We start from the raw sequence: 70,485 nt of genomic DNA on the forward strand, positions 1-70,485 counted from the left end.
GCCAGACCTTGAGTTGCCACGACGATGACCGACAACTCCAAGATGCCTTTCATCTAGACCTTAGTTTGAGCAAACCTCTGGAAGTACTCCGAGAGGGTTTTGCCCGACTATTGCTTGACGGTGAATAGGTTCCCAGAGGTCACCGGCTTAACAAAGGTGCCCTGAAAGTTGTTGCAGAAAGCATATCATAGAACGGCCCAATCATAAATAGCCCCTGGTTCCAATGCCTAGAACCATCAGAGCTCTACCCCTCCAAAGAGAGGGTGAAGCACTTGGTCATGGTGGCTTGATCTCCTCCATTAGCCTTGATGGCGAGGGCATATGAGCCAATGAACTCCTCTGGATCTGAATCGCCTTGAGACTTAGGAATTTTAGGGGGTCCAGGACCCATCTGGGAAGGGCACAGTCTGTAGGCTTGCCTGCAAAGGAGAGTCAGAGTCTAGGAGCAGAGCCTCATGTTGATGGACTCGAGGCTTAGCTACCTGCAGACTAACTAGGGGCAGTGCTTAGGGATGATGAGGGGCATAGGTGATGCCTTTGCTGGCCCTCGGAGCCCGAGCCGCCATGGCGTCAACTGTCCCGGGGGCGACCTTAGTTGTGACCATAGCCTTCTGTTGGGCCTAAAGAGCCACCACGTGTGCCCGCTGGCTAGCCGTGGTGGCATGTATAGCTGCAGCGTCAGCCGTAGCCCCATGGGGTGCCGTGATGTTCTCGTCGTACTGGTGGTGAAAGGCCTCTGATCCGGCGGGGCCCTCGCGTCAGTCGCAGTTGGAATCACGGCCATGTCGGTGTTGGCCACATGGCCCTCATTCCTCTTGAGCATGGACTCATTGTCGCCCCTAGCTGGGGCGCTGGCACCGGCATAGCGTGTGTTTCACCACAAATTCTATGGTAATTAACGCACAGGTGTTGCCACGGATCTAGCTGCTCGGGCTGCTGCTTTGCCAGTCTTCTTTTTGGGTGGCATCCTACCTCTCAAAGTGATACACCATTCTATTGTCACCACAGACATTGCCAACTCTTGGTGAAAGAAATGCCTTCCACGAACAAGGTGCGGCAAGAGCTTAACTCACTTGAGTGGCTCAAGCATAGAGAAATAGTGGAGAGGAAGGGATTGTCTATAGTGATCACAAGATTGGATGCCGCTGGCACCGTATGCCCACGGTCAGTATTTATATTTCCTTTCAGAGCATAAGGGTACAAGCAAGCCCCTATGAGGGTAGAGATACAAACTACCACTATACAACCGAGATAGAGGGCCAGCTAGGTAAAACATTGCCCAGGTCCGAGGCCAAAATATCAGCCTCTCTGATGATATCATATAACCATGGCAATAATCATGGCGGCAAGTGGTCACAATGCTTGGTTAGTCACCGACTACGGCGTCGGTCTAGTTCGGTGTGTCAGGTCGGCCCCCAATGTGACCGGTATTGAATGCCGATCACATCATGGAAGAGACCATGTGGACAGTGGGCCCTCTTACCGCTGATCTTTTTTTGGGGGGGGGGGTCACCCCCAAGGCTCTGGGGTCAGCGGCTCCCAAAGGCTTGGATCTCTGTGGCTTCGGAGCCTAGGGCCTCCTAAGGGGTTCTGAGTCTCATGACCTTCGGACTTAGTCCAGCGGAGCCAAGGGTGTCGAGGGTCCTTGATGGAGACCCCCCAACAGTGTTCTACTAACATATTTCATCACTATTCTGATGTTCCCCCATTGTGAAAAATCCCGATCTGGCCGTCGGCTTGTTAACCCCTCAAATTCCTCACCAATCATCTCTTTAATGAATCTACTATCACAAAATGGACACTTGATCTCCTCCACCATGTCCTCCTCAGTGGCCTGCTCACATTGATGGCACCAATACCCTATGATTGTAGCTTCAACCGTCCTCCGAATCCTTCCGGCTGATCAAGTAGCGCACATGACCAAAAGGTGAATCTATGAATGGAGGGCACTACGAGTTAAAGGGTAATATGAATAAATCCCCAAGTAAACACAACCACATGATACAATTCATCATCTATTAGAGTGAGTGCACACTACTACAGAAAATGTCATCACTACTGGTTACAGAACCGGCAATGAAAACCCCACCCCCAAATCTAGAGATTATCGATAATAGCATATTTAGAAAACAAAACATATAAAAAAGCACATTTACATACACAATTCATCACATATCTTTGCAGTTCGACATATTTCATTCACAAATCACATATATACATACACAATTAACATGTCATTCATAAATATTTTTTAGTTGGTTGGGACAAAGCTTAAACTCTCTAACTCATAATTTATTTCAGAAATCTTAGGGTTCACTTGAAACATTCATGCAAGGGAAACAAATAAGCGGTTCAACCTCTCTTGCTACCCGAAGTTATCAAACTCGGCAAGTCTTGAGTGCTCAGTGAAGGAAGCGCTTTATATGCTGGCTCATAAAACTCGTCTTTTGGACTTATCACTTCATCATTAATGATCCCGATAAGTTAATTGGGCCTTTAGCTCCATCAAAATTCATCATCACGGAACAAACACCGATTTTCAAAATCTAGAGCAATTTAGCAAGTAAATCTAAATAAAAATGAAATATAGATGAATTTACTAACCTTGGAGCATCTAGGTCATGTGGATTCCACCAAATTTTCAAGCCTCGCTGCGCAAGCTCACCACAAAGAGCCGCCATGCACCGAGCAGAGCCACCGAGATAAACAAAGCTCCTCTATTCTGCTCGAGCTTAGGACCAGAAAAATGACTATATAATGTGACATATCACTGCTGGTTTTAGACACCAAACCAGTAGTGATTCATCACTGCCGGTTCTTGAGACCAACGGATCGATAGTGATAACGCAAGTATCACTGCTGGTTCATTACATGAACTGACAATATTGTATCACTGGGTTTGTAATAAAAACCATCAGTGATAGTGCGTATCAATACCAGTTCTCAATGACTCAATGATTGATTAGCTGGTGGACCTTATGAACTGGTAGTGAAGAGAGGACATGGATGACCTTTTCTGTAGTAGTGGTAGAATCTCAACAACAATTTTATCAAGAAGAGATAGAACAAGACGAACACCCAAGTATCCATCTGTTAGCAATTGTAGGCATACAAATCTTACAATAAATCAACATCAAGAATAAGAAAAAAGTAGGAGCTCAGATTCTTAGTTTTTGAATCAGGTTCCAAATCCATACTTTTTATTTGAAGAATAAGATTCTATTCCAAAAAATGGATAAAATCCCTTCAGAAGTCTTTGGGTTACGAGAACAAGAAACCAATCCCCCTACCACTCAAGATTCACACACATTGAACTATTAATAACTAAACAATTTTTTCAACAAATACCCAAATTAAGAGAACAAGAAATCATTCAAAGGGGAAAATATGGAAATCCCCTCCAAGTTCTTGATTCGGGCCATGGGGAGCGGGATGGAGATGCTATAAGGTATTTTTAGAAGGTAAATAATGGGTGATTAATAATATTTTTGGAAGAAAAATGAGATCCAAGTTTACACGATGATCGTTTGATTAAGTCGAATGAACGGTGGAGATCGTTAAAATTTACCATAACAAATGAATTATATAGGAGTATAGATTAATGCAGTGTGAGAAACCAAGTGGAGAAGTGTCTTGATTTGCATGTGATGAGACATTGACAACAGTTGATGTGTCTTGAATATGGTTAGTATGTGTTTGTGGATGCTTATTCTTGTTCTTATCTAACTCGAGTTGGCGGTGTTTGGAATTGGCGAATTCTTCTCTATACGCAGAAAAATTACACACATCGGAAGTTTCGGTGTGAACATCGAATGTTTCGGTGTTCATCGGAAGTTTTAGTGTGGGTAGTGTGTACTCGCTAGACTATTTCTTACAGAGAGCAATTTTTCGAGCAAAATTGGAGATCAATGCACTGGAAGGTCCGGTGAGTGTGGTGGCTACACCAGAGGGTATCTCCGGAGCATTTTCAGTATTGAAGCAAAAAGGAAAGCAAATACCAGATGGTTCAGTGATGGACTTTGAGAGCACCAGAGTATTTTCTACAAAGAGGAGATTTTTGACGCCAAGTTTGATTACGTATGCCGGATAGTCCGGTGCTGTAATTGTGAACATTGGAGAATGCATCAAACTTTTTGTTGTAGAGAGGTTGTAGGAGGGTGATTCGGTAGATTAGCTCACATTGGATTATTCGGTGATGGACATGAGATCATCGAAAGTTTTTACCGGACCTTTTCTGGCAGTAAGCAAAATTTTCCTGGAACAGGATAAGTCGTAAAGGCGTCGCGACTATCCGATTAATAGAAAAGAAAATAGATTAAAATACCTTCGGTGGTAGGTAAAAGTGTATTATAAGAGAGCACTATTTTGTAAAAATGTTAGGAAATTTAATGGTCAAATTTTCTAGGCCTATAAATAGAGGGGTAGGCCTATAGAAGAGGTAGTACTAGCTATTTGAGCCCCTTGTGTCACCCATATGAGAGCATTGTGTTAGAATTTTAGTAGAGATGAGGATAAATGCTTAGTCTATGTAATATGTGAGAATTTTAAGAGAAAAATCTTTATAATCCGTCTAAAATAAGAACGACCTCTTTGAATAATGAAGTTTATTTTGTTTCATATGCTTGAATTCCACTCCTTCTGGTTTCTCTCTTTTGGTTCTCTTGTCATGTATGTAAATTTTTTTTTTCCGATTTTGATTTTCGTTTATGTCTTTGGCTGAAATTTCAGCACCTTATGAGGTCATTCTTCTTGTTGTTAGAGACATAAAATTCGCGTACACGCACTTATGTGATGAAATCTTGAATTTCCTTGCCCTAGATAATCAATTTGGAGAGTTTCGTTGCTCGGTCTTTATCTTTTCTTGTTTCTTTACTAGTTGTGATCTTCTGAGTGCTAAGATATATGAATTGATCTTAAATGTAACATATGTTTCATATAATATTAATAGAGTCGTGTTGTCTCGATTTTCTCATGTTAAAACTTCTCTTAATTTTTTTACTTTCGCTTGTGTTTTGAGTACGTTGACGGCTCCTAATAGGAGGTCATTGATTTAAAAAAATTATTAAAATTTCTACTCATCCCCTCTGATCGTTAATCTCGTTCATACATAATAACACTTTACCGACATCATAAATAAAGAACAATAGGCATCTCGCACCGATGGAATCGCTTTATTAGGTCATGCACACACGTTCTGCACGCTCCACACGACGTACATGCATCTTTCCTTACCAAGCTGAAAAGATTCACTGTTCGCGCAACCGACAGGGAGTTACTTCGGCTCTGCTTTCCCGGAACCGGAGGTGGTGGATGGTCGATACCTTGTTCCTCGAATATTAGTACACATGGAATCCGGTACTGCAACATAAATGGGCTATGGTGCGAGTGACTCGGATCCATTCGATCGCAACTCGCAAGCCATCTCCATCGAGATGGACATGCGATCAATAAAATCAGAGAAGGTGCATTCATCGGTGATACCATCCCAACCATATTCCCATCCATTTTATTCTCTTTCCGATTTTTTTTCTCATTCTCATTCTTTTTATTTTCTCTTATCTCCAACAGCTTCTCTTTCAGAAGAATCATGAAGAGAAAAAAGAGAGAATGACGTCCTAAAGGGAATGACCTGAGAATCCCGTCGTGAAAAGAACCGTGAAAGAAAACCGTTAGAACGCTAAAGGGAACGAGAATCCCTTCACGACGAGAATCTCGCTCACGAAGGGAAGCTGTTGGATGTGGCCGAGAGAAATGAGTTAGTCTAAAGAACGTAGATATGAGTGTTAAGGTTAAAATATATAGTATCAGTGTGCAAACTTTATTTTATTAATAAAACTAACTATTTTAAATCATCTTAATATCTATAAAAAGATGCTAAAAATGATAAAATAGAAGATATTAAGGGAGAATGCTAGATAACGACTCCAAATAACTTAAAGGTAACAGATGCACATGCTCTCGGCCGTAACGTGTATATACTTACTAGCTAGCTAGCAGGTAGTTACAGACTTACACTTTGTATACGAACTGTACATTTATACATCAGCGAAAGACAACTACATCAGCGGTCAGAACATAAGTGACGTCGCGCGGGTCATGCATGCATCCGACGCTGACCTGCATTTGCTTGGGGCGCGCTCGACACGCGCACGTTATAAATTCGCGGCTCCGCAAGCTCGCCTCCTCGCCGCGGAGCAAAGAGAGCTGTGAGCTAGCAAGCAAGGCCACTCCAGCCTCACGTTGTAGTGAGCAGCTGCTGCTGCAGCAGGAGGAGGGCGGCACCATGGGCGTGGGCAAGGTCCTGAACGACGTGAAGCCGTACCTGGCGATGGTGCTGCTGCAGGTGGGGTTCTCCGGGATGTATATCGTGTCTGTCGCCTCCCTCCGCCGCGGCATGAGCCACTACGTCCTCGTGGTTTACCGCAACCTCGTCGCCACCGTCGTCATGGCCCCCTTCGCGCTCCTCTTTGAGAGGTACCTGTTCTGCGCACCGATGCATGACAACATATGCTTTTACGATACTTCCTCTATTCTTTTTATAGGGAATATTAGAATTTGACAATCTTTCAAAGTATACTTTGATTATTAATATCTCTTACAGTATATTATAGATTCCTATAAAACAAAAATTATATTAAAAGATACGTAAAACAAGAATCTATTGATATATCGTTCGTACACTAAATATATGTATAATTTAACTAATTGTTTATCAAAAATTATAAAGTTTGTTTTTTTCAAATCCTAATACAACCTTGTATCTTGAAACGGAGGGAATATGCGTAAGTGCTTGCAGTTGCTTAACAATATATTGAACTACACCTGGGAGTGCTTGCGTGATATGCATGCGTGCAACTAGGGATGAAAACGGACGGGATAAATCCCGTTCCGTTCCGATCCGTTTTCTATATTTCCTTGTCCGTTTTCGATTTCGTTTTCGAAAGAAAATGTGAAAATGAAAACGGTTATGGGGTTTTTCCGACCGTTTTCGGATTTCCCGTTTTTAATCTAGAATTTCCCGTTTTTCTAATTGAGATTAAACTTCACAAATCACAATGTAGCCCACATACCAAGCCTGGTTGGCCAGTCCAAACATAACCTCTATCCCAAAGTTCAACCAGATCCCAGTGGTCCAGTCTCAGTCGGCTGCTGACCTACCGATGTTGTTCAAGCTCTTGCACCACCTACAATCCTAGTCTTTGTATGATTGTATGTTATGCCGAGTACTCGAGTTACGACATAATAGTTGTTTTTCAGTTGATACTTATGTCATTATGTGGTTTATCTGTGTATAATATAAATTACTTTTGTTGGTGTGAATTAATTATGTGTCGCGCCGATGCTTGAAATCATTATTCTACGGATCAGTGTTCTCATTTTAAATTATCGGTTCCTGACTGATACCCGTATATTTATGTTCGGATTGGTTCGTTTTTGATATCCCGACATTCCCGAGTTCGTACCCGTTTCCGGCTTTTCCGTTTTCGATTCCGTTTTCGAGAGAAAATGTGAAAATGAAAACGGTTAGGGGGTTTTCCCGACCGTTCCCGTTCGTTTTCATCCCTGCGTGCAACATAAGAAAAAAAATCAGCACAGTTGTTGCATGGATCATGATGACTCTGTTAACTGTTGATTATTGTTTGTCGTAATGTTGTTAACCATGTGTCTTAATTTCACTGCAGAGGAGTGAGGCCCAAGATGACCGTGACCATCTTCCTCAAGATCATGGGGCTCGCCTTACTCGAGTATGTGCCGATTGCCATGCGTGCAATTCGATTCTCTTGCTCTGGCAACCTGCAGTCGGTGTACCCAAAGGAAAAATTACTACTCCACTAACCTGCTAATCTGATATCAGGCCTGGGCTTGACCAGAACTTGTATTACCTGGGCGCGAAGCTGACCTCCGCCGGCTTCGCGTCCGCCCTCGTCAACATCCTCCCGGCCGTCACCTTCCTCACGGCCGTCCTCCTCAGGATGGAGAAGGTGAGGCTCCGGAGCCTCCACAGCCAGGCAAAGATCGTGGGCACGGCTTGCACCGTCGCCGGCGCCGTGCTGATGATTATCTACCACGGCCCGGTCGTGCAGTTCCCGTGGTCCAGGGGCCACGGCCACACCGCCGCCGCCGCGGTGGCCGCCACAGCGGCCAGCCAGAGCAGCGCGTCCTGGCTCAACGGCTCCATCATGGTCATCGTCAGCTGCGTCTGCTGGTCCGCCTTCTTCATCCTCCAGGTACGATACGACACAGCGCTGTCGCCTGTCGTCGCGTCCAGCGCGCGCACTGACGCCATTGTGTTACCAAGCAACATCTCTCGCGCGCTAACAGCATCGCGGTGCTCGCGTTGTGTGCAGTCGAACACGCTGCAGAGCTACCCGGCTGAGCTGTCGCTGACGACGCTGATCTGCGTGCTGGGCTCGGCGATGAGCGGCGCGGTGGCGCTCGTGGCGGAGCGCCACGACATGGGCGCCTGGGCCATCGGCTTCGACACTCGCCTCTTCACCGCCGTCTACTCCGTAATTAAGCCTCCACTAATCTTCCAACTTCATCAGCGTCTTCTGGCCTTAACTGATAGCAATTCAACGAGCTCAATCAACTTGTTGATCCGCCGTTCCAGGGGATCGTGTGCTCCGGCGTGGCCTACTACGTGCAGGGGCTGGTGACGCAGGCGCGCGGCCCGGTGTTCGTGACCGCCTTCCAGCCCCTCAGCATGATCATCACCGTGGTCATGGGCTCCATCATACTCAAAGAGGAGATAACCTTAGGAAGGTAATACTCCCTCCAGTCACAATAAGTATCGTTTTGAGTTACAAATTAAGCAACCACGTCATCTTCTAATAAAGGGACTAATTAAACACTAATTAATCAACTGAGGACCTGTGTGACTTGTTGAGCATTTTCTAAATAATTCCTTTCCCGTTCTTGTGGTTCCAGTGTGATTGGCGCAGCGATCATTGTGTTGGGGCTCTACTCCCTCATCTGGGGCAAGAGCGAGGACCACCTCGACAAGGCCGCCGCTGTCGCCAATGGTGTCGCCACCGAGCTGCCCTTGACGTCCATGGCCAACGGCAACGGCAACGGAAAGCATGTGCTCGGCGGCCATGTCACCGACGTCGAGACACCGGCTGTGAATTGTGCTCACTAACCAGCCGAACGAGCTCTATTGCACTGCACCCTTGTGCACTGTCTGTCTGTTATGCGTGTGCCGTGTGCGTCCTGCGTATGTACGATTGTACAGTTCAGAAGGATTGTGCACGACGGCCTCAATTAATCTCTCCTTTTTGTCATTTGAGGGGATCAGATGATCGTGATGAAGCTTTTGTATGAGCTTTATGTACTGCTACCTCGATCTCTCTGCTATGGCAGAGATGGGATTAATGTTAATCATTGTCTTAACTACTTTTGCTTGACTTGATGCAAACCTGCTTTGCATTTGTTGTACCACCACCAAGCTTGTTTTTTACTACAACTTTATTGCAGAATGCACTCGATTCGTACGCCTGTTCCATCCGGAATCCAATCGTATATCCAAAGGTGCAGGCCTTTGAATCTGCAGGGAATATATGTCACCATCAGCCTTTTTTCGGTACGCATAATTCGGGCTTAGTGCCTGATGACACCGATCGAACAATTCTGCTTTGCTTCACCCGGTGTTTACCGTAATAGACTGAAAACTGAAAGTAGCTAGCTTTTGGTAAGTGCTGGATTGTCGTACTGATCACTCTTAGCCCAGAATAATGGGGGAGGAATGGAATAATGGTACAAGAAACTTCCCTGCACGAGACTGATATCGCAATAAGTATTGCCTAGTCAATCTGTCGAAACCGAAGATGACATGCTGCTTCATGATCAAGGAGTCGTATTTGGCATTTCAGGTGAGAACCTTTCTTTGAGTAAGTTGATCAGGATGACCGTAATTTTGAGAAGAGTTGTCACCTGACACGCTCCTGCTAGGAATGAGAAAAGAAGATCAGGGTGCAGTCATCGAGGACTGACAAAGTTAGAACCAACCATTGCCTTCTTGACCCTTGATCAGGGTTCGGCTATTTGGTTGGTCCGCGCAACATGACTGCGTGAGCAAACGTCGGATCCGGATGGATCGATCGACCGGCTAGGCCGTCCTCTTCCTACATTTTGCTCGGCAAAGTGCGTGTCCGCGCAGGATGGCACGATCTCAAGCTGCCGAATTGTAGTCCAGACGCGCGCTCTTGCTATGCTCGTCTGTCACGGACTGCATCCCTGACGAGGTGTCACACCAGCGGAAGGCCGTCCTCAGTGCGACTACGGCTGATGAGCGTATAGACTCGGGCGTATGCCTATTTGTACCATATTATTGAGACAGTTGTAAGCGTGTGTGTTCGGACCGGTGAATTGTTATAAGCTAGACCCAGGGGTGATAACAGACAGGCGTGAACTGGATGATGAACGACGGTGCGCTCTGGGCATGACCGTGGCGTGAGGAACACACTGTTCCTCGCAATCCCCCCCCCCCCCCTCTCGCTGTGATAGCTTTATCTGTGCTCGGGTTCTTAACAATTTAGCATTAGAGCTGCGTTCTTCCAGTTCTGATCTAGCGCTAGCCACTCAAAATCCACCAAAAAAACTTCTCATCACACTGGCATCTACTAACGAATTTGACGCCAATCCATATATCCAACCTTGCTACACATCACGCCAGCAGCATCACTTAGATTCTAAAGCGGCTTGATGAGGATCGATAGAAGCAGGAGGAGGAGCACCAGAAACAGGAGGCAGATCGGGCGGAGCAGAAAGCCTACTCCCGTCTGATGCAGGAGAAGATCGAACCGATGCAACACTCCTTCTACGCATGGAAGCCCAACATGGAGATTCAACTTTAGGAGCTTAATCAAGCTTTGTACGAGTTACACGTGCACGTCAAGCAGATCGAAGACCACCCGATGATCAGTAGAACGATCATCTTCACTTTGGCGCCGCCTGCTGTGATGACTGGCTTGGCAACACTGACGATTGAAGTGTCTATCATGGAAAACCGCTCCGGGCCTGAGTGCCACCACGAACATCATGATCACCAGGGTTGGTCCACAGGTGCTCTAGCACCTATGCGCCACCTTTGATCATAGGTGCGCCACCACCCATTGATCTGTGCCATTCGTCATCATGCATGTCTGCACATCCGCACAATCCCACCGCTTGCTCTGGCTATTCTAATTCTTATGATGTTTTGCTTCAACAACATTTTAAACTGGAATTTCCTTGTTTTGATGACAATCATCCATAATTTTGGAGCACACGGTGTGAGGATTACTTCGAAATATACAAGGTGCCAAAAGAGCAATGGGTTCGCATTGCTTCCTATCACTTCTTGGGATATGCTTCAGCTTGGTTGCAACCTTAGCACCAAACATTTGCATGGGAAGAATTCTGTGGTCGCTTGATTGATCGTTTCGGTCGGGAGTAATATGAGGACCATATTCACCAATTGTTCAAGATCCGTCAGACATAGTCGGTGGTTGAGTACAAAGAGCAGTTTGAACCTCTCATGCACCTAATCCTAGCACATAATCTGGCTTTCGATGCGGTGTTCTTCACTACATGGTTCATCAATGGTTTACGGGAGGACATTCAGTCAGCCATCATGCTTCACCAGCCCAAAGACTTGGATACAACTTGTTTACTGGCTTCCCTACAAGAGTGTGTTATTGTTTCCTACACTTCAGAGGAGAGTGTGCCGGATTGCTGTCAGTGCCCACACAAGCACCAGTGCGGCTGTTAACACCATCGATTTCGGTAGTGCAACCAGTGGGGGACACTACTGCTGTGGATCGACGGGGTATTGAGAGCGCCCGTCTTGCCCCACGTCAGTCGTCAGAGGATCGACTGTCTTTATTACATGCGTATCGCCGGGCCAAAGGTCTATGCTTTGAATGCGGTGAACGTTGGAATCCTCAACATCAGTGTGCTACACAAGTTCAATTACATGTTGTCAAGGAATTACTAGAGTTCTTGCAAGGACCCGAGGATTCATTGGACACTGCAGTAGCTGAGATCACTGAAGAAGACACTCTAATGACCATGTCCAAGATTGTTGTTCAGGGCACTGAAGGCACGCGTACTATCAGGCTATGGGGTATGGTAGAGGACAAAGAGGTTCTCATTTAGTGGACTCAGGGAATGTCATTCACCACAAACTTCAAATTTCTTTCATTGGCTTGTTATGACAGCATTTTGGGGATGGAATGGCTGGAGAATTATGACCCTAAGGTTACTGAATGGAAGAGTAAATGGTTATCTTTCATATACAAGGGCTCAATGATTTTATTACAAGGCATTCAACCTAATTTTCTTGTTCAGTTCTGTCAGGGGATCAATTGTATAAACTTCTACATCACAATGCTATCCATCATCTGATTCAACTGAATGAGGACAAGGCTGGCATGGCATCGGACCATGATATTCCAGCTGCTATACAAGAAGTTCTTCAAAGGTATGCTGAAGTGTTTGAAGAACTGACACAGTTACCACCACATTGAGCTTGGAATCACCACATCCCTTTGATGACCAGGGCCAATCCTGTTAAGGTTAGACCATATCGTTACACACTAGCTCAGAAATCAGAAATAGAACAACAAGTGTCTGAGATGCTGCAATCCGGGTTGATTCGACCAAGCTCGAGTCCTTAAACTTCCCCAATCCTTTGGGTTAAGAAAAAAGATGACTCATGGTGATTTTGTGTTGATTTCAAACATTCGAATGCAATCCTGGTAAAGAACAAATATCCTCTTCCCATAATTGACAAGTTACTTGATGAATTGACTAACACTCAGTGGTTTTCTAAACTTGATCTCCGTGCGGGATACCATCAATTTCGTCTAGATGAAAACAATGAGTTAAGATAGCTTTTCAGATGCATCACGACCACTTTGAATTTAGAGTCATGCCATTAGGGCTTTTCAATGCCTCAGCACTTTTCAGGCAGCCATGAACGAAATTCTGCAATTAGTGCTCTGAAAATGTGCTCTTGTCTTTCTGGGCGATATTTTGATCTATAGTTCGACACTTGAGCAGCATGTTTCCCATGTGGAGGAGGTCTTGCGTCTGTTATCCATTCATGGTCTCAAAGCAAAACTGTCCAAGTGCTCTTTTGGCCTTCAACAGATAGCCTACCTGGGCCATGTTATTTCAGCCACTGGAGTATCTCCCGGTGATAAAATTACAGAGGTTCGGGATTGGCCTACACCCTCTAATGTGAAGGAGTTGTGAAGCTTTTTGGGTTTGGTCGGCTATTACCGAAAGTTCGTCAAAGACTACGGTATCCTCTGCAAACCTCTAACGAACCTTCTGAAGAAGTAGGTTGTTTTTGTATGGTCTGCAGTGGAATCACCAGCATTCCAAGAGCTCAAATCATGATTGACTCAGGCACCGGTCCTCGCTCTTCCCGATTTAAACAAGCCTTTCGTGATTGAAACTGACGCAAGTGACCACGGGATTGGAGCTATGTTCATGCAAGAGGGCCATCCCATCGCCTACCTCAGTAAGTCCCTTTCTGTTCCCAATCAGGGGCTGGCCGCATACGAGAAGGAATGCTTAGTGCTTCTTATGGCGGTCGATCATTGGTGTCCCTATCTCCAACACGTTGAGTTCACTATCCACACCGATCATAAAAGCCTCATTCATCTGTCGGAACAGCGCCTGCATACACCCATTTAGCACAAAGCTTTCACCAAGCTCCTAGGACTGAATTTCAATATTCAGTACAAGCAAGGATGTTTCAACATGGTCGTGGATGCACTTTCTCGTTGTCCTCCAGGTGACTCTGCTAGTCTTCATGCCATTACAGTCTATCGTCCTGCATGGCTAGAAGCAATTCATCAAAGTTATCAGACTGATGATCATACCTAGCACATTCTTGCTACTCTTGCACTGCCCAACGGCTCATATCCTGACTTCACTCTGAAGGATGACGTTTTGTGTCACAAGGGACGTATCTGGGTGGGAGCTGATTCAGTCATTCAACAGCATATTATTGGAGCTTTACACAATAATGTCCTGGGGGTCATTCTGGTTTTTATACCACGTATCATCAGATCAAACGATTGTTTTCTTTGCTGGGTATGAAAGCACATATTCCGACTTTTGTTCAAAATTGCATCGTGTGTTAGCATGCCAAGACTAAGCAGATTGCCCCTTGGTCTTCTTCAACCTTTGAGTATTCCTGATCAAGCATGGGCGGTCGTGCAACTAGATTTCATGGAAGGTTTACCAGGCCAGCTAATCACGACACTATCATGATTGTTGTTGATCAGTTCTCTAGATATACCCATTTTGTCACACTTACACATCCTTTTACTGCCTTACAAGTCACAAAATTTTACATCAATAACATTTTCAAGCTCCACAGGCTCCCTCAAGCGATTGTCTCAAATCACGACTGGATCTTTACCAGTGCTCTATGGAAATAGTTGTTCAAGCTATTGCAAATGCAACTTTGGCTCAGTTTGTCTTACCATCCCCAAAAATATGGGCTTACAGAGTGCGTCAACCAATGCTTGGAAGCATATTTGTGATATGTCATGCACACCTATCCTCACAATTGGTATCATTGGTTAGCTCACATGGAGTATTGGTACAATACCTCTTATCACACAGCTCTAAAGATGACTCCATTTGAGGTGTTATATGGTCATAAGCCTCGTGATCTCGATGTCATGCAACTTGACAACGCTACAATGCCCAATCTGATCACCTGGCTTCAAGAATGCAAAGTTATGAATGATTTGCTCCAGCAACATTTGCACCGGGCCTAACATCGCATGAAGCAACATGCCGACAATCATCGTACCGAGCGGACCTTTGCACTAGGTGATCAAGTCTACCTCAAACTCCAGCCTTACATTCAGTCATTTGTAGCTCGTCGTACTCACCAAAAGCTTTCTTTTCGCTACCATGATCCATACCTGATGCTGGAGCACATTGGCGCAGTGGCTTACAAGCTCAGGTTGTCAGACGGGGCTCTGATCCATCCAGTGGTGCACATCTCGCAATTGAAGAAGGCCATCAACCTGCACATCTAATTAAGCATTGATCTACCTCCAGCACTAGCAGTTTTTCAGCAAGCCAAGGTACCAGACCGGTTCCTCGATCAGAAATTAGTCAAATGCAGAGCGGTGATGGTGCCTCGGGTGCTGGTGTAATGGCAAGGGCTACCTCTGAACATGGTGACCTAGTAGGACTGAGCTGGGTTACACCGTCGTTTTTCCAATGCACTGGCTTGGGGACAAGCTAATTTCTAAGGCGGAGGGAATGTCACACTAGCCGACGGGCGTCCTCAGTGCGACTACGATAGATGAGCATATAGACTCGGTTGTATGCATATTTGTACCCTATTATCGAGACAGCTGTAAGCTTGTGTGTGTTCGAGACCGGCGGGTTGTTATAAGCTGGGCTCAGGGTGATAACAGACAGGCATGAACTGGATGATGAACGACGTCGCACTCTAGGCATGGTCACCGCGTGAGGAACTGTTGTTCCTCTCAATTCTCTACCTCTCTCACTGTGATCGCTTCATCTGTGCTCGGGTTCCTAACACAAGGCTAACAAGGCTCGCGGTAGGGTTTCCCCGTCCAGATTGTTTGAGCAAGTGAGCCATCCAGCATCCTAGATGGTAAATCCCGAAGCGCCACTTTTATGAGTGGTAAATTATGAAATCTCCCATCAAATGGCATGTTATGTTTTTTCTTCTCTTCTCTTCTCTTTTTTAAGGATTTTTCTCTCTTCTAGGGGTTTGTTGGTTCATTCTTGCCCAACCACATCCTACTGGTTAACGAGCTTCTTGAGTCCCCAAGTATACCACCACCACAACTGAAAGTGGATTGTAAGAAAATCCCAGGCCATCATTGACAATATGGGAATTTTTTCACCATGTGTCTTCCACTAATCAAAAACATCAAAACTTGCGCTATCTTCATCAGGATCTTCTTCCAAATATGTATCAATTTCATATTTTGGTGCACGAGTAACTATGTGGTGTGGCTTGAAATGCACAAAGTCTTATTTCAATTGCCTTTTCCCAAGAACTAGTGAACCACAATATTGATGCCTTCAATAGAACATGATGCCAAGTTTGCGCCACTCCTCCTTACAGGTCATTTGTATTGTCGCTCATATTCTGTAAAATATTTCTTCATCCACTGTATAGAAGATTTCACAAATGTATCAACTCGATCCACACAGCTACAAACCTTCTAATAAAAGAAATCCAAATACTCGCATTTCCTTCTTGGATCTAATACGGTGGCAATGGCAATTGCAACGTTAAAATCATAATCATTTTTCCTTTTGCGAGGATAGGCTCATCAAGATTAGAATCCCAATACTTATCAAATTTTATCTTCATGGTGCCAGCTAATTCATTTAGCACCTCACTAATCTGCCAAGTTGGGTCATTCAAGACATGGTGAATATAAAGCACCAGAGGCAAGAACTTGTGTGAAATTGGCTTCCTGTCAGCTGACACAACATTTGTCACCTCTTCAAAAGCTTTAAGAAATACACAAATTGCTTCTGTTTTTAACTATTCTTGCTCATTTGGAGAAACTTCAATATATTGATTAGCATAACTATTAAAGACAGATCTATATTCTAGTGCTTTTTGAACCATTTTGAAGGTAGAATTTTCATCAATTTGGTATATCAAGATAAATATCATACTTTGCAGTAAGACCCATATTACTTGCAATTAATTTGAAAATTTGAATTTATGACAGTGAAGATTCTATATGCTTTAATAGCTCATGTATCGTGTGTATAGCCACATAAATTATTTTTATTTCGTCTTGATCAAGATATTTAGGATGTGTGCACAACATCAAACATGCAAATGTGCACCCTCAAATAAATTCATGCTTGTGATTATCTATCAACTCCTCACATGTTGAAGTTTTATTGCTCGCATTATCAAAGGTTAAAGTAAACAATTTGTCTTAATCCTCAATCAATTAGGTCGCTTACAATAGCTTCTTCAATTGCAAAGCTTGTGTGAGGATACTTGACTTCCTTGAAACTTATGATTTTCTTCTTAATGTTGAATTCAACATCGATATAGTGTGTTGGTATGGCCATGTAACCTAAGTTTTGAATAGACGTTCACATGTCGGATGTTATGCACACACAAGAGTCTAGGCTTGAAAGTTCAGCATAAAGATCTTGCTTCATTTTCTCATACTCTTATGGCAGTCGTTGCAAATAGTTGGACGCCCACAACTTTGGAAGTCAGTTGCATTATTTCCATCCATGGCTCGAAGTAAGGGTCATCAAACTTATTAAATGAATTCTCAGCATGGATGTAATACTCAATCATACGCTCGCAACACAATTGGGGACAAATTCATACATGCCTTCTGAAGGTTGTTTCTTCATGATTGATATAAATCCTTTTCTATTGGCATCCTCAATTACCGGGCAGAACTCAACGATATGGGTTCTTAGATTGTTAATGTCAGATTTAGTGTGTAATTTCAATACACAATACTTGCACACTGCCTTCAAAATGACCATCGACTGATAACAAATTATTTTCAAAATATTCCCACGCCTTTGACCTCCTACTGTGTTGTGCTTGAGATGAAAGAGGTTCATCATGAGTTCCTGAGCTCGCTGATGTGCTTGATGTGCTTACAGACATGTTGAGGCGAGGGAAGCTTAAACAAAGTTCAACACAATTAACTTGACAGCCAAGACTAGGAATAGTTATACATACTCAGGTATGAACCATTAAGGAAAGGTCATCAAGATGCAAATAATGAATGCAACTGTGCATTAAAAAAAGCGGTTCAACATTAAACAATTGATTTTAAAGCCATCAGTACTGGAACAATGCGAAAGCCTGAAAGGTCTATTTCAATGCCTCCAAGTGCAAAATGGACAGTTTTATCTAATCCAAATTCGTTAGCTCCTCATTGAAGGGGAAGGCACTGATCAAAATGGCATGACACGGAATTGAAAATAAACTGCAGAACACACATATAGAGGCAATTCAGCAAACAATAAGGCCAATCTCCACTTCGGTGCTAAATAATTTAAAAGACATTGCTACTTGTAGAATTCTCCTCTCCATAGAGGTGCAAACCCTATGTAGAAACTACTACTATACACTTGTACAGTTGCTTCCCCATCTAGATGTGTTAATCAATGTCTACTTGAACTCTGAAGATAGCCGCATCAATTCTTTTTTGCAGCTTTATAACAAATTGTAGTCATGTGTGAAAAGAAAAACGGCACTGGGGAATGAAAACTTAGACTAGCTAACATTAGAAAATAAACTACCTAACCCTTTTCTAGCAGTTATTCTCATCATATATCACTTAATAATCAAACAACCAATATAGTCCTTAAATTAGTATGAGGTCAGAAACTATCCACACTCCAATCGAGAGCACTTAGCCCTCCCAAACCACACCAATGTGAAATGTGAACCACCATGCAACCTTACAACTTCATTATAGTAAGAACGTGAGAGAGAGGAGAAAAAAAATCAGAAGACCGTGAGAGAGAGAGGAAGAAAAAAATCAGAAGACCGTGAGAGAGAGGAGAAAAAAAATCAGCACTCACTATGAAGAGATCAAAGTTTCTTGCCTTCGTACTAAGCTCTACCTATCGCGGCCGCGACAACCTCTGCTACCATGGACCAGGGGTGTCGTGGCAATCTGCGCATTGATGTGCCGAAGCTGGTCGACCGAGGTGGCGACATGCCTCCTGGAGCTGCCCGTACAACGGGTGATGGCCACCTTCTTCCTCCCGCTTCTTGGCGTGCTCCACCTCCCCGGTGACGGATTCGTGGAGGAGATGAAGCTATAGAGCCCGAAGCGGAGGACCTAGGGAGGAGTAGAGTTGGGATTTAGGCCGGGCTATTTCTAAATCGCTCATGGCTCGATATTTTGTCATAGTTTGAAGCATAGTATGGTATAAAATATTTTAGGTTCGATCGGTACGATACCAACACGAAGGTCATATCGTGTTTAGGAACTTGGTACGATGGGTGTGCCAGCATGACATGATAGCTTAGGCTGTGTCCATGCCGACGCAAAAAAGAGCACTACACAATCTGTATGATCATTTTTCTGTATTTATCCTTTAATCTCTTTAATACAAAATGTGAGACATTAAAATCTTGTTTGTTTAGTGAAAGATGGTAAAAGATAAATATGTAAGTATGAGAGACTCAAGTGTAAAATATAAGAGATAAATATATAAGTATTATCTGACGACAATATAAGTATTATCTGGCGACATAAAGCATGAGAGAGATGTGTGAGTACGAGAGATATAAATGTAAAATGGTAAGAGATAAATATGTAAGTATTATCAAATGATATAAAACAGTGTCATACCTAAATCAGCACGATACGATGATTGCACATCGTATTGAAGATTGTACTTAGCTCTTTCTAAAATTAACTCATGTTGATACAACATTACACAATGGAAGATCATACTTAATAAATATGACACGATATAATACGAGATATAACAGAGCCAAACCGTGCTGGTAAGGAACGGCCCAAATCCCAGCTCCAGGGAGGAGGCGGAAGCAGGCGTTATGGCGTCGGGTGTGATGTAGGCATGGCGGAGTCGAGAGTTTGGTGTGGGAGGTGCTCGCTAGCTGAACAGTTCCTTTGATCCGTGACTCAACCCATGGGCCGAAACTGTTTCATACGGAAAATATCAAGCCCACACCAACCCATGGCCCAATCCGCTGCCTTACGACGTTACCGACGAGGCCACGAGCCGAGCCGAGCCGAGCCAGGCCGAGCGCATTTAACTCTAACCCGTGAGCGCGGGTCCCACTGCCAGAGTCACACCTTTCTTCATGTGCACCCCCTCCGGAAAACTACAAAATCCTCAGATCAGACTTTTCGCAAAAACACCCATCGACTCGCGCACGCCATTGCTCGTAACTCCTCCTAGTCCAAGCTCCCCACGACTGCCCCCCCCCCCCCGCGACCGGAGAGGGAGAGGCAGAGAGACGCCCGGCTCCAGATCGGCCGGCGCGGATGGCGGCGTCGATCTTTACGGCGCTTCTGCTGGCGGTGGCGGCGGTGTTGCTGCTGCCGGGGGCGGAGGCGCTGTGGCTCGACCTGCCGCCGTCGGGGACCAAGTGCGTCTCCGAGGAGATCCAGCCCAACGTCGTGGTGCTCGCGGACTACGCGCTCATGTACGACTCCCACCTCACCGCGCATCCCACCGTCGCCGTCAAGGTACGCCCGGCGCGTTCCTCCCTCTCCTCTTGTCCGTTTGGAGGAGCTTGGCGTGCGGATTTGGTTATCTGTTCTCGTGTTTGATCCTGATCTGGACCGGTGAGCTGGTGCGTGCTGGGATCTCGGTGTAGGTGAATTGGGACGTAGCTGAGCTGCTAGATTGTTCTAAGCGGCTTGTGCAAATTAGGTTGTAGACTTGTATAGTTAGTAGATTGGGCTCCTTTGAGTCAGAAAACTAGCTCTTATTTGAGAGAGGGAGGAATAATTCAGGAATATTCATTATTCAAAGCAGATCACATGTTGCGAAGCTAAAACATGACAAAATTATGTTAATTGAGTATATGCTCCGTGTATGTATTGTGTGATCTACCGTGATTCCGTGAGGGGAAAAACCTAATGTTTGGCAGTTCATCAGGAACCTGTTCTTATCTCCTGGATTGGGGACATGATGAAAATTGACTCAAAAGTCAAAACAGCACTTGCCCATTGCTTCGGATGGGGACAATCTGCTTCACTTTGGGGTGTCTACGCAGCATGGCACTATCCTAAGTAGCGTGCATTGAAGGTTTCACCTTTCCCTTGGGAATCGATTCTTAAAATACTATTCGTGTAGTTACTAATACTAATGCAATTGGGGGATCATAACACAATTGTACAACAAATGAGGGATTGTGATTAGATTTATGAGCATTCTAGTACTTTGTAATCTTGTGTGTCTATGTGCAAACAAGTTCAGCACACACAGGTGATGTTACTAGAGTCCCACGCCGACCCCCACTCTGCTGTAGGTTCATCAGCAAAACTTTAAATCCATAATTGTTTTTGCTCACTTCATACGACAACAGATTTGATGATCAAGATGGATTACCGTAGTCAACAAGAGATTTGATGATCAAGATACATTGTAGCTAGCAGCTACTACTGTAATCATAGCTCATATCTTAAGAAAGCAATACCAATACATGTGGGATACTGGTATTATCCACAATCTGATGTTAATATACCTTAGATTATGTGTTTTATTGGGCATAGTTAGTGATAAATTTCTCTGTTATTCCCATGATGCATTGGAAAAGGCTGAAGGCAAGCCACCCGTGTGCTTGGAGAGCAATCTTTTTTAAAAATAAAAATAAAAATAAAAGAAAACTCAAGTCGAACTGTGTTGAAATTAAACCTACAATACATCAATGCATGTCACATGTGCCTTTATTTTCTAAAAGTGTGAATTGATTTCATTTTACATTAACTTTGTTGCCTTCAAGAACAATGTACTGTGCATTCCACAACTCCTGCTACATAGCTATATGTATTCACACGTTTATCATGTCCAATGGTGCCTCGGTATGCTGTACTTCTGAGTGGGGTGCGTGTTTTGGTTTATGTTTGAATGTTATCTTGTCATAATGATCATGCAATGTACTACAGTTTTGCTTTCTTAGAGATCCTTTTTACCCCTAAATGTTTCGATTGTTTAGGTTACCTCGCCATATGGCAATACAGTACATCACAATGAAAATGCCACAACCGGTCAGTTTGCATTCACTACCTCAGAAGCTGGAAACTACCTTGCATGCTTCTGGATAGATAGTGTGGAGAAAGGATCAGGAACATCTCTAAATCTTGATTGGAAGATAGGGATTGCAGCGAAGGACTGGGATACCATTGCCAAAAAGGAGAAAATTGAGGTGTGGCTATGGATTACTTAGATAATTTTGTCCAAGTTCTACTGCGCTTCAGTTTATTGTGTTCTTTTTGGTTTCAGATTATTTGCAATCTGAATTTTTCTTTGTTCAGGGTGTTGAACTAGAGCTTAGGAAACTTGAATCTGCCGTTGAATCCATCCATCATAACTTGCTGTACCTCAAAGCAAGGCAAGTTATCTGTTGCTTTTTTCAGTGATTCGAAGTAATCTATACTCTCTTTGTCTGCACAAGAAACATTGGGCCATGATGTGGAACTTAGGTAGACTTACTGATCATATTGCAAACAAAGATAGTTACAGATGGCTGAGAACAATGACAAAACATGCTTATAGTAATGATTTTCAACGTGGATCTCATTGTTTCTACTTAGTTACAGTAGCATAGGATGATCCAACATAGACTTGGGAGATTATACTACTCTATAGACTATATGGATTATGGAACCTGCAGTGCATGGCATGATTGGATGTTATCTATGCAGGGAAGCGGAGATGCGGGCAGTGAGCGAGAAAACAAATGCTAGGGTTGCCTGGTTCAGCATCTTGTCACTGGGAGTCTGCATTGTGGTCTCGGTCTTGCAGTTGTGGCATCTTCAAGGGTTCTTCCGGAAGAAGAAGCTCATATAAATTCACCTGCTTGATATGTACACACCGGTGTTAACTACCCTAGGAGAGAGACAGTTTTGTTGTGTTTATTTTGAATGAAAAACTTAAATGATGGACAATACAGCTGGTTGATACATGAAACATGGTTTCGATAGCTAGCATCTAATACTACGTGCAACAATTGCATCCTTGCATTTTGATTTCCTTGTAATCGCTGGTGGCAAACAATCAAATATGCTTGTTGAAGATTTATCTGGCATAGATGAAACATAGATTGTCAAACTCTATCCTTGTCTCAGTTTTATTGTGAGATGATAAAGCATGTCGATATTGGGTACCATCTTCTCTCTCTCTCTCTCAGGAATATTGGGTACCATCTTGTATTCTTTTTTTAGAGGAACCATCTGAAAAGCCTATGGTGAAAAATGGATTAGTTTAGCCAAATTTGAAGACGATAAAATAAATTGAGAAGTGCCATTGGGCCTGTCCCAGGATGGGCTGGGCCTGTCAGGCTTCGGTTTGGCAAGTATCACGTTAGACGCACCTAACGCATGTGCATGGGTAACAGCAACATGCTGCCCCTCCTTGCAATCTTCGTCTTCCTCTCCGGTTTCCCCCGCCTAGCCTACCCCTTTATCACGCTTGAGTCCGATCAGTTCGCCCGCTTCTAGGACTACCTCTGCATCCACACCGTGAACTTGTCCCCCGACTACGCCGGTGCCGCCTTTCTCCTCCCCTATGCTGCCTCCCTAGGCCTCCGCCCTCTGCACATGCGTTAGGTGCGTCTGACGTGACACTTGCCAGACCGAAGCCCCGTGCAAGAAGAAGCCCCTTCTCCTACTCACCTGGCCGGGCACCAACCCCTCGCTCTCCTCCGTGCTCCTCAACTCCCACTGTTTGCCATGCATTGGAACCCAGCCACGGGCTGCGTCTACGCCCGTGGCGCGCAGGACGACAAGTACCTCCCCATCCAGGATCTCGAGGTGATTCGTGGGTGCGCAAGACGCCGGCTTCACCCCCACCTTCACCATCCACATCTCTCTCGTCCCCAACAAGGAGATCGATGGCGCGGATGGGTTCAAGAAGTTCTCCCGGTCGGAGGAGTTACACACCCTCAACTTTGGGTTCATGCTCGACAAGGGGCAAGCCTCGCTGACAGATGTGTTCAGGGTTTTCTACGCAGATAGGCTAGTGTGGAGGCTGATTGTGAAGGCGGCAGGGGCGCCCTGCCACGGGTCGAGGATGTCTGATGGCGTCGTCGTGGGGAATTTGATGGATTGCATGGAGACGGTGGCCTTGTTCAAGGAGGCGCAGTTCGGGACTGTGATGTTGGTTATGATCTCAATGGCTAACAAAACCCGAGGTTTAAAGGGGTCACCCAACCCGTCACGATCAGAGGCACAACTAACAAATGGTTACGATTCTGGGTCGAGAAGCACCATATAAATAAGGGAGTGTCTAGTTATTTGATGACAGATTTAGACACTAAATCTGTCAAATTTTAGACCCTTATTAGTCTCAAATTCATATAAACACATAACCCTAATCACCCTCCCCTATTCCCACCCACAGCCGCAGCCTCCCAACCCTTCCCGCCTCCCACTCGTCGCCACTTCGCCGTCACCGTCGTGGTGATAGCATGGCCCATCAGAGCACCGCCGCCCATTTCTCCTCACCGAGCTCCCCGCCTCCTCCGCCACCCCTTTCCTCCTCCCCGAGCTCCCCACGCCACTTTCCTCCTCCCCGAGCTCACCCACCTCGTGCACTACCCTGCCTGGCTCCGGCGTCCGCCTCCACCACCAATCCTCCCTCCCCCTCCGAGTGCGTCCTCTTCCATGCAGGCGATGGATCCCACGATCCCCCGCCTCTACCTCCACCCCGACCGGCTCTAGTGGCGCCACCGTCGTCGGAGCCGCCGCCCTCGATCGCTCCCTCACTAACCACTTCAAAGAATGACGCCCCTGCCACCAACCCTGCCCAACTGGTGGTCCTCTACCACTGCGGCGGGCGACCCCCACCGCCTCGCCATCCCGCTTGTCGCCCATCACCAACTCCTAGGCACCGGCCTCCCTGGCCATTTTTCTACATCCAAAGGACACCAAATCCCCCTCCACTAAAAATCCTGAACTCTAACCCTAACCCTAACCGATGGTCTCGCCCGAGAAGAGGACCTCCCACCGATAAGTACTAATCCTGATGCAAGATCAATGGCTGAAAATTTGACAGATTCTCCCCTCTAGAATCCGTTGACAGATAAATAGCAAATTCTATAAATGAAGGGGCTCTAGCAGTACACATCGACGGAGCGCAGTGCAGTGCAGCCCAACGGTGTAGATCGTGTCGGTGCAATGGTGGCGGTCTTCGTGCTGATCCATCGCCGCTTGCTGCTCTACATCGACAGAGCTACAAAATCATGATGGCTTCCTCCAACTCATGTTAGTAATCATGCTTTCGTAATTAAAGGTTGCTCAATCACTAGGGCTAGCGATCGTGTTGATTAGATTAAAGATAAGCTATAACAGGTGAAGGTCGGGGAGAGGGGTCTTGAGGAGGTGGTTTTGGTAATCCCGTTTACATGAAGGCCGGTATGCCCCACAGTAAGGATTGTATTGCTACTAGCTAGGTACTTAGCTTAGTGCAAGATGATTATATAAGGCAATAGTTATGAGCAATCAGATTTTAATTTAGGTAGTTCGAGATAGTCTGGAGAAGTCATTGATGTCAGTACATTTCACATATTTGCTTGTTTCCACTTTCCACGATTCGGTTTACACCGAACTTTATAATAGGTTAGATTCTAGAGTAGATTATGTTTTCTTCAATACTTCTGTTTTCTTCTTGAGGTTAGTGTTGCTACCCAAGACTAGACATATGGCTTGAGATGAGGCTTTTACCGCACTTTTTAATCTATGACAGTAGTATTGTCATCTTGTCGTGCTGTAGAGGTATAAAATTGCATACCTTAAAACCAAGGAGCAAATGAACAATCCTATTCAAACAATGAAGAGGACAATTTTCATGGGTCAGGCCCACGGGGACCTGTTCGGCTAGCCCAGCAGGGAGGTGGCGATAGCTAGGGCTAGGGCTGTCGCTGATCTCCACCGCATGTGGAAGGCGCGAGAGCCCTAGGGCTAGTTGCCGCCGCTGCCACCAAATCGTCGTGATCAAGTCATCATCAAGTTATCTTCATATTAGAAAATAAATATCTTTTGATTAGGAATAGTTTATCTATAGTTAAGGAATAGCTTGGATTTAAATTAGAAAGGAGATCATAGTTTTCTTGGTAGTCAAGATATGTCCTCTCTATATAAAGAAAGATATTGCATCCTTTAGAAATTAAGAAAGAAGAGATTGCATCTCTTATCTTCCACCCTCTCCACTCACGGGTAATGTTCACCGATGTGAACAGTATCGGCACCACCAGCACTGCCACACGCCACCTCCTCTCCCTCCTACTTGCAGTCGGCCACTCTAGGACGCAAGAAGGCCATCTAACCCCACCCTACGACCTTCTTCAACTACGATCTCTCTTGTCCCCTCTCTACAAATAAGCGCCCACTACATCTGGTATCAGAGACCATGGGTTCTGGCAGTGCTGGTGATTAGGATTTCAACAAGTTTATGACGGAAGCACTCAAGGGGGCACAAAAGGACCTCCACGACTTGACATCCACGATCAAAGACTTGCAGCTCCGCATGGAACGCCAAGAGGAGCGCCTCACAAATAGCAACAATGGCAAGGCGACGATCGACAACACTTTCACGGCGCGTGAGGCTGCCGCTTAGCAGGAGGTCGAGGCCGCACGCACGATAGCAGCTAGGCATGCTGCCCATGCGGCTGTGGTCGCCTCCTTGGGGGTGCCTGACGATAGCTCTTCTGCAGACATGATCAAAGCCATCCTTCCTGGCTTGTCCACGCTCGTCATTCCATTGTCATCTGGGATGCCTATCCTGGCTTCTTCCTCCACTACGGCACTTGACAGACGACCACCCCACTACGACTTCATGGTACCTAAGTACCACAAGTTATCGTTCCACACCTTCAACGGCAAGGACAACCCGCTCTGATGGCTCAATAGGTTTGAGCACTTCTTCGTCAGGCAACCCACTCTGGATGTGGAGAGAGTTTGGTGGGCCTCTTTCCACATGACAGGCATCACGCAACAGTGGTACATGTGCCTGTCCAAGGATCACGACCCTCTCACATGGGAGTCTTTCTCTCGCCTCGTCAACATCCACTTCGACCCTCCGACAGACCATAATCCATTGGGTGAGCTTGCTACCCTGCGGAAGATGGGTTTCGTAGATGAGTACACGGAGAAGTTCCTTGCGCTTGTTGCTCGTGACGGGAACTTAGATGAAATACAACAAGTAAACATCTATACTATATGATTGACAGAGCCCCTAAAAATGGATGTGAAACTCTAGGAGGTCAAGAACATGGAGGAGGCCATGAGCTTGGCATGTACCTATGAGAGGCGTGCCCATGTCATTGGTGAGGTCAGGCAACATTCAACGACATCCAAGTTCGCTGCTCGTCCATCTTCTTCACATTTTACACCCGCAGCGGCCAGGGCCAGGGGAACAATGATGACTGGAGGTACCCCTGGGGGTGGTACCTCGCTTGATGTGCCTCAAGCTAGAGGTGCCAACCCTAGGGTCTTCAAGAAGCTCAGACGAAGGAGATGGAAGAGCGCCGCCGACTCAACTTGTGCTTCAACTGCAACGAGCAGTTCTCCAAGGGGCACAAGTGCAAGCACTTGTTCCTCCTGGAACTCATCAACAGTGACACAGGCACAGAGGACGAGGGCACAGGCATGGCGTCCCTCATGATGATGAGGGGCGATAAGGAGGATCATCTCCCCTGTGGCCGTACCATGTGGCTCTTGGTAGCCCTGCGTGAGGGCGAACTCCGCGTTCTTATAGACATCGACACGACACACAACATAATCGATGAGTCCCTAGCACTTCGACTGGGGCTGCCACTGCGCCATATTCAGATGTGGATTACTATAGGCACTGACGATTGCATCATCAGTCGTGGCCTCTACCGCGACCTACCGCTTGTCATTTAGCGAGAGGTCTTCTCCATCGACGGCTACACCTTCCCTTTGACAAGCGACAACAACATCATCATGGGGACTTCATGGCTTTGTAGCCTAGGTCCTATCCTTTGGGACTTTGCTCGCTTGGAGATGAGTTTTCGTTGCGGCAACCAGACTATTTGTTTCCTCGGCATCGACACTACTTCACCTTCACCTCCTTAGGCGCCATTCTGGGCGGCCCCTGTCCCTGCACTACAGTCGCCAGCATCTATGTTGGCCTTGCCTGCTTCCTTCTCAACACCATCGGGTGGCTGCACAGGCTCGTTCTCTAGACTAGGCGGCAACCGTACTTCAGGAACAACCATGGATATTCTCTCATAGCACTCGGGCCTTCTCGATGAGGTCCATCGCACGGTCCGGGCCGACCAGGAGCTAGCCAACCTCAGGGCACGCATACGATAGAAGGAGGCCACACCAGCTTGAGCAGTGGTCAACGATGTCATCTTGTTTGACCATTGCCTCTACATGTCTGTTTCGTCATCACTTCTTCACCACCTGGTACATGCTCTCCTTGACTCGGGCGATGAGGTCCTCGTTCGTCACTTAGCTATGGGCGTTCATATGCCTTCCTCTGTGGGTGCCCATCGTGTTTTTTTTAAGTCCATCTTGCTTCTTTAGAAGATGCCTTGTTCTTCTGTGCCTACTGCAAACTTAATTTTTTCTAATCATACTGGTTGTGAGTTTATCACCATTGCCCAAGTCGTTTATGGAGTCTGCAGTTCTTCTGGTGCCCTAGCTCTTGCACCAATCAGAGATGTTTACACACAACTATTGTTTAGTCATTGCATTGACTTGACTTCAGCCGCCCGACTCCGATAGACACGTTCCTCTTCAGCTTGGACGTGACTCTCTTGCCCAGTGCCGCTCTCTGTCACCAGTTCTTCGATTCTCCTCCACCGACAGGCAAGCTCTACCACCATGTGGGCATCTACCGCTACTTGGTAGATGTGCCTAGCACACCTGCCATGATGGGGAACACCAGGCGCCTCACGTCTCGGCGTTTCACTCTTTGTGGCTACATCGGCAATGTGTCATATGAGTTCATCATGTGCATCGACCACACCATCCGCAACCTCACTAATGCACGGGTGTTAGACGGATTGCACTCCAAGGTGTGGCTTTGGGACAACTCTTCATCACCACTCTAGGAGGATAAGAAGGGCTGGAGCATGGACGTCCAGCGTGAGGACGCGCTGGAAATTAATGGTGAAGGAGATGTCATGGGTCAAGCCCATGGGGGCCTGTTCAACCAGCCCACTAGGGAGGTGACAACAGCTAGGGCTAGGGCTATCGCTGATCTCCACTGCATGTGGAAGGCGCTGGAGCCCTAGGGCCAGCTGCCGTTGCAGCCAAATCGTTGAGATCAAGTCATCATCAAGTTATCTTCATATTAGAAAATAAATATCTTTTGAATAGGAATAGTTTATCTATAGTTAAGGAATAGTTTGGATTTAAATTAGGAAAGAGATCATAGTTTGCTTGGTAGTCAAGATAGGTCCTCTCTATATAAAGAGAGATATTGTATCCTTTAAAAATTAAGAAAAAAGAGATTGCATCTCTCATCTTTCACCCTCTCCACTCACGGGTATTGTTTCACCAGTGTGAACAGTACCAGCACTGCCACACACCACCTCTCCCTCCTCCTTGCAGCCGGCCACTCTAGGACGCAAGAAGGCCATCCAACCCTGCCCTACGATCTCTGTTGTCCTCCCTCTACAAATAAGCGCCCACTACAACAATGAATTGTAAGGGCTAAAGGACTATGCTAAAAAAAATCTCATTATTCATAGGAGTGAACATGCAAGCAATGGTTCAAATATATGCAAACACTCAAAATATTAAATCCGACAAAAGTTATTAAATGGGTCTAGTAAAATGAAGATCATGGAATCCTGCTGTATATATGATGGTCAGCATTTTTGTCAGAAAATTTGTGAGGGTGTATCAATTTATAGAAGGCAGTATCTTCCTTTATACCTTAAAAGTGTATGCTGTTGAAATTAGTCACAAAAATATATGGATTTACTCTTCTTGACCTCTGATACAATGTCATATTTGTTCCTTAGACTATTTTTGTTGCTTTCACTCCCTCAACTTTCTAATTTTGTTCATTTGCATCACTTTTTTTGTCATCTCAATCTGCATTGGAATTTTCAGTCCCATTATTTAGTACTCCCTGATTTCACTGAATGTTCTTTAACTACATTTTTCTGCAACACTAATTATTGTATACATACAGTTTCCAAATGTAATTTGCTACCACACTACCAATTTCAGCACTGAATAGGTTCATTGCATATATCAAGGTAAAAATGCTAAGTTCCAGTAGCGATAGTGGCATGCACCAAATTTAACAATACCATAACATTTATTCATTTCTTTTGCGGCTTTTGTAGTCTCTAAAGACAGACTGATGCAGGGTTTTGTGATGAATTTGCAACCTTCAGAAGCGGAGGTGGGCTTTGATTTCGCCTCCCTCCAACCGAAGATATTGAACAGATAAAACGAAGAATTAAAACGAAGAATTAAAGAAGAATGGGCACCAGCTCATAAAAAACCCTGGTAACGGTTCTCTCTCCTGTTGGTGACGGTTCTTGCTTCTCGTCTGGTAGTTCTGTTGATACTCTTACTCCACCTCTGAAGTTGTAAACTCTGTTCGGTGGATGATTCTATTATTCTAGTAATAGAAATTGGATTCCCCCGCTTTCGAAAAAAAAGCTCATAAAAACTTGACCTACCAGGTAAAATTGCTTGAATTTCCACATAGCAGCTTAAAATGAATCAAATTTCCCATGATCTACATTCCTGAAATTCATTTTATCACTATACAGCTGATGCGGAAAGGACCAATAAGGGATGTGGCTGGACGTCCCATATTTACAGCAACCAATGAGTCAAATCCATGGTGGTCTGTATTTGAACAGGTTATCATCTCTGCAGGTGGAAAGCTATTTAAGCCAGAGATTTTATCTTCAACCACAGATTCAAGCTTTGTGAGGGAGCTGGGCATTCCCGCCCTTGGGTTTTCTCCGATGACAAATACTCCAATATTACTTCATGACAACAATGAGGTAATTGATCTTGACCTAGTATCATTTTCCTTGTACAGAATGTGATGCTCAAACTCAGTGTCACCTCGCGTTGCAGTTTCTGGAGGATAAAGTGTTCCTGAGAGGCATCAAAGTGTATGAACATCTTCTTAGAGCACTAAACTCCTTCAAAGGCTGATTCAAAATGGGAACTGCTGCTGCATAAAGTGCCGCATTGTTGTATTTCCATCCCATTCAGTGAAAGACGGGAATCCATAACTGTCAAGCTTCAGCCTTCAGATTTCTTATGGTTGGTTCATTCTCAACCATATCAGGGTAAACATTCGGAAATAATCAAAATCTGCATAAGGCGTCATTTCGAGTTATTATCTAAGCAGATTAACTCGTGCATACATATGGTATGGAGTTATGAACTGTAACAGGATGGTCTAAAGTCTCTGGATTGATATTTCTCGAATTGGAGGTTCTACAGGTTTCATATGTAGGAAACTAGTGTTGTGTGATAATTTCTTTCAATATGGACACTTTCTTAAAGAAATAAAGAGATATAAGACCTACACGGTTTTGTATATGGAGTTCTGATCATAGTTGAATGAGTTGAGAGGAGGCTTATCTACCCCATAAATACAGAGGCAGATGTGCCCCAAATTGTTTGTCTTATATTCTCCATATACTGCAATAAAGTCGATGGCGTCAGGATTATCTTTTTCACCTGCTTTGATCTGTGTAATTGATCTTGATATGCTGGCAGCGGCTGTTGATGCATAACAACCAAAATTGATGTACCGTAGTTTTGTGCTGATTTGTTTTTATTCGCACTGCCTTGTACAAAGCAAGTAATGCATAGGGAGTGAGGCACTTCACATTACAATAAAAAATGAAATGTGATTATCTGCGAACATGTTTGGTGATGAATTTGTAGAGTTCCTCTGTATTTGTGCGACGTAGCGGCGTCGCAACTATCTGACGCAATTTGGGAAGTACATCTTGGTGGGTTCAAATCCTGGTATAAAAAATCCAATGGGGGGCAATCTTGTATTATCTATGTAATTGTCAAACAAAAAAGTCCTCATCTTCGCTCTCAAGTACTAAGAGATTATCACGTTAATCAAATAAAAAAGAAAACAAAATATCTCTACACATGTATATAAATTATCAACCACTGCCATTACGAAAAAAAATTACCCAAAATACTCTTGTATCTGTTTCTCTATCACCCGCCTCTGTCATTAAAAAATAAAGCCAAGAGCTGGCAAAAAAGACAATATAATTTAATTAATGCATAAGTCTGTTGCATCATGCATGCATTTAAGAGATCAAAGTTGCAATTCAAATTATCTTTCGATGTAAAATGTAATATAAAAAGAAGAAAATAGAAACATAGCTCGGTACGAGAGATATAAAATAAAAGGAAAAGAGAGATAATACCACATATAAGAGGATGACCTATCTATTCAGTCTGATATAAGAGGATGACTGATTTATTCAGATCGTTGAAACAAACAAGTGTCTGCTCACATAAAAAATGTAACATATTCTCACTCAATCCCAAACAATGTACCTAGGTTGGCGGTTCAGCTAGCCAACAGCGTTGCCCGCTCTGTAGTAGTGGAAGAGGATGGGTGTGGTATTAGGCGGGAGGATGTTGATGCTAAGGATGTCTTAAAGTGTATTGGTGTTGAAGAGTGAGACGAACTCGAACCACATATGCAATGGCAAACGAAACATGCGGATGCAACGAAAAAGAGAAGCACAATGACACGTATGCCCACCGACATCATCGGTTGGGGAGGATACAGGCACAACTGCACCTGGCTTATACCCCTTAACTCGAGGTCGCGGTGTCAGCCAGGAGGCAGAGCAAGATGTAGCCCACATATCCCTAATGGTGGAACTGCAACCTCTAGCAGTGATAAGGAACGACGATGAAGCATTGATCTATAGAGCATGACACTGGAGCGAACAATACAGGAGAGTACGGGCTATGCTACACTTCGCTTGAACCATGTAGCTCATGATAGGAAAAGATGCAGTCTGCATAGATGATAAAGTATGATCTCCCAAGCCAAACCATAATTACTCGATTGGAATAGCAAAGGAAAACAAGAATCAGTGCCTACGGAGCAGAATCTACATGAGATAGAGCAAAGAGATGGCGATAGTGTTCGAATAGATGAAAATGTTGTTATGGTAGGCCCAAATTCGAATTATTCCTATCAAGGAACAAGCATAGTATTGGTAAAATAAAGAGCAATAGTAAGGTAAAACACCAAATTTGTGATAAAATTAGGATGGTACATGCACAGTTGAATGATACTAGCTGCCTAATTGCGCGGGTCACCTGGCTAGTTCGGCATAAAATATTATGATAAAGTAATACATAAATGGTAACTCCTGCCAGTTGAGAATTAATAGAGCCAATTCGAATGGTAATTTTTTATTTTAAGAAATAGCATGAGAGCTGCTAATTTCATACCGTAGAAGAAAAATAGTGTACATGAAAGGTTCAAAGGGCACATTGCTGATCATGAATGGAAATTGGTGCTTTTGAGTTGGAACCGTGGGTTGAATTGAACGGCATCATCGTTTCTTCAGTCCACACCAGGTCACCAGCTTGTCATGCGCGCGTCAGACCAGTCCAAAATGAGACAAGGCTCGTGCTTTTGGGACGTGTAAAATCAAAAGCTTCCACAGAAAAGAAGAAATTGTAGTTCTTTTTCCGAAAAGAAGAAGAATAAAGTGTAGTCATAATTGTCAGACAAGAAGACCCTAACCATGTTCACAATATTGTTCCTTTCTTAAAAAAGATGTTCTGAAAATAAAAATAAATTCTGAAATAACAGGCACAGTAGCCTTGCTCGTGGCAAGAAGCTTCTCACCATCTTCCTGCCCATCCATCCATGTCTGCTGCGACCAATGCATTCCAGCTCCACACTGACGACGGACCGAAAGATACTGATGTGAAGACTAACTATTCCCGCTGTCTATTTCCTCCTCTCTTTGACGAAATGGATAAAAAAAAGGGGATCATGCATCCACCCATTATTGCCTCATTGGTCTGGCACTTACACATCATGATATCATCTGCAGAGGGTTTATTTCTGCGAGCTAGGCTGTTAAACCGCGTGAACTGATGCTGATTTGATAGTTTGTTGGCTAATGCGTGCTTGCTTTATTTCGATCACTTTGCTGACTCGTGAGTGAGACACCAGTATGGCAGCATCACCAGCCGTCAGGTGGACATGCATGCATGCTACTACTACATGTAGCGAGGTAGGAGGAAGATGAAAGCAGAGGAGTAGTATGCGAACACAAGTAAAACGGAGTATCAAACTGAGTACGAGGAAGCTAATGCAAGGATAAAGAGCTCAGATTCATATAGTAAGGTTATGTTTGCTAGGTTCTAACTTCCAATTTTATGTTAGATCTTAAGTTTATAAATTAAAATAAAGCAGTTCAAATCTCTATTTTTATACTAACATCGATGCACTTATACACTCCGCTTCAATAATTTTTTAATATGAAGATATGCTAAGTGGAGGCTCCTCTATGCGTCGTCAGGCATCAAGGAGTAACTGTACGACTATCAATCACTGTACTCCTGCTGCTTATTGTAGCATTGTCCAATGGGGTCATGCTCCGTAGCTACAGAGATTACGCACCGTAACGCGGTTTCAGTCGGAGGCCGCCACCCAATCCAACCCAACCACCCCTCTGTCTCTCTCTCCCCCGTCGCTGCAAGTTGCAAGCCAGTGCAGCTAGCTCCAGCTAGCAATCGGGCTGCCCCTGCCGCGACCAAGCGCACACGGCTTCGTAAGCGCACTCTCCTCTCCGATTCCAAATTCCAAATATAAGTATATTTAGGATGATTTTAAGATCATCTCTAACCATATTTCTTTCATTTTATTTTATTTTTAATTTTTTTTATGTTTTTTATTTTTTCTTATCTTCAATATCTTCACTTTAAAGTGTATTGTAAAGGAAAAGGAGAGAGAATTTCAGAGTGGAAAGAATGGGAGAGAGAATATATGTGTGAAGAGAATTGTAAAGAAAAGTCGTTGGAGCGCTGAAGGGAACAAAAATTCTTTCGCGAAGGGAATAAGACTCGCAAAGAGAAACCGTTGAAGATGATGTAAGTCAAACTATTTTTACTTGTGATCATTAATAGCTAAAAATCATATAAATTGACAACATATATTTGGTGTTACTAGATTCATCCTAAAAATTACATTCTTAACATATAACTCTTCCTATTTAAAGTTATATAATTTTATAGATATTATTAATTAAAACATTATATTAAAGATCGTATGGATATCCTAATATATTGGGATCAGGAGAACCTAGGACTACTTGCCGCCGTGCTGACGCGGTACGCCGTCGCGCGCCTATGCACCCCCAACCGATCTCCGGTCGCCGTCTGATTCGTAGGTCCCCACGCGTGCCCCGCAAGTCCGCGAAGCTGCCGTGCCGAATAAACAATGCCTCCGACGCATGTTGCCCTTCTAATAGCGGCGGCACCACTGGCACTGTGGTGTGGAAATCTCTGGCTCTCTGCCGTACGTCGCTGCGGGTGTGTGTGAACTGTGAACTCCAGCTGCTGTTCATGGGCTAAACCGAACGGCACCCTCGTGCCTCCGTGGGAAAAACTTGGCACAGACATGTGGGCGCGTTGCATATCTACGTACGCACGCCAAGATCCAGCGTGCCGTCAACTCGTCGGCAGGTTTTAACCTACTGGGAATGAGCGAACTACACATGCAGGGTTGGTTCAGTCGCAGGATCGGGCGTGTTCAAAACGCTCGCTGTTAGATAAGTGATTATGCTCTTGATTTTCACTCTGAAGCCACATGCCGGTACCTGCCCAAAGTGTACAAGTCCACTAAACCCGTCCAGAAAAATGCAAGCTTAGATCTCAAGCCGTTTACCATGTCCATGGCTGCAGCACTAGAACCTACAGTATAATGAGCATTAGCCGTCAGGAGTCGTCGAGCCAGGAGCATCCGTTCCAAGTGACAGGTACCTGCACTTGACACACTCAGAACTCGGTTTGCCAGTTCGCATTACAGGCTGTGCAAGTCGTAGAACTTCACGCCAAATGCTAACCAAATCTACTAATTTTATACACTACGTCATACTTGGGTAAGCTTCAAGGACGCTACACACATCGATGGCGCAGGATGCTTCCTGTGTTCCTTTAAAAATTCCCTCTGCATCACTGGCAGCTGTACGGCTGACTTGAGATTGTGTGCTCTTCATAAGTCCCCCTCCCAGACTATTTCGTCACACAGTATCGTTGTGATGTGAACACAAAAGTTATTCAAAGTTTCAACTACTAAACAATTTGTAAAATGATGCGCAATCCACTCACATTGGCATTAGCACAGTTGTAACGTGCATCCTATAAATGTAGCACCAAAGTATCAATCAGACAAGCAGAAACATCGCTGAGCTGGTTGCACACAGACACACACAAAACCTTGCGTTGGAAACCATCGCCGTCGCATCAAACGAGCCAAGAAAGAAGAAACCAAGCAAGCGTCGTTTCGCAAGAAGCCGGAGAGCTAGGTAGCCATGGTGAAGACGGCGGCGAGCAATGACGCCACGGCGGCGGCGGTGGCGAAGCACGGTGGCAAGAGGACGTACAAGGGCGTGCGGATGCGGAGCTGGGGCTCGTGGGTGTCGGAGGTCCGGGCGCCGGGACAGAAGACGAGGATATGGCTCGGCTCCCACTCCACCGCCGAGGCCGCGGCGCGCGCATACGACGCCGCGCTGCTCTGCCTCAAGGGCTCCGCGGCCGCCGCCGACCTCAACTTCCCCGTGCGCCTCCCGTTCAACCTCCCGGCCGCCGCCATGTCGCCCAAGGCCATCCAGCGCGTCGCCGCCGTGGCCGCCGCCAGCGCCGGCACGACCTTCTCGCCCTGCGTCGTCGACAATGACGACAACAGCTGCAGCGACGACACTCCGGCGTCGAGCAGTTCGCCGAGCGATGCCTCGGCGGTCAGCTCCCCGGAGACAGGCAGCAGTGAGACGGAGGCGGCCCACTACGGCGACGGCGACGTGGACTACAGCTTGCTAGCGGACATCGACGCGTTCTTCCAGTCGCCCAAGTGCATGGAGTACGCCATGATGAACCCCTGCAGCTCGTTCTTCGCGCCGGCGCTGATGGCGATGGACGACGACGCCTGCTGGGAGGAGGAAGGCGACATTGGACTCTGGAGCTTCTCCACTCTGGACTGCTGAAGTGGCGTCAGAGGACGACGAAGCAATTTAGTGACAGACTAATCGGTGAAGTGATCAAAACTGGTCATGGATCGCACTTGGCACGATAGGTATAGTTAATTTCACATATATGATAATTTTAATTCGATGTAAACATTTGTAATAATAAGCTAATTAGGCATTGTGTGTGTGGGGTGGGGGGCTTTCATGGAGCTGCATGTTTTAAGGCAGCTTGCCAGCTTCCATGGAGTTAGCCTCCTTACAATTGCTTGTTTATGTGTAAAAGCAGCTTTGCAAGTGCAATTGCTCAGTTCATTAGGATTCGATTCTTGTGGTGGAACCTGTCCACCTGTGTTTGAATCCTAAACTCAGCACGGGTGCTCGCATTTTTCTGAGATTAAATCCCGAAAGAAATAGTAAATGTACATGTGGGTGCATTCACAATGGTCAAAGTGTATGCCGCCGCTACGTGAGATTGTGTCTTCAATATTGTTTAGACAGACGTGGGTGTGCGTGGGTGTCAGTGTGATGTGCGTGCATGTGTGTGTGCTTCTGACTTGTACTCTAAAAAGAAATTGTTATCGACCATCAAATAAAAATTATCTCTTCATGGTTTTGAAACCCTAATGGGTGTTTGGTTTGAGAAGTGGAATGGTGATACATCATCTGATCTTAACTTCGAGCCAAACCTTGAGGAATGAAATGAGCTTGATCCATCACTATATCATCTCTCTTTGCGAGCGCCACCTCCATTTCCATCGGAAGCGGAGAGAAAATCTCATTTTGGCACTCCTCGTGGGCTTCAGACCTCAGGCCAAAGGAATGGGCGCCACTTCTTTTCACAATCTCTACTTCGGAGATATGCTCTCTATCAGCGTATTAAGTAAAGGGGTGCTCTGACTAAATAGGCTTCACAGGGGGCCTAACAACTAGAGCCGCGTACTCCCCAAAATCTAGTCGATCATGCGAACACAGCGACCAATCTAAACGCCCACCCGACCAGTTTCCCTATACCATCACTTACACCCGCGACCAGCCTCACTGGTCGCAGAGCCAGATTTGACGCAACCTGTCCAGAGTGCAGTCGCTAATATCCACTCAAGTATTTTTCTTTCCACAGGCACCAGCACCAGAGGATGAAGTCATGGAGGGCGCAGTTGATCCCGTAGCATTAAATGCGGTGACACATGGTGGATGGAACATTGTCAGCAGCCCAACCAGGCAAGTGGATGGGGTCATCGCCGAAGGGTCCTGTCCCGTCCCGTAGCATTAAATACTGCGGGATAGAACTTTGCAGGTCAGCACGACGACGCACAACGGATGAGACGTTGTCAGTAGCCCAACCAGGCAAGTGGACGGGGTCAGCACTGAAGGACCTTATCCCGTCCTATAGCATTAAATGCTGCAAGATAGAACTTTGTAGGACCGACACGGCAGCGCACGGCAGATGAGACGTCATCAGCAGCCCGACCAGGCAGGTGGATGAAGTCGGCACAGAAGGACCTTCTCCCGTCCTATGGCATTAGACGCACGGTGCCCTCAGAGTAAGTGTGAACACCTGGTCCTCCATAATGATGGTCTGAATTAGATACTAGGATGAGTAGAGGCTTTTTTGTTCAGACCCATATGTAAATACTCCTCCTCCCTACTATATAAAGGGACAAGGGACTCGTTCCAAAGTAGAGCCAGGAGACTAGGAAGAAACATCATTTGTAATCCATTGAGATTATTCATAACATACACATGATATAGGGTTATTATCCTCTGGGAGGTCTGAACCTGTATAACTCCTTGTGTCCCTTAGTCCACCGAACGTGCACACACACGTTTGCTGAAACACCGTTCATGCGCTCACTGTCCAGCATACCCCGGAATCACTGTCAGGGATTCACCCTTGACACTCTCTAAAGTAGGGGATTAAGTACAAGATTAGAGAATGATTATTGCTAATAGGCCTAAAGAGAGTTATTATTAGGTGTTGCTTCCTAGAGAGTGAATGAAGGAGTGATCCTAGAGTGTAACAAGTGGTACGTCGGCATCTTAAACTTTGGTGGTTCAAACTTGTTGACCCTCCGGTGTGGAGCAGCGGTAAGAAACTTGTACGGAGACGCAAAGACCTTTCTCCTGTTGGCTTAAGTTTCGAAGTGAAGATGACCGCAAGTGAACGGAAGAGAGGCTTATAGTGAGACCTTGCTTCGGTAACTCTACCCACTTGAGGTGTGAACTTGTGCTCTCTTGTTGCGTGCACTGACAAATATATACGCTACCCGCCTACCCGATAGTTCCATTGTAGGATAGAGCAAGCGTTCTTTTATTTCACGGAGAGAATTACATTTTCATGAATTAGGATGGCTGGCTGGCAGAAATCAGTTATTTTTCCTTAGGAATTAGGTTGCTCTGATTTGGAAATTTGAATCATCTGGAGTCTACTCTGTTCAGTCTTTGTATGCGGTCGTCAATTTCAGAGGGGTTCGCCCTGTTTTCTCTCCTGCGGTTTGGAACCTTTCGGTGCCACCTAGAGTTCACATATTTTTGTGGTTGCTTGCCAATAATAAGCTGTTGACTAGAGATAATCTGAGTAAGAGACAACACTTGAATGATTTAACATGCCTTTTTCTGTTGTGAACTATTCATCATCTCTGTTTTGATTGTGTAGTAGCAAAGGAGATCTGGCATAAAATTGGTTATATCTTTGGTAGAGATGTTGGCACGAATTTTGAATCAGTTGAACGTTTCTGAATAAGTGATAATAGAAATAAAACTCTGAACATCATTTATGCAGCAGTTCTTTGGAGCGTTTGGAAAACAGGAAATAAAATGTATTTTGAAGCTAAATTGTGGGTATCTTTGCAGGTTATTTGGCGCCGGATCGTGATTCATACAAAAAATTGGAGGAGCTTATGCCCCCAGAAGATGATGAGTTTGGATCTTATCATATCAGAATTGGAGAGAGAAGTTGTGCGGCTGAAGATGGACCAAAGCTGCTGCCGTCGTACCTGACGAAGCTGAACATCAAGGAATAAGGCTGACGCTGAGCAGGACGGGGGATGAAGCCTGGGGACGATGTCTTTTGCGCTTTTGGTTTGTTGTGCTGTAGTCCAGCGGTTGGCCGAACCAGCCATGAGCCAAATCCTAGGCTGACCTATTTAAGTTTGGATTGTGTCTAAAAAATCTATCATTTATACAGTAAAATTCAATAAAAAATTTAATCCAAGCATTAAGCTATGAAGCTCAGGCTGCCATGAGCCTAGTTCCGCCTCTAGATAACTCTTGAACGTATAGCTCTTTGATGGGTAGATTGGTAGGTTTAGCGCTGGTGCGCCGGAAATGTAATGGACCAGCAACTGCTATGGTTTCTTAAATGGAACAGGGTTACACCATTTGTTTCGAAAAAAAGAGCAAAAGCACTGTGATGCTTCTCTTTGAAGACATGCGATAAAAAAAAGAAAAGCGCTGTGATGCAACTTCCTGGAGTGTCAGCCCAATTCTTCTTCACTTGGACAAGTTCGGCGTCCGCGTGACAGCCCACTGCTTTGCCCGCGCCGCTCTGTGAGAGGCCCAGGACTAAAAGCAAAAAGGAGTTTTATTTTTATTTTTGTATTTTAAAAATAAAAAATTACAAAAATAAATGCTCATTTGAAAAAATTACAACTTGACTGTTGTCCCTCGTTGGAAGGGCAACAGGGTTCCAATGGGCGACATATTTAAAACAAAAATAATTTATTTTATTGCTCTCAAAATTCAAAATGCTATGAAAATAGTATTAAAAATCTAAAAAACTTTGGTGGTGTAGACAATACTATGATTTAGCTCTCTAAAAATTTTCAAACAAAAAATATGATTTGTATACTGAAAAACAAAAAGACAAATTTTATTATACAGTAAAATTTGTCCTTTTATTTATTCCAGTGGGAGACAATTGGCTAGTTATGTATTTTTTCAAATAGACACCTATTTTGTATTTTTTTATTTTCGAAATAAAAAAATGAAAAAATCAAGATAAAAGCACGGTTAAGTGGGCCGTAGAATAATTCACAATTGTGGCCCAACCTGGCTGCCGGCAGCACACCGGCTTACTTCGGGTCCCGTGGGCTCGTGGCGCAGAGCCATACAGAATTAAAACACGATCGCGATTTAGCAACAAGCGGAACCGGTAGTTTCAGTTTGGTTCCCGAGTCCGACTAGGAGACTGATCCCTGCTCCCGCGTCCGGGAATCTTGTCCTCGACTTGCAAGCGGAGTGAGACTGATCGAGTGTCCAGCAGGATCGGTTCTGACATTTCAGTGATCCGAGATGAGATTAAAAATGAGATTTTATTATTAAATATAAATCATTCAGATTTAGTTTTTTCAGCTTACTTTTAGATCGATATACACAGTATACATATACGTATGGAGCCTCTGAGTTTTGGGGGCCCGGGACGGGCACCCCGCTCGCCCCCCAGGGCCGGCCCTGTGTCCAGCTCGGGTTCGTGGCTATAGATAGCGAAACAAGAAAGTGGCGGATCCATCCACTGCGACTTGCGACGCCATCCGCGCTTGCAGAGCACGAGCAGCGGAGGAGGCAGACGATCCAGAGCTCGGAGATGCGTGGTCTGACGGATCCGTGCTGCACGGCTGGCCGCCGCCGAGACACGCACAATGGCGACTCCTCGGCGCCCATGCGGAAGCGCGCGAAGCCGAACCATGACGAGGTTAGCGCGAAGATGATGGCCATCGCCCCGCCGGCGGGGATCTTCAACTCAGAGCCGCGGCTGCTCCTGAGGAAGCAGCTCCGTTGGGAGATGGAGGAGCTCCGCGGCCTACTCAAGAAGGCGGAGATCTTGGTCGGCAAGGTCGCCAACGGCGGCGCGGCACCCCCTCCCCACTCCCGCGGCAAGGACGGGCATTTCTTGGCCACGGAAGCCCGAATGGAGGCGGACAGGACAACATGCGCCAAGAAAAGGAGGACGGTGCCTCCCGCGGAGATCGTCGAGCCCAGGATGTCGGAGGACGACATCTTCAGGCTTGCCAGCCTCGTATCGTCGCTCTCGGCCAACATGCCGACACACATCATCGAGTTCCTGCGGAAGCAGAGCGTCGGTGACGCGGACGGAGACGGCGGCGAGTTTGAGATCGACCTCGGCTCCATGAAGCACTCAGCCCTGTTCGAGCTCAGGAAGTTGCTGGGCGATTTCGCTGAACAGAAGAAGAAGGCGGCGAACGCATCCGGGCCCCTTCGCCGTACGTCGCCGCGTCAACAAGAAGACGGCGAGCTTGCCGAGGAGGATGACGACGATGTCTTCGTTGATATCTGCGGCGACACCGCTCCCGTGTCAGCACACAAGGTTCTCTGTTCATCGCGGTGTTTACGTGAAGAAGGCGAGGTACAGGAGTGTTACACTTCAGTTTCATACAAATTTGGAGGCTACAATCTCTCATCATAATTTACACTAAGTCTAAGAATTATTGAAAATTTTGGCAGAGTTTTTTCTTGTATTTGTCGCTTTCTCAAATAAACAAGAATTCCACTCAGTTTATAGATATGTTTATGAGCAGAAAGTAATCATCACAGTCCAATTCAATATCCCGACATAACCCGAATACTTGATACGACTTTAAGATCTGTTGCATATGACCAACTTGTCCAATTAACTATTTAACCAACCAACTAGCAATTATTATTTCAATGCTTTAAGAATAACTAATTATAGAAGTGTGTGGGCTCCATCATGATGCTACTCCCATCCTATGCAAGTCATGGTCATTTGGTACTAAAAATCAAATAAAACACAAGTGTGAGTAAAAATACTCAGCAAATACAATATAGAATCGGAAGAACATATTAAACAATAGGAATTATTAGAAAACTAGTTTGGAAGGAGAAAAAATGCTCTTCTTGTGGGAAAATCTTGAAATAGTAGTTTTCATCTAAAACGGACAACATCTAAATACATCCTTAGTATTTGTAAAACCGAGTAAGTGAGATCAGTACTTACTCACAGAAACATGAATATAAAAATCAAATTGCATATCCGATTCTATCGAAACTTGAACATAAGAAATAACAACACATCCATGGTTTAGAACCACGAAGCATGAATGATATGAAAGATTGAATTGGAAAATCACACGAACACATATATCATAAAGGAATAGAAAAACAGAACAAGAAGAGAAACTAAACCATACAACACACATCAATAATTTTGTCATACACTTGCCTTAATCGTAGCAAGAAATTAAAACTACAGTCAATAACTTTAATCATGGTACAACAACATTACTAATAGCAACATCAAACTGATCTGCTGTTCTAGTATCCTGGACTAGGTCTCTAAAATTTCCAACACCAATTGGCAACCAATTTCTTATCCCTAAGGTTCATTCCGTTAGATATATTATGGTACATGCTCTTGTCTGATGATGAGGAGGCTACTTTCTGCATACGTGTTTGAATGAATTAGATACCAGTGCTCCTAGATTGCTTGGCCTGATTGTTCTAATTATCTTTGCTAGCTTACAGCAAGAATCGACGTTCTCTCATCAGTATTAAATGAGGCAGCAGGCTACCAGTTGATTGTAGTCGGCCACTAACTCAATAATAATCCACCAGATTGATCATAGTAGCAGAAATTAACTAATGACTAACAGCTACCGGTAGCAACCCACGGCTTTAAGTAAAAATCTCAGAAATAAATCTCAGTCTACCAACTGTAGGGATTGAACTATTGTTCTCCTTCTCCTCGCAGGCGGCAGACCAACCACATGCAGCAAGTCGCATAACAAACTCAGGTTTGGGGAGATTGGGTTTGCTCTGTCCTAATTTGAGGAAAAGAGATGGCATGGGGAGGAGAGATGGCAAAAACAGAGATGGAAGGATCACGCCAATGCACAAAATGTAGGGGCAGTACCAGCAATACCGGATCATAGGATGCTCCGGCAACGGCGTGCGGCGCGGTAGGCGTTGCAGCCAAGCAGCGACGGGCGAAATGAGCAGCAGCGGCGGTGACTCGGATAGCGACACAATCGATCGGAATGACGGCAACGGGTGGAGCCTCTAGCGGTGACATGATAGGGTTTGGACGGCTAGGACTCTAAGGTGGCTCAAGGCCCAGCTATAATGTGGCGGACTCGGGGCCGGCTCGGTCTCGATTCCCTTTTTTTTTTTGGAATATTACAAAGAGGGATCCTGATGATCTCCCGCTGCATCTTGGACTATTGCCGGTTTCAGCAAACTTCTCTTCTGCGACAGACCGAGACAAGGAACATGAGAAGCCAGTGGAGCCGCAGATAGGGATGAAAACGGACATGATAAATCCCGTTCCGTTTCGATTCGTTTTCTATATTTTCTTGTCCGTTTTTGATTCCGTTTTCGAGAGGAAATGTGAAAATGAAAACGGTTATAGGGTTTTTCCGACCGTTTTCGGATTTTTCGTTTTTAATCTAGAATTTCCCGTTTTTCTAATTGAAATCAAACTTCACAAATCACAATGTAGCCCACATACCAAGCCCGACCAGCCAGTTCAAACATAACCTCCATCCTAAAGTTCAACCAGATCCCAGTGGTCCAGTCTCGGTCGGCTGCTGACCTACTGATGTTGTTCAAGCTCTTGCATCACCTACAATCCTAGTCTTTGTATGATTGTATGTTATACCGAGTACTCGAGTTACGACATGATAGTTATTTTTCAGTTGATACTTATGTCATTACGTGGTTCATCTGTGTATGATATAAATTACTTTTGTTGGTGTGAATTAATTATGTGTCGTACCGATGCTTAAAATCATTGTTCTACGGAGGTGTTCTCATTTTAAATTATCGGTTCCTGATTGATACCCGCATATTTATGTTCGGATTGGTTTGTTTTTGATATCCCGACATTCCCGAGTTCGTACCCGTTTCCGGCTTTCCCGTTTTCGATTCCGTTTTCGAGAGAAAATGTGAAAATGAAAACGGTTAGGGGGTTTTCCCGACCGTTCCCGTTCGTTTTCATCCCTAGCCGCAGACTGCTGCACAAGATCAAAAGCTCCGTCGAGCGGCGGTTCCAGCTGCTCAGATGTCCGATCTCCTCGCCAAAGCTCGTGAGAAGATGCGCAAACTGCATCGTGAACCCAAGAGGCAGAGAGCATACGAAGAGTTGGAAGCTATGGAGAGGAACACGCAGCCGAGCGACTGGATACACCAGATGGACATGATGGAGTTCGGGATCACCACGGTGGAGTACGCTGTGAGCTCTGATCGTCGTGTTCCTGGTCGTGGCGCCCCGCTGCAGCGATTTCTTTGGATCTTCTTGAAACCAGAGTAGCAGAGCATGGCGGCGAGGGAGAGGATTAGTAGAGCAACAAGTTACTGAAGAGATAGGGGAAGGAGAAATTAGGTAAAAATCATCAATGGTGTTCATGTAGTCAGTTGGCTCTGTGTGTTTCTTTCTCTTTGGATTGGAACGATGTACTCCCTGACCTTGTATGTTATTCTGTTTTTGTGCAGCCAGCGTGAACCTGTGCTGGAAAATTATTATATGTACCTGCTAAGGGTTTTTACTTGAATGCGCTTAAAGAATCGACTCAAGAACAGGTTATAAAGAGCCAGAGGATGGAGAAATCAAGTAGAAACCATTAATCATGTTTCATGTACTCGTCTGTACTTTCTGTCACACTGGAAACGGAATCTTGTACTCGTGATCTTGTATGTTAGTTACGTCTTAACGAGCTTATCAGGCATTGACCAGTCTACTGAACAATGACGTGTACAAAGATTGTTGCATTTATCTATTATATTTATTATCCGAGTGTTAAAATAAGCTACTATGTTTACTCTTAAAGTCACGATTTATCATGTTAATTGAAAAAAAAGAAAAAGATCATATCACTTATTATTATGAACATCTAATTGTTAATATCAAACTAAAGAATCAATATCAAATATGTTTAATAAATAGCTAAATTCGGAATTTAAAATTATAAAAAATTAGCGGTTCGATTTTCATATGATTTTGGATGCAAAATATCTAAATAAAGAGTCCAAATAAAATAAAATAAAATAAATAATAATTAAAATTGAGATTATAATAGAAAAAGAATATCCATATCAAATACATTCTAAAAAAAATCAAATTATTATAAGAACTAAATACCTAAATAAAGAGTCCATATAAAATACAATTAATCAAATATTATTGACATAATATTGCAACGTGGCTAAATACATTATTAGCGTGATCCGTCTTGCTAATCAACTAGTTACAGATTCCTAGTTATTTTTACCATGACAATGAACACGCACGGCACAATATATGACCTTTTATGGTGTATGAATCCATTTCAAATTTGTATTTTACATTCGTATGATTTACACTCGAAGGTGCATACAAGCATGATTTCATTTTCACCCCACCTAGGCTGCCACCAACCAATCACAGGTCGGTGTTAGCATCCTACGTGACGTACGACGACACACAGGCAAGCAAAGCCAATCACAAAGCACATCGAGAACGAACACGCACACTGCCACTGGGTCCCGCTCCCAGCGAGCGCGCATCGTCCCGGCCGCCGAAATAGATCGGGGGACTGGACTCCGCCGCGTCCCCCCTCGCATTCCACCTCGTCAAATCCACGCGACCGTGAGAGCGGAGAGGACACCACCACCGCCGAGAGGCTCCCAACGAGCAAACCCTCCGTGTCTCGGCGGCAATGGCGCTCTCCGACCGCTCCCGCGAGTCGCTCCTACCGAGCTTCCTCTACTCCCCGGCGGCGGCGAGGTCCTTCGCCGTCGCCTCCCGCTTCCCCGCCGCGGCGACCCCGGCCCCGGGAGTTGGAGGCGCGCCTGTGCCGCTCACGATCCAAGCGCCCAAGGAGAAGATCGAGATGTACTCGCCGGCGTTCTACGCCGCCTGCACGGCCGGAGGCATCGCCAGCTGCGGGCTCACCCACATGGCCGTCACGCCGCTCGACCTCGTCAAGTGCAACATGCAGGTGAGTGGGGAGGTAGATACGGGGTGGCTGGTGCCTTGGGTTTCGAATCGGGGTGGGTTTTGTTAGATCCGCGACGCTGAATCTACTTCCCGCAGATCCCTGATTCCGGTACCCATTTTTGCTCATTGTGCCGTCACTGTGGGTAGTGGTTTATTTCACGGGTGATTTACTGATCTTAGTTAGTGATGAACCCATTGTCGTTATGGAGTAGCCAATCATTCATGGTTAGATCTATAGCTTAGTTAATGCTAGTGATTTGGTGTGGTTTTGGCATTTGACCTCTCGCTTAGTTGAACCACGACTGAATTTTTTTTCCTGTACATGTTCGCATGTACAGGTTAGTTAATGCAGTGGCCTGAATCTTATAATAATAACATATCATGTGGAATTGTTTCCTGAATTATTGTGGTAGTGCAATCATCATGGTTATGTTTGTAATGTGGTACCTCAAATTGTAACGCATGCTTTTCAGCTTTTGTAATTTACTGTGCAGTAGTTAGGTTGATATACAGATCATTGATACCTTGGATATATAAGTTCTATTTGATTAGTTAATCTGTAGCCTGTAGAAGAATAGGGTATTGATTTTTGACATTAGTGTTCTGATAAACGTTGCAGATCGATCCAGCAAAATACAAGAGCATCACATCTGGGTTTGGAATACTGGCCAAGGAGCAAGGAGTGAGGGGCTTCTTCAGGGGATGGGTGCCCACCCTGCTTGGTTACAGTGCTCAGGGAGCTTGCAAATTTGGATTCTATGAATTCTTTAAGAAGTACTACTCAGATATTGCAGGGCCTGAGTATGCTCAGAAATACAAGACCCTGATATACCTTGCTGGGTCGGCTTCTGCTGAGGTAATTGCTGATGTGGCTCTCTGCCCCTTTGAAGCCGTGAAGGTCCGTGTGCAGACTCAGCCTGGATTTGCTCGTGGGCTCAGCGATGGGCTCCCTAAGTTCGTTAAATCTGAGGGTGCCTTGGGGTTAGTAACTCAACTTCTCCTTATTCTCTTTAAATTTGTGTTGATTTCTGTCTGTCATCGTTCACGTCTGTGGTAACAACATTTACTTTTCAAACCTGCAGGCTTTACAAGGGAATTGTTCCTCTCTGGGGTCGTCAGATTCCTTGTAAGTAAATATGATCTGGCTAGCTTATTTGTTTTTGTTAAAATTTGATGATCTTTCCTCGCAGTTGTATATTGTGGCGACTTTTCATGTTAATCTCTCTCTCTTTCTGTAGTTATTATTGTGTGCTGTTTCTACTCAGTAGAATGAGACTGTTGGATTACCATTTTGGTTTATTTACTGCATAGTCAGTGTTAGATGGTTGGACACCCTCCCATTTGTCATTTAAATTCCTAATCTAACGGTGTACTGATTTGAATCTGAATGCTATTGGTCTCTTTGATTTGGCAACTATTGTCTGCTTCAAATTATGCTTGTCTGAATCAAACCCAGTTGAGACATACACAACATGTTTATCTCAGTTACCCTCGTATGTTAGTCCAATCTGCCTTGTCCCTTCCATTCCAAACTTTATGATATAACACACTTCACTTCATAGTTCATGTTAGTCCTCTCTGATGACTTGCCAAAGTTCACCTCTAATTAGTATTTTTTTAATGTAAGCTGCCTTTCCCTTTGGAATGGCCTTGATAAATATGTTATCCATAGAGATCAAAACTGGACTTGATAAGTCTTACTAGTCTGATTTCAGTGAGTTCAGAACTGATCATTTTTATTAATCACTTTTTTATGAAGGAAATTTGGAGTGGGACCAGCTTTTGTATGAATGCTTCTATGTTTGATTTCTCACATGCATATTGTTTCTTGAATTGCAAAAATTGTTGTGATTCACATGTTCTCATTCTATTATTTTCTATGTTGAGCTGGTCAATCTGATTCTACTGGCACAATGAAGAAATAACTAAGTGAACCCTAGTCAACCCCTACAATTTTTTTTAAAAAGTAGAAAAGGTCTGTTTGTACTTTAAAGTTGAGATTAGGCTCTCCTGGTATTATACGCTGTGGCATTGCCTGATCTTATACCATAGACATGTTCAATGCTAATGCTACATTTTCTGGTGCCTCATTCCTTTGACACACAATGGAATTACAGATATGTGCATTGATTGTGATTGTGAACTTTAACAGGGAACTTTGTTGATGTTTCTTGTTGTTAATAGTTTTTAAATAACCTTTAAGAGATAAACCTTTTGAATGTGTAGTACACTAGTACCTACAGTATTCTTAACCACATCATCAATTGTTCATTTAATTGATATTTGTGTCGAATACTTTGTGCTTCTGGTAGCTGTTTATGATGTCTCACATTCTTACTCATTTCCATGATTTTGTTCAGATACGATGATGAAGTTTGCTTCATTTGAGACCATCGTTGAACTTATCTACAAGCACGCAGTTCCTGTTCCAAAGTCAGAGTGCAGCAAACAATTCCAATTGGGTATCAGCTTCGCTGGTGGTTACATTGCTGGTGTCTTCTGTGCCATTGTTTCTCACCCGGCAGATAACTTAGTCTCTTTCCTGAACAATGCCAAGGGTGCTACAGTGGGTGATGTAAGCACATTATACCTATTGCCTACTTACGCTTTATTTTGTGTCCTTCTGTGTTGTTCATTGGCTACTCGCTATATATATTTCTGCAGGCTGTTAAGAAGCTTGGCCTCTGGGGCCTTTTCACTCGTGGTCTGCCCCTTCGTATCGTCATGATTGGTACTCTCACTGGAGCTCAGTGGGGAATTTATGATGCATTCAAAGTCATGGTTGGACTGTAAGTGTCTTCCTTACTTTTATCAGAACACATTAGCGTTCAAAAGGATTAAAAAACTGATTGTTCCTTTTGCAATTACACAGGCCGACTACTGGTGGTGTTACGCCAGCACCTGCCCCTGCTGCGGAGGATGCATTGAAGGCCAGTGCCTGATGTTTGTATCAAGATAACTAGAATGCATTGATCATTCTTTGCTGATGACACTTTAATTACATGAGTTTTGACCTTCCGTATGTTTTAAAATTTTGAGAGGATGAATGTCATCTTTTGAAGGAGAGGAACTCGCTAAGCAGGCGATCAAAGTTTTTTGTTCAAGTGTAACCTTATGCTTGATATATAATAAGCTTTTGGTGCACATCACCGTTAGGAGCACAGGTCTTGACATCACCTGAGCCAAGGTTTATTCATGTTACACCACCCTTCATGTCTCTGAAGCTGTACCTCAATTTATGTTGCCAGTTTTGTGATATCCCTGGTCATCTATGTGAGTGATGACAAGATTCAAGCACTCCTTCAATATTGTGCTGTTTTCCCCTGTAAGAGTTGATTGTGCGATGATTCATTGAAGCAGCATCCTTCTGGGTTAGTTACCGGTTGCAAACATGCTCATGTTCGTGTTGCTTCTACATTGACAACCTAATGTATGTGTTTGATAAAAAAATGACAACATAATGTATAACTCAACTCTTATCTGCTTTGAATTATCTGCACAAATACTGAAGTTATCCCTTCTTATGCTTGATGCTTTGTAGAGTGTTCTGTTTCAGATAGAAGCGCGTCAAGTTGAAGAACTCCGGCTCTCCTGTCCTGAAAGGAATGGAAGATAGGAAGAAGAGGCCCAATACTGATTCGTAATCGTGCATGCACATCGGCCCGGCCGGGCTACACATGACCTAACGCAACTAATCGGTCGTGTTTTCTTTCGTTTTGGCACATGAATGAGTGGGCATCCTTTTCCGCTATGCCATCACCGCAATTTGGACTTTGTTCTATGCCATCACCGCAAGTATCACCAGGAAGCAGCCAAACAGCCAGTATAAATAGCCATCCATTCGGACTACAGACTAGGCGCAGGAAGTGAAGCTGCTTAACGTAGCCAAGTTCATCACTGTGGTTCATCCTTCTCGATGGACTTGGACATGACAATGGCTATGAACCAAGGAGAGCTCATGCACATCATCTCACAACTCGATGGTGCACTCACAAACCCATCTTCTCCATCCACATCACCGCAGCCGCTTCCTTGGAATCCATTCGGTGGCACTACGCCTCGAGCTCCGCTTCATGCGCCGACGCCGCCACCGGCCACCTTCGCGGCGGACCACGCCACGGCGCGCGACACGCTGTACCTCGCTGCGTCGATGGGGGTACAGCTGGTGCCGGCCGGTGCGGACGTCGTGCAGGCGGCGCGGCCTCGGCATCGGCGGTCTAGCACGCGCGTCTCGAACACGCCGCGGAGCTTGGCGGCGAGGCTGCGGCGGGAGCGCGTGAGCCAGCGCATGCACGCCCTGCAGCGGCTCGTGCCCGGCGGCGTGGGGCTGGACACGGCGTCCATGCTGGAGGAGGCCATCCGCTACGTCAGGTTTCTCAAGGGTCACGTCCGGTCCCTGGAGCAAGCCGCGGCCGCAATGCATGGGCACGACCGCGGCGGCGACCACGTCGACGTCGACGGCGGAAGCTGCTACTCCTTCCCTTTTCTTGCCTAGATGCATCGGAGATCGGATAAAAAACTCGTGGATCCACGTTGTTCATAGGGTCGAGTCGAAGTTGTGACAGTGCCTAGGATCGATGCTGTCCAGAATTCGTTGGACAGTGCCTAATAGTAACATTCGCTGTAATGTACAGTGTACCGCCCAAATGAACTTGCGCGTTCTCGTAGTCTCACTGCTACTTAATTCATTTAGTGAGACGTTTTTTACGGATAGATTTATAGGGCCGTTTATATAAAGCGTATTATAAACGGCTCTAAATTAGAATCGTCCGAGAAAATATTAATGAGCAGTTACAACAAAACGGGATGCTACAACAGACGGTTACAAACTACAACTTTAGAATCATCCATACTGTTCATTTTTTACAGACGATTCTAATTTGAAACTGTCTGTAAAAAAGGAACATTACAGACGATTCTTAACTAGAACCGTCTGTGAAAATAGTAACAAGGAGTTGCAACAAAGAGAGACGCTATAGTACAAACGATTACAAACTACAACCGTCTGTACTAATAGTATAGATGGTTCTAGTTTAAAACCTTTTATATTGTTCCTTTTTTAACAGACGGTTCCAAATTAGAATCCACGAATCGGACGAAGAATCCAAACACGGGGGAATCCACGAACCATGCGACAAATTGACAATGAACTCATGGTCTACCTGCCTTCCTCCCGCTATCGATTGGCACGTACCAAGTCGAGAAACACACTTGAGAAAATAAGTGAATAAATGTCATGGTTTGATTATAATGAGTCATTGATAATATTAGATTTGAGTCAATCTTGGTTGGCATAGTGTTTGTGTGTGATTGTGTTTATAGCTAACTAAAATTAGAGTTGGAGTTTCTATCTCGGGTGTACAAAGTTTACACTCATCGGATAATTCGGTGTGAGGATTTTTTATATCACCGGATAGTTAGGTGTATGGCAAGTGTGAGCACTAGAGCATTTCAGTGTAGGGACGAAAATGGAGATCAACTCACTTTGATGGTCCAGTGATGGGCTTAGAGAGCGCTGGAGCTTCTCCGGTAGAGAAAAATATCTTGGCGCCAATTTTGAAAAGGTGCACTGCATTGTATGGCGATTGGACTGTGGGCACCAGAGTGTACACTGGAACATTTAATAGAGATACATATTTTCAATGCCAGAGCTATTCTACATACTGAATGGTCCGGTGTGAACACCAGAGGAACATCAGACAGTTTTGGTCTGGAGGCTTTTACATGCACCAGATAATCCAGTGTGGTAAGTTGTGAGCACCGGAGTAAGTCACCAGACCATTTCTTGCAGAGAACAAATTTTGCAGAGCATAGAGGAAGTTCCACAGACCGAATGTTCCAGTGCTCAGAGGCTATGCACACTGGAACATTCGATGTTCACAAAATTTCTGAGGCATGCTTTAACTTGAGCATTTTTAGTTTGGCTAACCTGGCAATGGTATGGGGTTTGGAGAAATATGTTTCTTTGTCTCATAGTGTGTAGATGATGGATGCAACTTGACAGTTGACGGTGGGATGATCGGGGCCAATTGGGGTGCTTGCTGCTGGACGATTAAAGAGGTCAGACGGAGTTGAGGGTGATCCTATTTGTGCACCTGAAGGTCAAGTAAAGCTTGAAAGAAAGAATGAAAACGACATGTTGATAAAGTCAAGTGAAGAGTATGCCGATGCAAGTGACAAGGTGGCTCGAGGAATTAAGAGCGAGAGAGACTTGCCGGTGGTCAAGATTGCAAGACGGAGTACACGCATTGATATCGAGATGCTCAATTGAGGTCAAAGCAAGCAATTGTGAGTCCTGTTTTGAGAAGCGCGTGAGATGGTTTCAAAGTTTGGTCTCAAAACCATGGAAGGGTGTGAAAATGCATCTAGCCCCTATGTGTGGTTTTGGTAATTAATGACAATACCTATAGACTAACAATGTTGTTGAGATTGTTAGTAGGTTATTCAATAGGTGATGCATGGAGAAGAGAAATGCATGAACTCTAGGTGAATGGGAAGATTGAAAGTACATCAAGATGAATGAGCTCTAGGTGATGCTAGGATGTGATGTATGGAGGAGAAATATGCGTCTAGATAAATGAGCTCTTGGTGATGCTCATAAAAAGAAGAAGAAGCTTGAGTGATGACAATGCCTATGAACTAACAATCATATTGAGAATTGCTATTAGGTTATTCCATAGGAGATGCATAAACGATGAAGCATTGATTCTTTGAGAAATGCTATGAGTTCAAAGAATTGCATCAAAAGATATTGAGATTTTAGTGATGCTCATTAGAAGAAGAAGAAGCTCAATAAGACTGGCAATAAGCTTGAAGGCTAAGTTACTTGTGGAGATCAAATAACTAAAGGTATGACTTGTTAATAGAGTTATGGACTAACCCATGTGCTTTATACTTGAGAGTGAGTTGAGGTTAGGATCTATAAGAAGGCATAAGTTGAATTGAAATTATATGTGCCAAGAGTGAAGAACAAGAGTGGACTCCATATATGAAAAAGTGAATTCTCTGAAGATGTCGAATACAAAGTGGTTTTCTATGGCAAGACGGTGAAAGGCAAGCAAGACTCGGCTACGATGGACCATCCGTGGTGAAGGGCAAGCAAATGGCTTGGCGCCGAAGGACCAAGGCGGTGGTGAAGAGCGAGTGAAGGCTTTGCGCCAATGGACCGTGCGAGGCCATGGGAAGCTATGGATGATTCACATCAATCATATAAAGAATCAAGAAGAGATGGAGTAAAGAATATATGGAAGTTGGCAACTCTCAAGGTTTGAAAGAAAGAAGCGGTACTTGAAAGTTTTCAAATGCTCAAATTGGTTCAAACGAGTTTATCTTTGAATTTGAGTATAGGTATGTTGCACTATTAAGAGGGATGCAACGTGAGCTAATTGTCACGTCTCTGTGCTCAAGAGTTCCCAACCAAACCCAAAGTGAGAATTTCTTGTTAAGAGTCCAGAGCGGAAAGTGTGGAAGTGTCCAAAATGGGTTTGGGAGTGTTCCTAGTTTGATCCTATGTGTTTTAGGTCATGAATTCAGTTGGTATATGCAGTCCTCTGAATAAGCTTTCCATAGAGTCCAAAATCGTTGAAATCGGACTCCGGGATCAAAAGTTATCGCCGTTTTTCGGAGGTCAGTTGTGCTATGGCCGGAGACTCTGGTGAAGTCCGGATACTCCGGTACCTGGAGTGGCCGGAGACTCCGGGGCTGTTTTCTGAGTTAAGTGCCGACCGGAGACTCCGGTGTAGGCCGGATATTCCGGTAAAGTCCAGAAAAGAGCATAACGGCTAGTTCTGACATGTTCTGTGACCGTTCTGACGCTGTTTTTGGAATTGAGACCGGATACTCCGGTGTCACCGGATACTCCAGGGTAGGTGTGTTAGAACAGTAATGGCTAGTTCTTTAGAGTGGGCTATTTATACCCCACTCACCCCATCCTTTGGGGCTGCTGCAAAGGGCACGAAAGAACACATTTCTAGAGCCAAAAGAACCTCTCCCATTCCATTCTAGTGTGTGATTTGAGAAGAAAAGTGAGTTGGGTTGAGAGATTGAAAGATTGAGTGCAAGTGAGCTAAAATCCAATCTTGAGCACTTGAGTTCTCGGCAAGAAGTTCGTCGTCGTGTTTGTTACTCTTGCAGGTGAAGCCTCCTAGGCGGCTAGGTATCGCCGACGAGCACCCAAGGTTGTGGGTTGCCGTGGAAGTTTGTGAAGGGCTCGATTTCGCCTCCGTAAGGGAAGAAATCAAGAGTGGATCGAGGAAAGCGATTGAAAGAGACCAGGCTTGTTGGAGCTTCCTCAACGGAGACGTAGGATTCACGGTGGTGAATCCGAACTTCGGGAAACAAATCTTGTATCTCCTCTCTTGTTTCTTTACTTTTGAGTTCTTGTTCAAATCTTTGTGTATATTGCTCGATCTACTTGTTTGTGTGTATTTGAGTGTAGGTTCTTCGTGGATCTACTTGAAATCATCTCCGGGAACACACGACATCACTTGGTTTTAGCTAGAACTCTCTACCCATCCTTTATATTCAGTTTCGGGCTCAGTTCTGTACAGAATCCAGAGATTCCGGACTTGCACAACCCGAAGACTAACAGTAATTTCAGGCATATAAACAGTATTTTTAGCCTTTTTCAATTAAAGTTTTATTGCATGTCTTTCGCTAGATTTAAGTAATTCTTGTCGCCCTAGGATTGTAAACTTTCACACTTATTTAGGATGATTGTGCACTAGTTGAGCCTAGCATATTTAGGTTTTTCACTTGTGAAAAACCGGTTATGTCGGAGAGTGAACTCCTGTCGCAGGGATCCCGAGAGACCCCTTTTTAGAGATTCGGCCAGGGGGATGATCCTGGAAAAGCTTGTGTAGGAAATAAGCGGGAACGGAAATAAATGCGATGGCTAGTGGGAGACGATCACCCTAATGCAAGGAAAAGTGGGTACGCCGGGTTTTAGACAGGTTCGGGCCGCACGGAGGCGTAACACCCTACTCCTGTATGAGCGCTATATTTATCCTTGAAGGGGATTCTTCAAGGAGGTATCTGGTTCTAAGGGGAGAACTGTTTACAAAGAGCTTGAGGCTCTTATGTTCTAGCTTAACTTGAGCTGGTTCGAGTGTCTGTCGATCTATCTTTGGCCTGGCTCGCCGGAGATTGTTGGTTATCTGGTCTCTTGGTCGTCTTGTGGTCGGGGGCTGTCTCTCCTTTTACGTGTTCTCCATCCTTTCCTTTTATAGGCGCGCCGACCTCAACATATCCTGAATGGGAAAGAGGGGATGCGAATGCCAAGGTGCCACGGAGAAAGGCGCAATCATTTCGTCTTGGCGAAGTGACAGGGGCGGTGGAGAAATGCGGCGCGCATCCGACCACCCGCCACTGTGGAAGCCCTCGGGCGCCATAAAGGGGGCCCACCGGGCAGCCTCAGAGGTGCCCGGTGCGCCCACCCTGTCTTGTTCTTCTGCCAGGGCAGGGTGGCAGGCGGAGCGCTTCGATTCTGGCAACGTTATCCCGAGGCACCTGGATGAAACGGGACGGGACCCGTGCATTTAATGGACCCACGCCCCCCTGCCAGTGCATGGCAGGGTCTGACACTGGGCGTGGGCAGCTGAGAATGTCAGGATGTCAGGATATCAGACCGCGCGTGCCTATTAAATGCGGCATTGGGCCTTTGACTGGATGACACCCTGACGACGGGACCCTTCGGGTCGTTGAATGATCTTGCGCGAACCTTCGGGGAACCGAGTCCTCGGGGGCTGCCACGTGCAGCCCCGAGCACTCTCCCCTGAGTACTTGAGTGAGACCTTCGGGGAACCGAGTCCTCGGGGGCTGCCACGTGCAGCCCCGAGCACTCTCTCCCGAGCATTTCGGTGGGACCTTCGGGGCACCGAGTCCTCGGGGGCTGCCACGTGCAGCCCCGAGCACTCTCTCCCGAGCACTTCGGTGGGGCCTTCGGGGCACCGAGTCCTCGGGGGCTGCCACGTGTAGCCCCGAGCACTCTCTCCCGAGCACTTCGGTGGGGCCTTCGGGGCACCGAGTCCTCGGGGGCTGCCACGTGCAACCCCGAGCACTCTCTCCTGAGCACTTCGGTGGGACCTTCGGGGCACCGAGTCCTCGGGGGCTGCCACGTGCAGCCCCGAGCACTCTCTCCCGAGCACTTCCTTCTTGGTATTTGGGCTCTGCGGATCATCGGGGAACTAGGGTGCTCGGGAACCAGAGGCGGCGGCCCCGAGCACCTTCTCTCGGGACTTAGCTTCTTCTTACCTTGCAGGGTGGTGACATGTGGTGGATGGTCGGCCTGGCCTCGGGACTTAGGGACCCCTGGTTCTGAATACACCGACAGTAGCCCCCGGGCCCATTGGTAGCCGATGGGACGGAGACTGCGAATGGGCCCTTCGTCGCGACCGAGGCCAAGGCTGGCGCGGACGCCATGTGGCAAGCTTTCGAGAGGTGGCCCTTGCGGACCTAGACCTCAAGTACGTTCCAACGGGAAAATGAGTGGACGCGTGTCCACACAACTTCCGAAGGGTATGATAACCATACGGGCGGCACGCGCGGTCGCCGCGCAGATCGAGGAAAATACGCCTGGCAACCGCTGACATCGCGCGATCGGCGGGAGATTCGCCTGACAGTCGCGCCGATCGAGGCGACGCTTCGCCGAGCGAACCGTTCGGGCGGACGCTTCGCCGAGCGAACCGTTCGGGCGGCAGTTTTCGAATTTTGAGATATAAAAGGGGGAACGGATTGGTCCATTCCCCTTTTTACGCTCTCTTGCACTTGCGCTCCGGCCTTCTTTGTGCTCCGAAGCCCTCAGGAAACTCCCAGGCGACCGGAGCATTCTCCCTCCTCTCTCTTTTCACCACCAGAAAACATCCCCCCTCTTGCCGAAATGGCGAGGGTTGGAGGAGGGCGCCGGGACAAGACTTCGAACAGCATCTTGCCGGAGTCTCGCCTGAGGAACGAGGAGGCGGCGGACAAGATTAGGAAGCTGCTGGTGCCGGAGGGTCAGGAGGGTGCTGTGGCGGTGAGGCCGGCGACTCTGACGCCGGCGACGACCGTCCCTGGGCGGACCGTCCTCTTCACCTCCTTCGTGGCGGCGGGGCTAGTGCCGCCGTTCTCCGCCTTCTTTCTGCAAGTGCTGGAGACGTACGGCATTCAACTGGTGCACCTAAGCCCCAATTCCGTCGTGGCGTTGGCGGTCTTCGCGCATCTCTGCGAAATGTTCGTGGGGGTGATGCCGTCGGCGACGCTGCTTCGCCACTTCTTCGTCCTTCGACCGGTGGGGAAGAAGAGGGGGCACTCCACGGCGGACGTCGCGGGGTGCTGCAACCTTCGGCTCCGGGAAGGCCTGGGGGATCATTACATTCCCCAGGTGATGCGCAGCAAGTGGGAGGAATGGCGACGGGACTGGTTCTTCGTCGACATCGACCCCCACGAGCGCCTCGAATTGCCGAAGAAGGCGGCGGAACCTCGGCGATCAACGTGGGAGGCGCCGCCACCAGAAGATGCGAGACTGAAGCCGGTGCTGGAGCGCATCCTGGAGCTGCGCGAGGGCGGGCTGACCTCAGTCATGGTGGTTGTGGACTTTCTGCGCTGTCGGTTGGCGCCTCTGCGAGAACGGGCCCGGCCGAGCTGGTTCTACACCGGGCCGGAGGACATCACCAGGACCCAGATTGGCGCGAGCTGGGATCTGGGGGCGGCGGAACTGCGGGGGATGACAAGGGTGATCACCGGAATGGAGGATATGAGCCGGGCGGAACTCCTGTGGCCGGAGATGGCGCTCTGTGCCAACCCCAGCTGGGTGGCCATTATGGCGGGGCTGCCGGAGTTCGATGCCCAGGGGCCCGTGGACCGGCCAAGAAGCCGGAGTCCTGAGGCCTCCGAACTCCCCGGGCTGGAGGAACTACTTGGCGATGAGGTCGCTGGTAGCTCGGCGCAGGCTGGTGAAGGGGTCGCCGCAAGCGGCAGCCGTCGTACCAGAGAGGAGGGCGCCACTGAAGTTGTTGAGGAGTTGGCGCCGGGAGATCGGGGAAAGCGTCCCCGGGCCTTGATCCTAGTGCCAGATTCTCCGCCGTCGCCGACGGCAGCGGCGGCATTTCCGGTGCTGGAGCCGCGCCTGGTGCGGATAGGGCCTGCATCGGCGCCCGCGACCCGCACGGCGGAGACCGAGACCCGTGCGGCGGCACCCGTGGCCCGCACGACGGCGCCCGTACCCCGCGCAGCGGCTCAGCTGAGCCCCCAACGGAAGAGGCGGCGGGAGGAGTCAGGACCGACAGCGCCGGACCCGGACATCAGGCTCCCAGCGGCCAAATGGCGGTATCGGTGAGTCTTCTTGCTTGCTTTTCCATGGGCATTTCCGGCCCGAACTGAGTTTTGACAACTTTCACTTGTCTCCCGTAGGCCGGCTGCAGGCGCTGCTGTGATGGAGAGAGAGCAGGCGCCGGGGCCAGAGCCGAGCCTGCCCGCTGCAACGGCGGAGGCCGGCATCGGAACGACGGAGATGCCAATTGACGTGGTGGCCCCTGGGAGAGAGGCGGAGGCGGCGGCTGAGAGAAGGGCGCCGGCGGAGCCTACCCCGGGCGCGGAGAGCCCGGGGCAGGTAATGGTGGAGGTGGATGTTCTGCCGGGGCCGGCGGACAGGGCGGCCGATGCGGGAATGCGGCCGCCGTCCGAGACCTTGGCTCCGGCGGAGCCTACCCCGGTCAGGCAGAGCCCGGGGCGGATGGCGGCGCAAGGCCCGGCGGAGAGCTCGGCCCCCCTGGAGGCATCCTGCGGAGAAGCCTGGGCCCCCCCAGTGCCCGGCCGGCCTGCCGATCCCTTCCTGGCCGCCATTAAAGGCGTCCAAGTAGCAGTCGGGCAGCTGGGCGCAGTGGTCAAGGCCAAGGAGGGGGAGCTCGAAGCCGAGCGCGCCCGCCTGGTACTGGAGAAGGCGCAGCTGGCAGGCGCCCAGGAGGAGGCCCGTGCGGCAGCCGCGCGGGAGCGAGAAGACACCGCCCGCTTGGCTGAGGCGTTGAGGCAGCAAGCTGCCGAGGCCCTTGCCAGGATGGGGCAGGCGCAGGAGAGGGAGGTGGCGGTCGCAGCCCGGGAGCAGGCCGCGGAGGAGCGGCAAGCCGAGCTGGCCCGCCGGGAGGGCGCGGTCGAGAAGACGCGCGCCGATCTCCAGCGCTGGGAAGACGATCTCCAGAAGATCAGAGAAGAAATCAAGCGCTGGGAGGAGGACGTCTCTATCCGGGAAGTGGACAACGAGCTATCGGCGTCGGATCTTGGTGCCCGGGAGGATTCGGTGGCCCAGCAGGAGGATGTGTTGGCCCGGCGGGAGAATGAGTTGAGTCGCCGAGAAGGCGAACTGAGTCGCCGAGAGGGCGAAGCTGCTGCTGCGACGGCCGCCGCGGCTACCAGGGCGGAAGAGAATGCGAAGCACGAGGCGGAACTGGCCGAGCGCGAACGCGCCTTGTCCGAGATGGTGGCCAAGACGAAGCAGGCTGCCGCCCCCACCGCGGCTGGCGGTTCTTCCGGTCCGGCCGGGGACCAGGGACTCGAGGCACAGCTGCGGGCCGCCAAGGAGAAAATTGAGACTGCCTTTGTCTCGCGGGTCAACCTCGAGCATATGCTGGAGGACATACTCCGGCGGATGCGACGGGCCGTGGAGAAGGGTGGTCTCGGACGGCTTGTCGACGACAAGAAAGGCGACGGCCCCGCACGACAAGTGTTGGGGTTGCAGCAGGTCTGCGAGCGCCTTGAGACCCTGCCTTGGGCAGTCCAGGAACTCACTGCCCGGGAGGGACGTGGTTTGGCACGTGCCGTGGCCGAGCACGTCCTGGCCTGCTACCGAAGCAGGAACCCAAACTTCCCACTGGAGCCGGCGCGGGAGGGAGTGGTCGAGGCTGAGGGGGAGGCCGCCCGGGCAGCGGTCCAGAGCACCGCCGCTGAGGTGGCGGCCGGCTTCAGGCGAGAGGTGCCGCCGCCGCCAGCCCCCGGGGATGACTCAGAGGATTCAGCCGACGCTTCTGCCGCCGACTAGATCTTTTGTAGCCTCTTTTCTTTTGTTTATAGATGTAGGAGTGATCCCTTAGAAAATGCCTTGGAAATATCCTGTGAATATTAAATGGCTGTTTTTCCCTGGGCTCGCAACTCCAGTTTTTCTATGTGTTCAACGCTTCTTCCGATGTTTTACTTTGAAGTCCCGGGGAGTACTCAGTCGGGCCGTTCCCGACCTTCCCGTCCCCGAGGAGGAAGTTGTCTTGATCGCTGTTGCTGGCACAGTCGGCCTTCAAGCTCTCGCGAATCCGCATCGCCTAAGTTAAGAACAAAGACACAGACTTCCTTGCCCGGGAGATGGATCAATCCCGCTCGGAACACGCCGTGCCTGATGAACACTTTTTCGCCCTGCGACCACTCAGTTAGTAGAAGGGAGACGCGTGCGGGCGAGAATGTGACCAAGAGTCCTCGCGGTCCGGTGGTGCCCGGGCTTAAAACGGGCCAGGCCGAGCACTAACAGCCCGCCCCCGAGACCTAAGCTCCGGACTACCCGAGTAGCTCGAGTGATAGGATTACCCAGGGCACCCGAGGACTCGGTAGTGCTCGGGGTCCTTAAAAGCGGACCGAACACCACGACCACCACGAAGGGCTTCGGTCAGACGTTATCGCAAGCACGCTACTCTTTTCTGCAAACCGTCTGTCGTTCTGGGAAAAAGTAGTCACGCGGCAGGGTTTTGCGTGCGAGGAGGCCACCTCGCCGAACAGATTAAACCGCGAGAGCCCCCGAGAGTGACTCGAGGACATAAATTTACTTAAAGCAGACTTGTCCGAATATAACCACTCACCGGACAGCTGTCGGCCTTCCGGCTCATCGATCCAGGAGGGATGTGCTTCCGAGCTCGGGTGCCCGGGGACTCGATTCTTTCAACGGAGCGCCCGAGTGCCCAGAGGCATACGAGGCTCCTAGGGTCGGGTGATCTCGACCACCCAAGCCTAAGTGGTAGGACCACCCGAGGACCCTTGGGGCCGACCAAAGACCGGGGCATTGAAGCCTTCGCGGCCGAGCTGCTTGCGATCGCCAGTCTGTGACTTAAGAGAAAAAAATAGGATTTCTTTGTCTGGTGCGCTCTGCCAGTGCGGTACTTGTTATAGATTACTCTTGCTTTCGACCCGAGACCTCTCGAACACCCAAATCGGCTGATAAGAGCGGGCAGAGGCATAACCCAGAGGTCCTATGGTTTGGTGGCGCCCGGGTATGACAGACCAGACCGAGCACCAACAGCCCGCCCTGGGGGCCCGAGCTCCGGACTACTCGAGCAGCTCGAGCGATGGGATTACCCGGAGCACCCCGAAACTCGGTAGTGCCCGGGAGCCTGTCACGACACCGAACACCATAGCCTACCATGGCGGACGTAAGTCAGCGGCGACTGCTCGCATGCATACCGATCGGGATTCTTTTGCCAGCGGGGAAAGAGAGAGAGAGAACTTTTTCTCGCACAACCGAGCTCCTCACCAGACAGATTAAACATACGGAATCCAGAAAAAGTATTCTGACATAGCGATTGCTTATTGAAAAACTTAATGTGCAATATTTACAAGGTTGGGCGACAGCGACTTACCCCATGGGGCGAAGCCTTCAGACTGCTTGGGCGGGGAGAAGCCCCCGGCCTTGCTAACCTGAACCGCGAGCCCGACAATCTACGGGTAGAAGCGTCGAAGATGCTCGATGTTCCATGGATTCGGGAGTGGCTGTCCTTCCTCCGTCGCCAACCTGAAAGAACCTGCCCGGGGGACCGCGATCACGGTGAAGGGACCTTCCCACACAGGGGACAACTTATTCATTCCTTCGCGCGACTGGATGCGTCGGAGAACTAGGTCCCCCACCTCGAGAGACCGGGCCCGGACATGGCGCAGATGATAACGCCGCAGATTCTGCTGGTACCGAGCCGCCCGGACAGCAGCAAGCCGTCGGCGCTCTTCCAGGTAGTCCACGTCGTCGCGCCTTTGATGCTCCTGCTCACCCTCAGAGTATGCATGCACTCGAGGGGAGCCCAGAGTGAGCTCGGAGGGGAGGACTGCTTCGGCGCCGTAGACGAGGAAGAACGGAGTCTCCCCGGTGGCGCGGCTTGGCGTAGTCCGATTGGCCCACAGCATGGCTGGTAGCTCGTCTACCCATCCCTTTCCGTGCTTAGCGAGCACGTTATAGGTCCGGGTTTTGAGGCCCTTCAGTATCTCCGCATTGGCGCGCTCGACCTGCCCGTTACTCCGAGGATGAGCGACGGAAGCGAAGCAAAGCTTGATGCCGAGATCTTCGCAATAGTCCCCGAACAAGGCACTAGTGAACTGGGTGCCGTTGTCGGTGATGATCCGATTGGGGACACCAAAGCGGCTAGTGATGCCGCGGATAAACTGGAGCGCCGTGTTTTTGGTCACCTTGATGACTGGGACCGCCTCCGGCCACTTAGTGAATTTGTCGATAGCGACATATAGGTATGCATAGCCCCCGACTGCTCGGGGGAATGGACCCAGAATGTCCAAACCCCAGACCGCGAAAGGCCATGACAGGGGAATGGTATGGAGAGCCTGAGCTGGCTGGTGAATCTGCTTTGCATGGAACTGGCACGCCCTGCAGCGCCGAACCAGCTCGGAAGCATCCTGGAGAGCTGTAGGCCAGTAGAAACCTTGCCGGAAGGCTTTCCCGACCAGCGTGCGGAACGATGAATGGCCACCGCACTCGCCCTCGTGGACCTCAGCGAGAAGATCGCCGCCTTCTGCCCGAGAGATGCATTTCAGGAGAACACCTCCTGCGCTACGTCGGTAGAGATCCCCATCTACTATGGCATAGCGTTTGGACTGCCGAGCAACCCTTTCGGCAGACGCCTCATCCCCAGGTAGGAACTTTTCTTTCAAGTACCCTCGGATGTCAGACATCCATGAGGCATCTTGAGAACATTCGGCGAGCACAGCGCACTCGCCGGACGGCGGTGCCCTGACGGGGCTTCCCACTGAGGGCACCGCCGGGGTCCCCTGAATTGAGTTCGAGGTTTCCCCTTCATCCTGTTCGGCAGGCAGGACGGAAGGCCGTGCGAGTCTTTCTTCAAAGACTCCAGCAGGGGCGCGCGCACGTGAGGAGGCCAGGCGAGAGAGCTCGTCGGCCGGAGCATTGTCGCGGCGAGGGATGTGCCGCAACTCGAGGCCATCGAAGCGTCTCTCGAGCTTCCTGACCGCAGCCACGTATGCCGCCATTTGAGGATCTGTGCACTGGTACTCCTTGGATACCTGGTTGACGACCAGTTGGGAGTCCCCTTTGACCAGGAGGCAACGAATCCCGAGCCCCACCGCAGCCCGGAGGCCGGCGATGAGACCTTCATACTCCGCTATGTTGTTGGACGCGCGGAACTGCAACTGTACGACGTACCGGAGCTCTTCACCCGTTGGGGAGGTGAGTACCACTCCGGCCCCTGCGCCTTTCAGCGAGAGGGAGCCATCGAAGTGCATAACCCAGTACCCGGGCGCGTCGTGCCCAGGATAGGCAGAGATCTCTTCTGGGATGACGCAGGGGACGGGCGTCCATTCTGCCAAGAAGTCGGAGAGTGCCTGGCTTTTGATTGCCTGGCGACAGGCGAAGTGTAGGTCGAACTCCGCCAACTCAACCGCCCATTTGACAACGCGCCCGGTGCCTTCCCGGTTCCGGAGAATGGGTCCCAGTGGATAAGTGGTAACCACCGAGATCTTGTGCGCCTGGAAGTAGTGGCGCAGCTTCCGGGAGGCAACGAGCACGGCATAGAGTAGCTTCTGCGCCTGGGGATACCTTGTCTTGGCCTCCCGGAGGACCTCGCTGACGAAGTACACCGGTCGCTGTACCCGGCGGGCCCGGATGGTGGCCCCACCTGGGGGGCTGCCACAGCCCCCAGGGTCGGCGGTATGGTCGGGGCTGGCCGGGCACTCGGGCTCGATTCCTTGGCTGGGAAGAGCAGTGTGTTCGGGCTCGACCCCTTGCCCAGGGGGAGCCGCGAGGATAAGTGAACGGTCGGGGGCCTCCGGGAGCTGGGACCCAGCACCCGGCCCCGAACATTCGTCGCGCTCCACCACCAGCACTATGCTCACGACCTGTGGAGTGGCCGAAACATAAAGTAGTAGGGGCTCACCTTGGGAGGGAGCCACCAAAACGGGTGGCGAGGTAAGGTACTTCTTTAAGTCGCGGAAGGCCTGCTCGGCTTCCGACGTCCAGTCAAAACGACCGGATTTCTTCAAAAGCTTGAAGAGGGGGAGCCCTCGCTCCCCGAGCTTGGAGATGAAGCGCCCGAGGGCTGCCATACAGCTGGCGAGGCGCTGGACCTCCTTGAGTCGAACCGGGGGTCGCATCTGCTCGATGGCCCGGATCTTCTCCGGATTGACCTCGATTCCTCGGCCAGAGACCAAGAAACCAAGGAGCTTGCCCGCCGGCACCCCGAAGACACATTTCTCCGGGTTGAGCTTGAGGCGGGTAGAGCGGAGACTGTTGAAAGTCTCGGCAAGGTCCTCGAGCAGGGTGGCGCGGTCTCGGGTTTTGACCACGAGATCGTCGATGTAAGCCTCGACGTTGCGGCCAACCTGCGAGTTAAGAGTGATACGAATGGCGCGCTGGAAGGATGATCCAGCATTGCGCAGGCCGAAAGGCATTGACATGTAGCAATAAGTCCCCACCGGGGTAGTAAAAGCAGTTTTTTCCTCGTCCCCTACGGCCATGCGAATCTGGTGATACCCAGAGTTTGCATCTAGGAAGCACAAAAGATCACATCCCGCAGTTGAATCTATGATTTGATCAATGCGGGGTAAGGGGAAGGGATCTTTAGGACAAGCCTTGTTAAGGTCGGTGTAGTCCACGCACATGCGAAGCTTGCCGTTGGCCTTCGGGACGATGACTGGGTTTGCTAGCCAGTCGGGGTGGAGGACTTCTCTGATGAATCCGGCGTCGAGGAGCTTGCGGACCTGCTCGCGGATAAACTCCTGGCGCTCTGGCGCCTGCCGCCGGACCTTCTGCTTCACTGGGCGGGCGTCCGGACGCACAGCCAAGTGATGCTCGATCACCTCCCTAGGGATCCCGGGCATGTCGGACGGTTGCCAGGCAAACACGTCCACGTTAGCCCGGAGGAAGGCGACGAGCGCGCTTTCCTATTTGCTGCCCAGGTCACTGCCGATACGAACAACCTGGGTAGCGTCTTCGCCCACCTCGACCTCCTTCGTTGGAACAGAGGTGTCGGCGGCGAGTCAGGGTCTGGATGAAGAGGGTCCCGGGCCCCCTGAAGAGCTATCAACCTCGGCCTGCGCTGAGACCAGAGCCATGTATGATTGCTCGGCACAGGAGACAGCGCCGCCGGAGTCAGCGATCACGGAGATAGAGCCTGCGGGGCCGGGCATCTTAACCGTAAGGTATGCATAATGCACGGCCATCATAAACTTGGCGAGCGCCGGACGCCCGAGGATGGCGTTGTAGGGGAGAGGGAGCTCCGCGACATCGAAGAGGACGCACTCCGTGCGAAAGTTGTCCCGGCTCCCGAACGTGACAGGCAACTCAACCTGCCCGAGGGGCAGGGAGTGCCCGGGAGTTACTCCACAGAAGGGGAGTGACGGCTTTAGGCGTCGGGAAGATACTTGCAGCTTCTCAAAAGCCTCTTTGGAAAGGAGGTTGAGGCCGGCACCACCGTCGATCAGCACTCTGCCGACCTTAACATTGCAAATAGTGGGAGACACTACCAGAGGTAGCCGTCCCACGGCTGCAGTACTGACGGGGTGATCAGCCATGCTGAACGTGATCGGAGCATCCGACCACCTCAGGGGTCTTGTGGCCTCCTCGCTCGGGGTTGCCGAGCACACTTCGCGCCGCATGACCTTGATGCCACGGCGCGAGCAGGGTGTGTAAGCGCCCCCGTCGATGAAGGCGACCGCATGCTCGGGCTCCTGGAAGCCGAGCTCGGCGTTGTTGGGGACGACCTCGGTATCGCCTCCTCCGCGGGACTCGTCGCGCTCCCTCTGGCGCTGCTCCACGAGTCCTTTGACCGTACGACACTCCGTGAGGTCGTGCCATCTGGTCAGGTGTATGGGACACCATTTACCTGGCTCGGGCCCCGCGGGAGCGGGGGCCCTCGCTGGAATAGGAGCTCGGCCAGGGGCCGGGGCTCTTGCCGGAGCTGGCGCCCTAGCCGGTGCCGGGGCCCTCGCGGGCACAGAGGCCCGAGGAGGAGCCCGAGCAGAGGCCCTGACGGGGCGCCGATCGACACCCGGCCGACGCTCTTGCCGGTGATCAGGCTCTTGCGGCACCCTGTGAGCGGGGACTTGGGCTGGCTCGACGGGAGCGGCCTCGTGCTTCCTTCTCTTTTTCTTTTCCCGCTTATCAGAGCGGGAAGAACTTGGCTGATCGGAAGCGGGGCGAGGAGCATGCCACGCCCTGGCCTCCGCAGCCTTGGCGCACTTATCGGCCAGTGCGAAAAGTTCCGCAGCGGTCTCAATCTCGTGCGTACCTAGCTTCTCGAGGATCCGCTCATCACGGACGCCTTGCCGGAAAGCAACAATAACAGCATGGGGGGCCACTCACGGAATAGTGTTGCGAACCTGGCTGAAACGCTGTATAAATCGCCGTAACGTCTCCCCTTCCTGCTGTTGGACGGCGTGGAGGTCGCACTCCAAACCGGGACGTGCGAACGTGCCCTGAAAGTTGGCCACGAATTGGTGGCACAGGTCATCCCAGGAGCTGATAGATCCTGGGGGTAAGTTCATAAGCCAAGAGCGGGCGGAACCCCTCAAGGCAACATGAAAATAGTTTACCATCACCTTTTCGCTGCCTCCGGCCGCTTGGACGGCCGTCGTGTAGATCTGGAGGAACTCGACGGGGTCGATGGACCCGTCGTACTTCTCCGGCAGCTCAGGGCGGAACTTGGAAGGCCACCTCACCCGGCGGAGCTCGGTGGTGAAGGCACGGCAACCGGTGCCGTACCCCGCAGCACGAGCGGGGGTTCTCGGTGGTGAGAAGCGGCGAGCCGGGGATCCCCGGTGGTCGTGGGCCGGGAGAGAGGAAGCCTGGTCCTCTGCCCCAACCCCCTGCCGGGTCTCCCGCTGACGTTCGAGAGTGACTCGGGCATCTTCGTGGCCCCTTCGCTCGTCAAGGTGCAAACGAAGGTCCCGGGCTTCGGACATGGCCAGGGGGATGGCGCTCCGCCTGGAGACCCCTCGGCCCGTGCGGGTGTTGCCCGCTGAGGAGCCGGCTCTGGCGGCACCGTGCCGAGAAGTGGCGCGAGGACTCCCGGCCTGCACCTGGCGACGAGCAGTGCCGACCAAAGCCACGACATCTTGCATCCACCGGCCTTCCGGAGTGTTTGGCGTGGCCTGAATGGGCAGGTGTCTGAGGAGAGCATGTGCTGCAAGCAACGCGCTCCCTGGGCTGGCCTCACTGAAAGCGAGCCTGCGCCGAGGCGGCACCCGACGTGGTCCAGAGGCGGACCTGGCGGCCGGGGTCCCGACCACCTGCTGGGGGTCGGAAAGTACGTCGGCAGCGGCGGCGGCGCTGATGGGCCCAGCGCCTTGATCCCCTTGGGCGGGAAAAACCGCACGCGTGGATGGCGGCTGCCGCGGGCACGCAGCAGCGACGGGGCTTTCTCGGTCGTGGGGCAGCGTTCCGTTACTGGAAGTGGAGCCGGAACGCTGGAGACGGTGCCCACCGACCATCTTTTCCTGTGGAGAAAAAGGTGAAACAAACAATCCAGGGATATTCCCCCCTACCTGGCGCGCCAGCTGTCGGAGAGTGAACTCCTGTCGCAGGGATCCCGAGAGACCCCTTTTTAGAGATTCGGCCAGGGGGATGATCCTGGAAAAGCTTGTGTAGGAAATAAGCGGGAACGGAAATAAATGCGATGGCTAGTGGGAGACGATCACCCTAATGCAAGGAAAAGTGGGTACGCCGGGTTTTAGACAGGTTCGGGCCGCACGGAGGCGTAACACCCTACTCCTGTATGAGCGCTATATTTATCCTTGAAGGGGATTCTTCAAGGAGGTATCTGGTTCTAAGGGGAGAACTGTTTACAAAGAGCTTGAGGCTCTTATGTTCTAGCTTAACTTGAGCTGGTTCGAGTGTCTGTCGATCTATCTTTGGCCTGGCTCGCCGGAGATTGTTGGTTATCTGGTCTCTTGGTCGTCTTGTGGTCGGGGGCTGTCTCTCCTTTTACGTGTTCTCCATCCTTTCCTTTTATAGGCGCGCCGACCTCAACATATCCTGAATGGGAAAGAGGGGATGCGAATGCCAAGGTGCCACGGAGAAAGGCGCAATCATTTCGTCTTGGCGAAGTGACAGGGGCGGTGGAGAAATGCGGCGCGCATCCGACCACCCGCCACTGTGGAAGCCCTCGGGCGCCATAAAGGGGGCCCACCGGGCAGCCTCAGAGGTGCCCGGTGCGCCCACCCTGTCTTGTTCTTCTGCCAGGGCAGGGTGGCAGGCGGAGCGCTTCGATTCTGGCAACGTTATCCCGAGGCACCTGGATGAAACGGGACGGGACCCGTGCATTTAATGGACCCACGCCCCCCTGCCAGTGCATGGCAGGGTCTGACACTGGGGCGTGGGCAGCTGAGAATGTCAGGATGTCAGGATATCAGACCGCGCGTGCCTATTAAATGCGGCATTGGGCCTTTGACTGGATGACACCCTGACGACGGGACCCTTCGGGTCGTTGAATGATCTTGCGCGAACCTTCGGGGAACCGAGTCCTCGGGGGCTACCACGTGCAGCCCCGAGCACTCTCCCCCGAGTACTTGAGTGAGACCTTCGGGGAACCGAGTCCTCGGGGGCTGCCACGTGCAGCCCCGAGCACTCTCTCCCGAGCACTTCGGTGGGACCTTCGGGGCACCGAGTCCTCGGGGGCTGCCACGTGCAGCCCCGAGCACTCTCTCCCGAGCACTTCGGTGGGGCCTTCGGGGCACCGAGTCCTCGGGGGCTGCCACGTGCAGCCCCGAGCACTCTCTCCCGAGCACTTCGGTGGGGCCTTCGGGGCACCGAGTCCTCGGGGGCTGCCACGTGCAGCCCCGAGCACTCTCTCCCGAGCACTTCGGTGGGACCTTCGGGGCACCGAGTCCTCGGGGGCTGCCACGTGCAGCCCCGAGCACTCTCTCCCGAGCACTTCGGTGGGACCTTCGGGGCACCGAGTCCTCGGGGGCTGCCACGTGCAGCCCCGAGCACTCTCTCCCGAGCACTTCCTTCTTGGTATTTGGGCTCTGCGGATCATCGGGGAACTAGGGTGCTCGGGAACCAGAGGCGGCGGCCCCAAGCACCTTCTCCCGGGACTTAGCTTCTTCTTACCTTGCAGGGTGGTGACATGTGGTGGATGGTCGGCCTGGCCTCGGGACTTAGGGACCCCTGGTTCTGAATACACCGACAGGTTAGTTTATATTCCGCTGCAAGATTAAGCCAACGGTAAAAGGGGACGGATTTTTGTAAAAATGCCTATTCACCCCCCTTTAGGCGACATCATTGTCCTTTCAGGGTGAAGTGCACGTGGTATCATTGCGAAGCTAGCGTCGAGGCAAAGCTAAGTTATGAAGGTGTCACGACCGTTCGATAGAAGGAGCAAAATGCCCCGTGGTAGATAGGAGGCCATTATAAGAAATGGTTATTTTGGAAACAAGGAAACTT

The 70,485-nt window shown here is 48.4% G+C and overlaps 5 protein-coding genes and 1 pseudogene across 5 annotated transcripts; all 6 read left to right on the forward strand.

Annotated features, from left to right (window-relative positions):
* Positions 1–6,076: 6,076 nt before the first annotated feature.
* On the forward strand, positions 6,077–9,393 carry LOC133930606 (WAT1-related protein At1g44800-like). Its single transcript, XM_062377286.1, has 6 exons — positions 6,077–6,474; positions 7,683–7,745; positions 7,856–8,228; positions 8,349–8,510; positions 8,612–8,763; positions 8,929–9,393. The coding sequence occupies exons 1-6, from the start codon at positions 6,101–6,103 to the stop codon at positions 9,137–9,139; spliced, it is 1,335 nt and encodes a 444-aa protein (XP_062233270.1). The 5' UTR covers positions 6,077–6,100; the 3' UTR covers positions 9,140–9,393.
* A 10,486-nt stretch (positions 9,394–19,879) lies between these two features.
* LOC133930607 (transmembrane emp24 domain-containing protein p24delta3-like) lies at positions 19,880–22,876 on the forward strand. Its single transcript, XM_062377287.1, has 4 exons — positions 19,880–20,228; positions 21,704–21,913; positions 22,023–22,099; positions 22,413–22,876. Exons 1-4 carry the CDS (start codon positions 20,025–20,027, stop codon positions 22,555–22,557), a joined length of 636 nt encoding a protein of 211 aa, XP_062233271.1. The 5' UTR covers positions 19,880–20,024; the 3' UTR covers positions 22,558–22,876.
* Positions 22,877–23,087: 211 nt separating this feature from the next.
* Positions 23,088–30,869, forward strand: LOC133930217 (uncharacterized; annotated as a pseudogene).
* A 5,244-nt stretch (positions 30,870–36,113) lies between these two features.
* LOC133931161 (ethylene-responsive transcription factor ERF014-like) lies at positions 36,114–37,234 on the forward strand. The gene has a single exon (XM_062377974.1). The coding sequence runs from the start codon at positions 36,266–36,268 to the stop codon at positions 36,932–36,934; it is 669 nt and encodes a 222-aa protein (XP_062233958.1). The 5' UTR covers positions 36,114–36,265; the 3' UTR covers positions 36,935–37,234.
* Positions 37,235–46,392: 9,158 nt separating this feature from the next.
* Positions 46,393–50,009, forward strand: LOC133930608 (mitochondrial phosphate carrier protein 3, mitochondrial-like). The gene is made up of 6 exons (XM_062377288.1): positions 46,393–46,866; positions 47,485–47,846; positions 47,948–47,991; positions 49,226–49,440; positions 49,530–49,654; positions 49,738–50,009. The coding sequence occupies exons 1-6, from the start codon at positions 46,585–46,587 to the stop codon at positions 49,805–49,807; spliced, it is 1,098 nt and encodes a 365-aa protein (XP_062233272.1). The 5' UTR covers positions 46,393–46,584; the 3' UTR covers positions 49,808–50,009.
* Positions 50,010–50,215: 206 nt separating this feature from the next.
* Positions 50,216–51,515, forward strand: LOC133930609 (transcription factor HEC3-like). The gene has a single exon (XM_062377289.1). The coding sequence runs from the start codon at positions 50,782–50,784 to the stop codon at positions 51,358–51,360; it is 579 nt and encodes a 192-aa protein (XP_062233273.1). The 5' UTR covers positions 50,216–50,781; the 3' UTR covers positions 51,361–51,515.
* Positions 51,516–70,485: the final 18,970 nt, after the last annotated feature.

The sequence above is a fragment of the Phragmites australis genome, chromosome 10 (assembly GCF_958298935.1).
Source record: "Phragmites australis chromosome 10, lpPhrAust1.1, whole genome shotgun sequence".
Classification (NCBI taxonomy): domain Eukaryota; kingdom Viridiplantae; phylum Streptophyta; class Magnoliopsida; order Poales; family Poaceae; genus Phragmites; species Phragmites australis.

What these genes read in the sequence shown, in the direction of transcription:
- LOC133930609 (XM_062377289.1), top strand. Translation starts at nt 50,782, where the DNA reads ATGGACTTGGACATGACAATGGCTATGAACCAAGGAGAGCTCATGCAC.
- LOC133931161 (XM_062377974.1), top strand. Translation starts at nt 36,266, where the DNA reads ATGGTGAAGACGGCGGCGAGCAATGACGCCACGGCGGCGGCGGTGGCG.
- LOC133930606 (XM_062377286.1), top strand. Translation starts at nt 6,101, where the DNA reads ATGCATCCGACGCTGACCTGCATTTGCTTGGGGCGCGCTCGACACGCG. An exon ending in TTCGCGCTCCTCTTTGAGAG is followed by an intron (nt 6,475 to 7,682) that starts GTACCTGTTCTG and finishes ATTTCACTGCAG; the next exon opens with AGGAGTGAGGCCCAAGATGA. An exon ending in GAGGAGATAACCTTAGGAAG is followed by an intron (nt 8,764 to 8,928) that starts GTAATACTCCCT and finishes TTGTGGTTCCAG; the next exon opens with TGTGATTGGCGCAGCGATCA.
- LOC133930607 (XM_062377287.1), top strand. Translation starts at nt 20,025, where the DNA reads ATGGCGGCGTCGATCTTTACGGCGCTTCTGCTGGCGGTGGCGGCGGTG. An exon ending in CCAAAAAGGAGAAAATTGAG is followed by an intron (nt 21,914 to 22,022) that starts GTGTGGCTATGG and finishes TTCTTTGTTCAG; the next exon opens with GGTGTTGAACTAGAGCTTAG. An exon ending in TTGCTGTACCTCAAAGCAAG is followed by an intron (nt 22,100 to 22,412) that starts GCAAGTTATCTG and finishes TTATCTATGCAG; the next exon opens with GGAAGCGGAGATGCGGGCAG.
- LOC133930608 (XM_062377288.1), top strand. Translation starts at nt 46,585, where the DNA reads ATGGCGCTCTCCGACCGCTCCCGCGAGTCGCTCCTACCGAGCTTCCTC. An exon ending in AAATCTGAGGGTGCCTTGGG is followed by an intron (nt 47,847 to 47,947) that starts GTTAGTAACTCA and finishes TCAAACCTGCAG; the next exon opens with GCTTTACAAGGGAATTGTTC. An exon ending in AGGGTGCTACAGTGGGTGAT is followed by an intron (nt 49,441 to 49,529) that starts GTAAGCACATTA and finishes ATATTTCTGCAG; the next exon opens with GCTGTTAAGAAGCTTGGCCT.